The sequence below is a fragment of the Neofelis nebulosa genome, chromosome 7 (genome assembly GCF_028018385.1).
Source record: "Neofelis nebulosa isolate mNeoNeb1 chromosome 7, mNeoNeb1.pri, whole genome shotgun sequence".
NCBI lineage: Eukaryota > Metazoa > Chordata > Mammalia > Carnivora > Felidae > Neofelis > Neofelis nebulosa.
In genome coordinates, this window is record NC_080788.1 from 145,979,896 (window position 1) to 146,047,504 (window position 67,609).

General features: G+C 57.9%; 3 protein-coding genes and 1 long non-coding RNA gene across 14 annotated transcripts; 3 read left to right on the plus strand and 1 right to left on the minus strand.

The window, feature by feature from the left end:
- The first annotated feature begins 984 nt into the window (after positions 1-984).
- On the plus strand, positions 985-6,011 carry LBHD2 (LBH domain containing 2). Its single transcript, XM_058740596.1, has 4 exons — positions 985-1,098; positions 2,745-2,831; positions 4,521-4,677; positions 5,657-6,011. Exons 1-4 carry the CDS (start codon positions 985-987, stop codon positions 5,746-5,748), a joined length of 450 nt encoding a protein of 149 aa, XP_058596579.1. The 3' UTR covers positions 5,749-6,011.
- Positions 6,012-10,308: 4,297 nt separating this feature from the next.
- Positions 10,309-23,539, plus strand: EXOC3L4 (exocyst complex component 3 like 4). 8 transcript variants are annotated; one of them, XM_058740353.1, is made up of 15 exons: positions 10,309-10,454; positions 10,885-11,036; positions 11,682-11,754; positions 13,689-13,774; positions 14,289-14,695; positions 15,277-16,267; positions 17,031-17,142; positions 17,414-17,536; positions 17,900-18,000; positions 18,238-18,318; positions 19,824-19,938; positions 20,738-20,857; positions 20,950-21,102; positions 21,690-21,811; positions 22,960-23,539. In XM_058740353.1, exons 5-15 carry the CDS (start codon positions 14,305-14,307, stop codon positions 23,150-23,152), a joined length of 2,502 nt encoding a protein of 833 aa, XP_058596336.1. In that variant the 5' UTR covers positions 10,309-10,454; positions 10,885-11,036; positions 11,682-11,754; positions 13,689-13,774; positions 14,289-14,304; the 3' UTR covers positions 23,153-23,539. The 8 variants fall into 8 exon arrangements, with proteins under 8 accessions (XP_058596336.1, XP_058596343.1, XP_058596342.1 ...); XM_058740360.1 differs by having other exon boundaries at positions 15,616-16,267; XM_058740359.1 differs by lacking the exon at positions 20,950-21,102.
- Positions 23,540-27,542: 4,003 nt separating this feature from the next.
- On the minus strand, positions 27,543-32,471 carry LOC131517783 (uncharacterized). Of its 2 annotated transcripts, none has more exons than XR_009264834.1 (4): positions 32,005-32,471; positions 31,502-31,683; positions 28,315-30,692; positions 27,543-27,934 (listed from the first exon to the last, which is right to left on the minus strand). It is a non-coding gene; the product is annotated as an uncharacterized LOC131517783 (long non-coding RNA). The 2 variants fall into 2 exon arrangements; XR_009264835.1 differs by having other exon boundaries at positions 27,543-28,438; positions 29,759-30,692; positions 32,005-32,465.
- Positions 32,472-32,488: 17 nt separating this feature from the next.
- On the plus strand, positions 32,489-45,697 carry TNFAIP2 (TNF alpha induced protein 2). 3 transcript variants are annotated; one of them, XM_058740362.1, is made up of 12 exons: positions 32,489-32,638; positions 35,536-35,902; positions 36,121-36,760; positions 38,718-38,832; positions 38,997-39,119; positions 39,316-39,416; positions 39,917-40,015; positions 40,543-40,663; positions 41,490-41,612; positions 41,851-42,006; positions 42,192-42,313; positions 44,246-45,697. In XM_058740362.1, the coding sequence occupies exons 2-12, from the start codon at positions 35,551-35,553 to the stop codon at positions 44,385-44,387; spliced, it is 2,094 nt and encodes a 697-aa protein (XP_058596345.1). In that variant the 5' UTR covers positions 32,489-32,638; positions 35,536-35,550; the 3' UTR covers positions 44,388-45,697. The 3 variants fall into 3 exon arrangements, 2 of the variants coding, with proteins under 2 accessions (XP_058596345.1, XP_058596346.1); XM_058740363.1 differs by lacking the exon at positions 32,489-32,638 and adding an exon at positions 32,715-33,137; XR_009264833.1 differs by lacking the exon at positions 44,246-45,697 and having other exon boundaries at positions 41,783-42,006.
- The last annotated feature ends 21,912 nt before the right edge of the window (positions 45,698-67,609 follow it).

Here is a 67,609-nt window from a genome sequence, read left to right on the forward strand (position 1 = left end):
GAAATATGAATGGAGGGGTGATGGCAATTGATTGGTGACTGAATTGTAGATGGATGCGTTCGTGGCTGATTGGATAGATGGAGGCTAGTGGATGGATGGTGGATAAATCCAGATAAATGGGCAGTAGACAGATGATAGATTGAGTAATGACAACCAGATATATGGCAGATGGGTGAATGAATGGGAGATGGAGAGTAGTTGAGTACTGATGGAAAGCTGTTAGAATGTGAATGATGGGTAGATAGGTAGTGGGTGAGTAGATGGTGAATTAATGTTGGACTGATGGGTATTTTCATGGTGTGTTGATGCTTGGCACGCGGTGGGTATGGGCGGAATGGATGGATGCATGGTTGATGCAAGGTGGTTGGATAGTGGGTGGTGATTGGGGTTGAATGGTTAATGAATGTTGGATGGTGGTTTGACCGTGACTGGATGGTGGAAAATACATGAATAGGTGGTGGGTGGTAGATGATGGCTGGATAAGAGGGTGCGGAATGGTGGGCCGTGGCTGCTGGCTAGGGGTTGGATGTCAGGTGCTGGATGGTGGAAGGGTGGGGAATCGTGTGGATTACAAGTTATGCACCTTGGCCCCAGGTATCAGGTCTGCACTCCAGGCTGAATGAAACTGATCGACCCAGGACACTTTTGTTCCCTTTTGGGAATAGCCTGGGGGATGACGGTGAGAGGGAAGTGGTGCGGGGACCTCCCCCTCCCCCACCACGTTGGCCATCCTACCTGGGTGTTTTCCTTCTCTTAGCTCCTCCTTCAAACTGGAGGGTATCCTCTTTCCATGTATCTGGCCCCACCGATTTCTGACCCCCCCCCCCCAAATTCCTGAACCTCCAACCTGAGGCTTGGGGTCTCAAGCGGCCGGCCGGGATCAGGCTGTGGGGGGCACGGTTTTGTCAAAGGGAGGATGAGGCGGAGGTGCTACCTGGGAGCTGGGGCCGGGCCTGGCGGAAGCGCCCGGGGGCCTGAGTGTGAATGGGGGGCCGGGCGAGCGCGTGTGGGCGGAGAGCGCGGGGGAGGGCGGGCGAAGCGGGGCTGGCAGCTCGGAGCCGAGAGTGGCGACCCGGCGCGAGCATCCAGCGCGGGAGGGTGAGTGTGAGTGAGGCCCAGGGGGCGCCCCCTCCCCACCCTTGTCGGGGCCCTCGCCCCGCGGTGCGCCCTGGCTGCCGGGCTTGGCGAGGCTGGGAGAGGAGAGAGGGGGGAGAGAGGGGGTAGAGAGGGGGGAGTGGGGGGGGGGGGTCCGAAGCTCCGGGGAAGAGGAGGCAGTGGGGGCCGTGGTCAGCCCCTGGGTGCTGGGGCCGGGCTTTGGGCGACAGCAGTGCCCTTGGGGGGCTGTGCACGGCCTGACCCGGCCTTCCGCACCTGGGAGCCTGCAGAGGTGTGGGTGGTGGGGTCCCTGATGGTCCAGTGCTGCAGCTGGCACCGGCCCCGGGCAGCGGGAGGCTGACCCCAGGGACTTGCTCTCTGCCTGCCTGGCCCCTTGCTCGGCCGACGTGACAGCTCTATCATGCGTCTCTCTCTGTCCTTCCGTCTGTCTGTGTCTCTCCCTCCATCTGTACCCTCCCTCCGGGTCTGTTTGCTTTTTCTGTCCCCAGTCCTGTCATCTCTGCTTTGTCTCTGTGGCCAGCTGTTTTTCTCGCCTTCCCTCTGAGTCTCTGTGCCTCTCTGCGTCCAGTCTCTTGGTGTCTCTCCTGGCTGCCCTGGGCTCTAGCTGAGCTTCTGAGTCCTGCGGTGGGATTCCAAGAGGGGCTTGTGGAGGATCTGACCCCGGAGCATGGGGCTCCGTGAGGGAGGGTAGGGGCTGCCTCCCCTGGCTCCGGGATTGGGTGGAGGCACATGGCCCCCCCTCCCAGCCTTCCCTGGGTCTCCGCGGGACCCGAACTGAACCGATGTTTGGTGAAGGAAACCCCATATCCCAGAACAGCAGCCCCTGCCCCCCGCACTGCGTGCCCACAGGACCCCTCCCCCACTACCAGCAAGGTGTCACAAGCGATCCATCCTACTGGTTACTGCTGTCCCTCTGCCCACTTCCCTCCCAGTGCCCCTGCCCCTTGCCTGCGGCCCCCTCCCAGCCTGCCCTGAAGTTAGATGTCGCCTGCCGGACCCCACCCCCTCTTCTGCCTCTGGCCAGGTACAGGTGGAGGGTCTGAGGCTGGGAGCAGCGTGAGCCAGGTTCAAGTCAGCCCGAGGCAAAGGTGGCCAGGTCCTCTCGGAGAGCTGACACCCCACACACACCCAGGGCCGGGCCCCCAACACCCGCAGCTGAAGGGAAACCGACGTCCTGCCTGCACTTGGCCCTGCCTGCTCAGGCCAGTATAAGGGCAAGGGAGCCCTCCCCGCAGCAAGAGCTCGCGGAGGAGAGGGTCCCCCCATCTCTGTGCCCTTCCTTGCCGTTCCCTGCCTCAGAACATCTCTCCACTGGCCTGGCTGCCCACTGCTCATCCCTCAGGCCTCAGACCAGCTGGCCCTCTTCGAGGAGGCCTTCATGGGTCTTGGGGCTGAGTCAGCCTCTCCTGCCCTGCCCCTGCCCCTCCGCAACCCCGGGCACATCGTGTGGTGCCTGTCCAGTGCCCCCCGGTGGCGGGCGGGCGTGGGCAGAGAGCAGTGGTGACAGAGAGCCGGGGGGCAGTGGGCGGTGGGTCCAGGGTGGGCTAGCTGTGGACTGGAGCGGTCTGAAGCTTCCAGGAGGAGGGTGGGCCCAGCACGTGGCCTCGTTTCTCCCTGTCTTCATGCAGACCGGCAGCAGCAACGGCATGAGTGCCCCCCGGCCCGCTGTGCAGGAGCTCAGCCCAGCTGAGGAGGCTGGAGACCCAGCAGGGAAGGTATGTACCTGGGGCCCTGGGGTCTGCCAGCCCTGCGGGACAGGAGGAAGCCAGCCTCAAGCCCTGGCCCGCGATTTGGGGCATGCCTCAGTTTACCCGTCGAGGTGGGAGAAGTGGTTGCTCTTCTCTAGAAGTCTGGTGCATAAAGCAATGGAAGGCCGAGCCTCCCTGGCTTACTCAGCACCACTTCTGAACCAGGGTTTGTTCCACAAAGCAGTTTGCTCTCCGCTGGGTGAGGCAATGCCAGAGTCCCCCGCCCTCGGCTCTACGTTTTGGGAGCTGTGTTGATAGAGCTAAAAAGCGAAGTCCCTCCACAGGCAGTGCAGTCTTGATGTTCCGAGTTCTGGAGTTGGGACTCTGTCATCGTCGCCACTGCCGGCGGGCAGCGGGGCTGGAGAGGGGAACCCGCCCAGGGTCACCCAGGGGGCCAGCCTCCACGGCACGGCAGGTGGAAAAGGGTGACACCAGGCCTTTGAACTCCACGTGCTGCTGGCTTGGACCTCCCCTATCCCAGTGGCACACTCTGGGCCGAGGAGGGCCCCTGGTTGGGGATCACAAGGCCTTTGCAGAGGAGGACAGGAAGCGGGGTGGCAGGTGCGGTGGGGAGGGATTCCAGGAGAAGGGAGCCCCTGATCCAGCAGTGTGAACAGGAGCAGCCAGGATGGCCCAGCCGCTGGGGCTTGGACGGGTCCCTGCTGCGCTGTCCCTCTGATTCCACAGATGTCCCAGTCAACAAGGTCACCTGTGGTACTTGGCGAAAATGCCGATTCCTGGGCCCTCCATTCAGAGAGTCTGGGCGGGGGCCCAGGAATGCGCGTTCAAACACGCACAGATGGCTGTGCTGTGGCGGTTCAGGGCCGGTTAGCAAAGTCCTCGGGCTGTGTGTCTGCCTTTCCTCAAGGCACTCGTGCCACTGGGGGAAGGAAGACAGGCACCAAGCGACTCTCCTTCTATGTAGAAGGGTGGGGGGCGGGGAGGTCCAGGGAGGGAGACCTGCCGGAGGAGAGGCGTGGACGTGGGCAGGGCGGGTGTCAGTGCTGCTGTGGCCTTACGGCCAGAAGGCTGGGCGGTAGCACTCGCAGCTGGGCCCCCCATCTCGGAAGGCCTTGAATGGGAGGCGGGGACGCTGAGGGCGCCGGGAGGGCATGGGGAGGCAGCCCCCGCACACTCTTGTGGGCACTGAACAATGAGCCCAGAGCGAGCCCAGAGAGCCGCTCAGGTTGCCATGGTAACAGCTTCCCAGCTCCTCTGAGCTGGGGAGGGACCAAGGGCCCAGCAGGGAAGACCCCAGGAAGGGGCTGTGAGGATACAGGGGGCAGTGGGGGATGCACAGAAGCCCTGGGCTCACTCACCATGTGGCCTTGGCCTCTCTGGCCTCAGGCTCTTGTCTGTGAAATGGGCCTGAGGGCTGAACCCCGGTGGGTCCTTTGGAGCCCCGGGGAGAGCTGCTGCCCCAGGTGCTGAGTGGTGCTCCAGCCGCAGTGGTGGGATGGGGAGAGGCCCGCACCTGCACGACCACACACACGCGCGCGCGTGCGCATGCTCACACACACACCCTCCTTCCTGCCCTGCAGCCTGGGTTGGCAGGGCCCCCGATCTTCCCAGTGGGCACAGTGCAGGACAGGTGTGGGAGGGAGCAGGGAGCCCAGGGCCCGGCGTCGTCCTGACCCCTGCCCACCCTCCCTGCAGGCTGCCGTGGGTGCCCGGGAGAAGGGCCCTCGGCTGGGCCAGCGACTGCCCTCGATCGTGGTGGAGTCCAGCGAGGTGGGTTCTGTGGAGAGTGGGGAGCTGCGTTGGCCCCCCGAGGGCGCCTTGAGGGGGTCAGCCCAGAGCCAGGTTGCTTCTGGTGAGTGAGGGACTGCCCACGGGGGTTGGAAGCCGGGCTCCCCCTGCCCGCTCATGCAAACGGGGCCCTCCACCCCTCCAGCCTGTGCACACCATCACCCCCATCTGCCCGCCCCACCCCCCTCTGGTTGGGCGCCTGGAAGCCTCCTGGCCTTGACCCTCTCTTTGTCCACGTGCCCCCTCCTACCTGCCCTTAAGGACTCTATCGACTGTGGTGGCCCCAGGCCCAGCCAATCAGAGGGGCCCATGCAGCGTCTGTTGGACACAGGACCACATGCTTCCCCCTCAGTTCCAATTCTTTCCCCTCTCGCTCCTGATTCATTGCCTTTGGGGCACATGTGCGTTCAAAGGGCCAGCCCAGGTGCCCGTGAGGTGGGGCGGTGGACCAGCCCGGCGGCAGGCCCCTGCACTGGCCGTAGGTGCCTGGTTAAAGGCCAAGGGACTGCCAGAGCCAAGGAAGCTCCTGGGGAGAGGGTGTGTGGGTAGGAGAGGGGGATTCCGTGTTCCAGATGCCAGGGGTGAGGCTGGGCAGTGGGGACCTTCTGCCGAGGGCACATGAGGGGTGAGCTGTGCCCTGGGAAGTTTTGTCCCCTGGGGAGTTTGCCCCCTGATGTGGAAGTGAATTCAGCCTCACTGGGGCTGCCTGGCACTCCCTCCTCACATGTCAGCCCCCCCAGCGGCCTGGGCCCAGAAGGGGCCCATCCACCCCTTACCCCCCACCTTTCCCCAAAGCCTCCTCCGCCTTTGTCAGGCTGCACTCAGGGCTGAGAGCAGCACCAGGGACCACGCCCTGGGTAACCGCTGGAACTTGGGCTGTGGGGAGGTCTCCGGGTGGGTAGAGGTGCCGGGGGAGGGAGTGCCCCTGCTCCCGGAGCGTGGCCTTGCCTGCCCCGCCCAGGTGCAGCCCCCTCCTCCCTGTTCCCTTGCCAGCCTGTCCGAAAGGCAGCCCCACCAACAGAGGGGCCTTTGTGTTTCTGCAGCCCCCTCACCAAGTCTGCCGGGAGCTCCAGGGAAGGTTCCGGATGATGCTGGCAGTGAGCGACCCAGCTGCCAGGCCCCGGCCCCCCAGTGAGAGGACTGGGACAGGCATGGCCGGATTCTGCTGTGCGAGGGCCCTGCAAACCCCGCCTCCCACCCCTGCTCCTGACAGCTGAGCGGCCTCAGCCCCAGGGTGGCCGGGCTGATGCTTGGAGCAGGGAGAGCTGAGCCGCTGCCTCCTGCCTCAGAGGGTCTGGCCGGGACCACGGGCCTGCCCTCTCCCATCCACAACCCGGGGTCCAGATCACACCCTCCTTGTTCCGTGGTTTGAAGCAGAAATAAAGGCTCTCCCTGGTGGTTGGCGGGCACACTTGCTGGGGACTCAAGGTGGGGGACAATTTTGGTTTTTCCATGGCCTTCCAGACAAGGGCCTAGCCTTGGAGCCCACGCTGACCAGGCCAGAGTGCCAGGGTGTTGTACGTGGGGTGGGGGCCGGGGTGGGGCAGGGGCTGTCCAGGGGCTGTGGGGTTTGCTCCTCTGGAACCCCTGCCAAGGGCCCTGAGCTCTGCTCCGCTCTGCCTCAGCCAGGGCTGCCCAGGGCAGGACCGGCTTCCCCCCAAGTGTCCTCCTCACCTCTCCCAGGGGTCTCCAGCTCTGCCTGGACCCCGAGGGCAAGATTCCTTCCTCCTCACTGGGTGCACAGGGCACAGAAATGGACCGTGGGGTAGGGTGTCCTATTCCAGGCTGGATCTTATTAACGCCTTGCAAAAGTCCCACTTTACAGATGAAGAAACGGAAGTGTGGAGTGAGGTGCCCCAGCCACGATGGGATCCCTGGGGCTGGGAGGCACCAGAGCCCATGTGGGAGACTGGGTGGGGGAGGCACCTGTTCCTGCCCACGTGAGGGTCCCGTTCCTCCATGGGGTCCAGCAACACTGTTTCTTGGCTCTGTCCCACTGCACAAGGGGAGCCCTACGGGCTGGTGGGGGTTGGCATGGTGGGGGGGGGGGGACAGAAACCCGACCAGTGCCTGGGCCCAGGTTGCCTCCTGCCCTCCCCTCCTCCCATTCTGGTCCCTTGCCCTTGGCTAGCCTGCCCCAGGGCCGAGGAAGCCCGGGGCCTGGCAGGAGGCAGCCCTGGATAAATGTTAGCTTAACAAAGTCCTCAGGACCAGGCAGGGTCGGACAAGACCCCGGTGAGCCTGGAGGGGCAGGAGGGAGACACAGTCCCCTCTGTTCTTTCTGGAGGCCTTGCTAACCTCAAGGATGAATAAGGCACTTTCTCCAGCGCGCCTTCCCTCTAAAAATAACCCGCCCCCCAAACGCAGGAGAGGTGGGAGGCGGAGGTGTGGAAATTTGCCTGGCAGCCTGCTTTAATTTTAACCCTGTGGCCCCATGGGCCACGTCCACGGTCCCAGATGTCTCCACGTCCTCCCTGGTCTCTAGCTTAGGCAAGGCGGTGGACTGTCCTTCCAAGTCCTTCCTGTCCTCCTCCAGTGCTTTTGTGGTTCCCCAAGGGGATGGGAAGGGGGCAGACGTTTCCCAGGAAGCCCCGCCAGGACTTGCTGACGCATACGACGTGGGGCCAGGGACTCGAGCCAACTGGTGATTTCCGTGTTCCTGGTGCGGAATGTGGGGTGGGCACCGGTGTCATTTAGGAGATTTCATCCTGGCCCCTCCCAGGCACAGTGTTCCCCCCACTTAAACACGACCCTCCCAAGGTCTCACAGCTGACAAATAGCTGAGCTGGGACAGAATCCAGATCCACCCGAGACCCAGGCCTGAGTGGTACCCACAATGCCACCGTGAAGCCCACCAGCTAACAGGGCAGGTCTTGAGTGGAGGTGACCCATATTTGGAGGTCCCAGGACCCTGTCGTGCCCAGTGAGTTGGGGGAATACCTGCTCGCCCCAAAGAGTGTGGGCCCCCACCCTGCAGGACCCAGTTCCCTGGAGTCGGGCCCCAGCCTGCTCCCTTTCGGTCGGAGCTGGTGCCCTCGGTAATGGTAGGGGGCGGTGCCAGAAGTGGATGCCCCACACATATTCCCTGAGCCCCCGCCACCAGCACTCAGGTGTGGGCGACCTGGGGAAGGGGTTTTGGGAATCATCCTGTGGCTCCCTCTGGCATGGGCTGGGGTCACCGCCTAGTGCCTTTCGGAGATGGGCCACCTAAACTTTGCAATATTCACCTCGAGATAGAGGCACCGTCCCCTGTCCAGGCCCAAAGCCAGTTAGGGGCAGTGGGTGGAGCTCAGGCTCCCTGCTCTCCCATTGGTCTGTGCCTTGGTCCCAGCCGGCCGCAGTGTGGGTGAAGTTCGCAGCCTCTGGCATCTACATTTGGGGTGTGGCAGCCGGGCGTCCCCGGAACCCCTAGGACAGCCAGGCATCTGGCGTTGAGAATCCTTCTCCCTGCCCTTCCCCACCTGAGAGCCAGGTCCTCTGCAGAAGCGGACCCATTTAATGCCAACAACACCTCCGTTTTATGGAGGAGTAAACCGAGGCTCAGAGTCAGAAGTGCCTATCCCAAGGTTGTGCGGCCCAGTGCAGGGGAGCTGAACTTGTACTCTACTTGGGGTCCCCAGCTGTGCCTCCCCTTCCCAACTGCCCCCTCCGCTCTGCCTTCTCCTGACCCAGCCTGCCCAGCCCTGTGCCCCGGCCCCTCTGAGACAAGGCTGGGACTTTTCCAAAGGGATTTTACTGAGAAATTTGGGGGAAAACAACGTGGAAATGGGATAAAAGAAACATCAGTCTTATGCTGAAAAGTGGGTGCAGGCTAGAGTGTGGAGTGGATCTGGGAGTTGGGGGAGGTCCAGGAGCGACTCCCCAGGCCCTGGGCACCACCAGCTTTTCAGGGACCTAACTCTTAAAAGGAGGTGACCCATAATTGAAGGTCCCAGGACCCTGACGTGCCCTGTGAACTGGAGACCAGGAAAATCAGACAGAGGAGCCCCCGGTGTCTGTCCACCAGGGCCTGGCCTCTGTCCTGCCAGCTGCATGGCCACGAGCAGGGCCCTAGGCCTCTCTGAGCCTGTGTTCAAGTGCAATGAGGTGGAGAATATTTACTCCACAGGGGCTCCAGGAATCCCACTGAAGAACCCCGGGCAGTCATCTTGGGGTGTCCCCTCTGACTCCTGAATTGTGCCGCTCCCGGCCCCCCCCCCCAGTCTCTCATTCTGACTCTCATCCTGACATGGGACAGGACCAGCCTGAGCCAGGAGGAAAGGCCCACCCAGCCACCGGGGCATGAGCTGGGACCCTTATGACCGACCCTATTTCACGGGGGGCACCCAGGGATCAGGGGGCTAATGACTCAAGTGGTAAGCCAGGGGGCTTCTTGGAGGAGGTGCTGCCATCTCTGGGTCCAACTTGGCCTGTCTACAGAGGGCTATGGGGTGCTGCCGTCTCTCAGGTGACTTCCAATCGGTTATAGGCTGGATTTTGTCCTCGAAAAGTTCTTATGTTGAAGTCATGGCCCCCAGTACCTCAGAAGGTGGCTATAATTGGAGATATGGTCTTTAAAGAGGTGATTAAGGGGGCGCCTGGGTGGCTCAGTCAGTTAAGCGTTGTACTGTGGCTCAGGTCATGATCTTGGGACTCAGGAGTTCGAGTCCCGCATCGGACTCTGTGCTGACAGCTCGGCGGAGCCCGGAGCCTGCTTGGGATTCTGTGTCTCCCTCTCTCTGTCTCTGCCCCAGCCCTGCTGACCTCTGGGTCTTGGGTTTCCAGCCTCCGGATCCTTGAGGAAATCACTGTGTTGTTTAAGCCCCGGCCAGCCACACTGTGCTGTGGCAGTGCCCGGACAACAACACACAAGCTTGTCCCTGCGTCCTCAGCACCCCGCTCGGAGCACCTGCCCTGCTCTGCCTCATGCCGCGGTGGCTTCAGCCCAGCTGGGACAGGCCTGGATCTGTCCTCCCTGGATTTTCCCCAAGTTTCTTCCTGGGATGCTAGCAGTGGGATTCCCCCAAGAAGATGTGCAGCCTGCCTCTTCTGGGAAGTCTCGGCGACCCTCTCCGCAAGACGTCTCCAACCTGAGCCACTGTGGAGGAGGAGGGCCCGGGTTCTCCATTCAGTAGGCTCAGGGCCCCTCTACACCTTTGCCCAGAGCGCCCGCCATCCCTCCTCACCTCCCTTCCTTCAGCCCCCATCCCCTCCGGCTCCTGAAGCCTTTCGGAATGGCTGTGGCTTAGGACATTCCCTTTGCTGTCACTGTGACATCCTCTCCCCCTCCCTGGGCCCCACGGCCCACGTTTCTGCACGCCTGGCTCTCAGGATGAGCCTGGCACAGGGGCCAGCATCTCTGTCCTGGAGGGAGGGGTTCTCTGGGGCTTTGGTGCCGGGGGCTGGATGTCCCTGTCCCCCCACCCCCACCCTGCACGCCCTGTCCGTGCACCTCTGGCTTCGTGTGAGCACAGCAGGGGACGGCTGGTCCATTCCCCCCACCTACCTGCCCCCTCCCCTGCTGCCTGGAGCTGCGGGGTGCTGCCCCTCCCCTCCCGGACTCTCAGGACTCAGCCCGAGCCAGAGCCACGAGTTGCCAGGGATCAAAGGTGGCAGCGACAGTCTCTGGAATGGGGGGAGAGTAAGAGCCTTTCTGAAAGTGAAAGTCTGGGGTCAGGGTGGAGGGTGGGGCCGGGGGTGGGGCCGGGGGGCCCAGGGCAGCGCGGAACAGGCTGGGAAGTCCCAGCTGCTGGTCATTCGCTCTGGCCGACCCAGAGGCCCCACCACGGAGGCCCAGCTCCGAGGGCCCGGCTTCCCCTGGCGGCCCCGACCTGCCTGGGGCCCGATCTACTCGCTCAGCAGGTATGTTCGGGTGCAGGTGGGCACTGGGGTGCTGTGGACAGTGGGCGGGAATTCAAAGGGCCCAGGGTAATTCCGGTTCTGCCAGTGGCTTTCCGGGCCAAGGGCCTCAGCTCGGAGCCCAGGCCGGACTGCCAGCTCCAATCACAGCGTTCGGACACAAACATACAGAAAGCAGACAGATGCGGACATCGAGACACGCATGTGGGCACAGACACACGGATGCGGACTCATGGAGAGAGCGGCTTGCACACATACAGGGAAACACACTCAGGTCAACGCACAAAGCCCATACGCACCCCAGTGCGGCAACATACCCCCAGGCTACACTCTCACATTAGATTGCTTATCTTTTTTTCCCTGGGTACCGGCCCTGGCCTGGTGGGCTCCTGGTCAAGCGGCAGATGCCCCAGACCGTGCAACTGTCCCTCAGTCAGGGGAGAAGGTACACCCAGTGCTGGGGCCAAGCCCGGAGACAGAGGAGCTGACCATGGTCAGGAAAGGCTGCTTGGTACTGAGGCTCGAAGGCGGCTCGAGAAGGTGGGGGTGAGGTCACTGCTGGCAGAAGGAAGAGCCTGTACAAAGGTATGGAGGAGAGGCGAGGCGGTTGGGCGAGTGGTGAGCGAGGGGGGAAGGAGCGGAGGGGTGGGTTAGGAAGGGCCTCGAGTGCCCAGCTAAGGAGGAGTCTGCTTTTCCTGAGGGCGATGGCACCCCAGGAGGGCTATGCTTTGTCACTACTGAGAAGAGGAAACTTTTTAGTGCCTTTTTCTAGTAGGCTTTCGTAATACACAGGAAAGCCCTTGTAAGCAGGTCTCATATCGCCTATGAATAATGACAAATTTCCCAGGTCCTTCCCAATAATTCAAACCTCATTTATTCTCTTGCCTTATTGCCTTGACTAATCCTTCCTGGCAAATGTTGAATAGAATGACTGAACAGATACCAGGCCTGAGCCCCAGGTGCAGCCGCCAGTACCTCTGAACATTCAGGGCGATGGGGCCAGAGGGCCAGAGAAAGAGCCAGAGAGAGTCCTCACGGGAATGGGGAGGCAGGTATGGGGCAGGGGCCGAGGTAGAGTCAGCAGGACATCCAGTCCCGCAGGTACCCGTGTGGCGAGGGGCGACCCTGATCCTGAGGGTCACTCCTCCTTCAGGCTGGCTCTGGGCTGATGGGGAGGAGCAGATGGGCAGAGGCTCCCAGGCCAGTGAGGAAGTGTCCCCATCCCCACAGGGACAGTGGTGCAGCCTGGCCCAAGGACACCTTGGAGGTGGGGGCACCCATGCCCCTGGGCCACGAAATCCAGGTCAGTTTTGGGGAAGCAGAGACAGGGAGGCTGGGAGCAGAAGCAGCCTGCGAGAAAGCTGGAAAGCTGGACATTCTGGGGACAGGAAGGTGCCCAGGAGGCTGGGTGAGCGCAGGTCAAGGAGGCGAGGCTGGAGAAAGTTCTGCCCCAGACTGGAAGGCTTCCAGTGCGGGGCTATGGGGAGCCATGGAAGGATTTAAAGCAAGGGGTGACCTGGTTGGCTTGTGCTGTGGGAAAGTCAGTAAGAGCCTTTCTGAAAGGGAAAGCCTGGGAAATGGCTCAGGAAACTGTGGGAGCAGGGTCAAGGGGGCAGCGAGACCATCCAGGGGCCTCGGTGGGCCTTCGGCACAGGTCTAGTTCCGGACAAGGGTGGTTGAGCAGGCTGGGGGGGGGGGGACCCGTCTGCTTGTGTGGCCTCCATAGGACCCAACTGCCAGCCGTTCCTCCTTCCCCCAGAATCTGCCTCTAGACCCCAGTCCTGGCATCTGAGAGCTGCCCCCACGGTGGGCCCTCGGCCGGGAGAAATGGTTCCTGGGGCAGCACCTGGCTTCCCGGGGCTGGAAGATGTGGGAGCCCAGCCTCTGCTCCCCTTTCCACACAGGCCTGGGCTGGCTGAGGCTCCCTGTGGGGGGCTGTGTGACTAGAGGCAAGGCCCTGCCCCTTTCTGAGCCTGTTGTCTCATCTATGAAATGGAATGACACCCTACAACTTTGTTGTTACGGGCATCTGATGTATGCCAGGCCATGGGCTGGGCACACAGTAGGTGCTTACTAAGTGTGAGCTCTACTCAACCAAGGTAGGGCCCACTTGTCCTGTCCCCACGTCCCCCTGGTGATAGAGCTTGAACTGCATCTGGGCACAGCACAGGCCCAGATGATTCTCATCATCACTCAGAGCCTGCTGGATGCTGAGGGGCACCAGGGAGAGGGGAGTCGGGGAGGGGCAGGGTGCAAAGAGCTCTTGTGACAATGTTCTGTGTGTGCATGGGTCAGTCTGAGTCAGGGCAGGAGAGGTGCCAGGAGAGGACAAAGTGAGTCCTGGCACCAGGAGACGACAAAGACCTGTGGCCTGGGCAGGGCAGATAAGGCCTCATCAATCATCTGGGCCTGCCCCTCTCTCGGTGAGGCCTCTGTCCAGCTGTCACATGGCATCTGGGAAGAGGAAGGTAGGCCTCAGCCGACCCCTCAGATGTCTGACCCCTGGACAGACATCGCTGGAGGGCACAGAGGGGTGGATGAGGGTCCGGGCCCTGCCTATCCCAATAGGCAGGCAAAATGGGGGCCTGGGGAGAGGGATTCCACCCGATGTCACCTAAGGGTCAGGTGCCGGCTCCAGCCTGACCTTTGTCCCAGGGATGGGGGCAGCCTGGAGAGGTCTCGGGGTTCTGGCCTCTGGTTGGTCAGTGACTTCAGTAGGTCCAGCCCTCCTTTTGGCTGCTCTCTCCAAGGCTTAAGTAAGATCTTGCTGATCTAACACAGCCCCCCCACCCCCACACAACACCCTCACGATGGGGTGGGTGAGAGGTCCCAGCAGGCTATGAAATCTCTCTCCTCTCTCCCACCCAGCTTAACCTAAAGCCAGAAAATCAAACACCACTGGGCTGTGCTTAAAAGGAGAGTGGGTGCAGCCTGGGGAGGGCCTGGAGCCCAGGGTGGGACCTAGGCAGCCCCTGCTTTGCACCTCCATGCCCCAGGGACCCCCACCCACCCCTTACAGGGGAGTGGCCGGAGCGCAGGAGGGGTGGGTGGTGGGGAGGAGATGCACCGGTGAGGTGAGGAACAGCCTCGGGGAGCCCCAGCCCCTGGTTAAATATAGACCCGGGGCCCCTCCCACCACCCCCGCCCACAGGGCTGCAAGGCTGGGATAAGCAGATAAGCCCCTGGGGGCAGCCATGAGTGGCCACAGACCTCAAGCCTGACCCTGCCTCCCTCCAGGTCTAAACAGAAGGAGCCTCTTCCAGGGAGGGATCCCTGAGCCTCCCTCTGAGCAGAAATAGTTGGACCTGATGGGCTGAATGGGGGTGAGCTGAGGGCTTGGCGGGGGGGGGGGGGGGGGGGGGGGGGCGGGCAGTGAATGCTAGGTGGTGGGGAGATTGGGCAGTTAGGCTTAGGCCTCAGGACCTAAAGTCCAGGAAATCCTGGATGTGGTTGCTGGGCCCAGCCCTGGGGACCGCGGGCTGCCGTCTCGGCTGTGCCCCCAGAATCTGCCCTTGGAGATGGCCTGGCAGAGCCAGAGAGGGTGGGCACCTGGGGGTACCCTTCGGAAGATGGTATCAGGGAAGTTTTCCCGAAGGAAGTTCCTGTCTGTCTACATCTCAGTGCCAGCTGTGGTGTGGCACGGAGAGAGCTCCGGCCGTGAGAGCTGCCCGGTGACAGCTTGGGGGTCATCTCTGGGAGAAGCTTCTCTGACCAAGCCAAGCCACTGGGCCCCTCCAGGTCTCACAGGGCTCTCACGAGGTTTCTGTGCCCATTCCCCAGGGCTGCCCCCCCACCCCACCCCACCCCAGGTCTCCTGAGACTCCTTTTCATCCCCAGCTTTCCTGCTGCCAACATGTCGTTATCACCGACAGTGACCTCCTGGCCAGAACCGCACAGCCCTGAGGAGTCTGATAAGCTGCAGACCCCAGAGCAGGACACTCAGCAGGCGAGCAGTGGGGACATGCCCAGCACCCACCGTGAGGACACTCGGCCCGGCCTGGGCACCCTTCGGCGGGCCTTCTCCAGGGCAGGCCGGCGGGCCTTGGGCCAGGTCCCCGGGGAGGACACTGGCCTGCTCCGACGCAGCTCCCACTTCCTGCGATCCTTACGGCGCCCCCGGGATGATGGCCCGGCTGCTGCACCAGGGGGGGCCTGCGGCCCAGAGGGGCCCTCAGGCGTCACGGATGGTGGCAGCCGGCCGTCAACCACTGGGGTGGGGCCTGAGGAACCAGGACAGGAGGAAGGTGAGAGCTTTACAAAGGATACCAGGCATGGGAGGAAACTGAGGCCAAAGAGGGAGCAGCACAGCCCAGGCTTCCCGACAGCTCCCCCAAACACCCCCATGCACAACTGCATTTTACATTCTCCCAGCCTCTCAAGCAGGGGAGCATCCACTGGGCAGCTCAGAGAGGCCAGAGTGAGCTAAGTCAGGCTCAGAGAGGTTAGTGATCTGCCTCACATCCCACAGCCAGGAAGTGGATAAATGGGAGTTGAACCCACATCTGTAGGACTCCAGAACCCTCACCTCTCCACGGACTTCCACAGCCTGGCCCCTGGCCAAACTAGAGTGATGGATAAGGCGCTGGTCCTCTCAGAGCACAGGGCCGCGGGGGGTGCGTGGCAGCAATGGGCCTGGAGGGGAGCTCAGGAGGGCTGCGGGCTGCGGGCGCAGGATGCATTGGCGCTGGGCTCCAAAGGGGGGGGCTGCAGGTGGGAGTAGAGGGCTGCTAGGGGCTGGGGGCTGGCCCAGAGCAGGGAACAGCAAGGAGCGTGGGAGCTGGGCACAGGCACAGGACGCGCCCAGGCTGAGCTCTGACCCCAACAGACCTGCAGTCAAGACAGCAACATGAGGCCACCAGGCCCAGCTCAGCAGAGCTGGGAGCAGGGGAGGAGGTAGGGACCGAAAGCGGGGAGGGCAGGGCCTGCTCCCAGCTGCTGCTTTCAGCCAGGTTCCGGGCTTGGGGTTACCCCTCCTCCAGAGTGATTCCGAGGGACGATTCCCCGCAGGTGGGGGCCGTTGCTCCCGGAGCAGACCTTAGGGGAGCGCGGGGGCCAGGCGGCCCAGCTCCCGGTGGGCGAGAACGGGGCCCACAGGCCTTGGTTGGGGGCCGAGGTTCCGGCGCGGCACCCCCCACCGCCCTCTCCCTGCCTGTCCTTGCCAAAGGCAAATCTGTGGCGGACCTCATCACGGAGCGGCAGCTGCTGGCGGCCTTCGAGCAGCTGCGGCAGCTGGAGACGCGGCTCCTGGCGCAGAAAGCCTCGGGCACCTTCGAGCAGGACCCCACCGGCCTCGCGCGGCGCGCCATGGACGTGTGCCTGCTCTACGACGGGCTGGCGGCGGAGATCCGCGCCATCGTGCGCGAGACGCTGGGCCCGGGCGGCGTGGACGCGGCCACGCTCGCCGAGCTGGCCCGCGTGGTGCGCGCCGAGGAGGAGGCCCACCCGGTGCCCCCCGCCGACGGCGACTTCCTGCTCACGCCGCGCCGCTGGCGGCGGCACTGGGAGGACGCGGTGGCGCGGAGCGCGCAGGAGCGCGTGCGGCAGGCGGGCGCTGGGGACGCCGCGGGGGCGGCCGAGGGCGCGTCGGGCCTGGCCCGGCTTCTGGCCGAGCTCGGCGGCTCGGTTCGCCGCGACCTGCGCAAGGTGCGGTTGCAGGTGCAGCCCGCCTACTCGGCCGCCGGCCTCCCGGCGTGGGAGGCCTACCTGCGCGCCTTCCACGGCGCGGTGGCCCAGCGCCTCCAGGAGCTCGCGCGCGACGCCCGGGGCTGCGAGCAGCTCTACGTCCTGCTGGACTGGACCGCCAATGTCTACGGCAGGTGAGGCCCCAGCCTGAGCGCCGAGCCGGGCGAGGGGAGGCCGGTATCGCCCACCTGGCCCTGCCCACCCGGAGGCCTTCGGGCGCCCGCCCCGAGGAGCCCTGGGCACCTGTTCTCTCTTTCTTCCCGGGAGAGGGCTGGTGGGTGGGCGGCAGAGATCCCGGGGACTTTGACGTTCTTTTCTTTCCCCTCGTCTGGGCCGCGGTACTCTGCCGCCGGGGTTTTCCTACGGTGCTACCCGGGCACCCGGTCCCGCGAGCGGGACAGCGTCTGAGGGGAGGTTGCTTCCCTGACAGGGAGCCCAGATGGAGGCCTCTGCTAGTCCCCAGGATGCCGTTGAGCGTTTAGAAAAGGGCCCCTCACCCAGGCAGGACACAACCGTGGCTCAGAGATGCCCGGCGCGGGTTGGACTTCACCCGCACTCTTCCCCTTGGATGGGCACCTGGGTACGGGGCCCGGCGCGCTGACAACTCCCAGCTCCAGCCCGGCGCTGAGTGACGGGGTGGGTTTCCTTCGCTGCTGAGCCCTCCTCAGCTCCGAAGGCCAGAGAGCGGGTGGGAGGAGGGTGCCTAAGCTCCGGGGCTCATTAATTTGCTGTGTGGCCTCGGACAGCTACCTGGGCCTCCCTGGTGCGGCTTGGATAGCGGCAGGTCCCTGAGCTGTGTGGTGCTTGGGTGCCTAGGTTTCGGCCAGGGGGAAATTGGGGCAGCCACTAGTGCATCAGAGCCGGGCCCAGACCCTCAGCCCCTACCCTGCCTTCCAGTCCTGACTTCCTCGGTGCCCCGGACCTGACTCTGTCCACGGAGCCGCTGCCCCCACTCCTGGCACCCAGTGTGTGGGCGCGCCTGGAGAGCGACTACACCAGCTTCCTAGAGGTGAGGCCCTCGAGGGGCAGGGCCTGAGGGGCGCCATCCAGGCTGAATGTGGCTGCCTCGCTGTGGGGAAGTGTGGAGCCCAGAATCACCCTGGGTGTGTGGCCTCGCTCAGGGGAGAGCCACTCCTCACCCTGTGGCCTTCAGCACGGGCCTGGGCCCCAGCAGGGTGGGTCAGTTTCTCCCAGGGCCCAGGACAGGGCTCCGAAGGTAGGGGGACCCACGCCTCCCTCTTGGGAGGGGCTCAGTGTGCCCCTGTCCCTACCTCGCACAGACCAAGATCACAAGCTGCTTCGACAGCATCCTGCAGCTGGAACAGAGCCGCTGGGTGGCCGCTGAGGCCCCCGATGTGCTCCAGGGCCTCTACCACACGCCTCTGTCCATCGACATCCACATGGTGAGTCTTGGGAGGGGGGACGTATGTTTGGGCCTCAGGTGGTGTCTGTCCCCTTCCAGGTGGGGACACCCAGAGCTATACGATCCCGTCCCAACCTCCCTTCCCCAGTGGGCGAGAGACTGAGGCCCCACCTGGGTGGAATCAGGGACCCTGGGTCGCCAGCCAGGCTGGGAGTGCCAGGGCACAGCGCCCAGCTTAGCAAGTGGCCCGCGGATGTGGGGTGCCGGGAGGCTGCTGGAAGCTAAAGCCGAGACCACCGGAGCAGGGCAGGTTGGAGACGTCATTGGGCCACAGGTGAGGGACAGGGGGCATCAGGTGGGATCTGGGCTTCGATGTGGGTTCAGCACGTGGCATCTCTTACAGCTCGTGGCTGAGCATGTGAAGGCGGCCGGTGCCATCTCTGCAGAACTGGAGGCCACCACCCTGCGTATCTGCGCGCGGGCACTCGGCCTCTTTCTGCCCAGGTGCAGGCATATCCTTGGCCCAGGGTGGGGTGGGTGGAGGGACCAGGGTAAGGATGGTGGTCGTCCCTAGGGAAGGGCCATCCTGTTTGCTCAGAGTCTGAGATCCAGGGACAGATGAGAGAGAGGAGCCTTCTTATAAGGCCCCGGGTCTGGGTAGGGACCTGAGGGGGAGGGCAGACCCCAGGTCATCGCGCCACCGGTAAGGGTCCCTAAGGCTTTTGCGTACTTCGCCCCCAGGTTTGAAAAGGCTTTTCTACAGTCGGAGGCGGTGAGCGAACCTCATCTGGGCGCCAGCATCAACGCCTGCGAGGAGCTCAGGTGGGTCTCGACCCTGCTCCTCCGCAGGGAGGTGCCTGGCGCGGCCAGCAGGGGGCGCGCGAGTTCGGGGAACCGGGAAGCCGTCGGCTCCCGTGGCGGCCGCGCATTGAGCAGTCTGGACCATGCGCCCGGCCCGGCGTTGGAGGGACTTCCCGGAAAGCCTCCCAGGAGGGCACCCGCCTCGCAGCTCCCGCCCCCGCTGGAAGGTCCTCCCTCCTCCCCGCAGGGGTGAGGCCCTGGAAGGGATGCAGGGAGTTTCAACGCTGAGCAGAGGCTAACAAATTCCAGCCACCCCAGTTATCGCCTGTTGTCTGCCCAGTGTGTCCCACCCCCCCCCCCCCCCCCGCGTCCCACGCCATCCTGGGCTCCTTTCTTTCCTCCCTTCACCCAAGTTGGCCGGCTTCCTTTTTAAAGACACTCCCTCCTCTTCCCCACTACCCTGGGTCCCTCTGCCCCCAGAAGGCAGATGCCTCCCCTTTCTGCAGGCAGTGGCTGCCCCCCTCCTGGGCCTCCGGTGTACCCCACATTATGCTGCAGCAGGTACGGCCATGGACTTTGAGCCGCGCAGTCTGGGTTCTGATCCCAGCTCTGCCACCTACTCCCTGTGTGCCTAGAGATAAGTCACTTCCCCCTTCTGTGCCTCCTTTTGTCATCTGTCAGATGGAGATGTGGGGCTCCACGCCCTAGAGGGAATCATTTCGTATTCACTTTTTGTGAGCGCTTGAGATCCAGGCGCTGAGCTGGAGCTTTACCCGCCTGATGTATTTCGTCCCGAGGGCAGTGTCCCCATGTACTGGGACAAGTGGAGGCTCAGAAAAGGAGTGCCACCGGCCCACCATCATGCACCGTCCAGTATGTGCTGGACCTGGGACCTGAACCACGCTTGTCTGAATCCAAGCACGACCATGATGAGGACCACTTGTCTAACACTCTCTCAACCCTAATCGATGCCAGGCTGGTCCGTCCCCTTCAGCCCCAGGAAACATTCTCTGCCCCTTGGTAGGCAGCCTCTGACCCAGCCCCTGATGGAACTTTTTAGCCTTGCCTTTCTGTGTCCCTGTTCTGAGGACTGGGCATAGCCTGGCCCTCGGTCTCCTTGAAAGTGTGTGACAGGGTGGGTTTGAAATGGGGGACATTGTCACCTTCAGAGAGGCAGTTAGGAGGCTCAGGGGAGGGCCTCTGTGCCAGTCATGGCCAGGCTGCCCTGTCTCATCACCAAGACGGTTGGAGGTTTGACCCAGAGACACCACAGGGGGGTTCTGCGATGCAGTGGGGACGCCACCGTCACCCTGCTGCCCTTCCCTCCGGGATCAGCTCCTGGGGCTTTGGAGCCATCTTCTCACCTGACTGTGCCTTCAGGGCTACTACACTGTACAGCCCCAGGGGCTGCCCTTCACATTATAGTCTAAGTGAATGGCTCCTGGCCTCCGAGGCTGTCTACCGGAGCTTGTTCCACAGCCTGCTCCTCCTCGCCCACTCCGTCTCCTGTCCTGGCCCCTCCCCAGGACCAGTCTTCTGGCCAGGTTCCCAGGAACCTTTGAGGAGCTGGAGAAACCTCTAGTGGCCGCCATCTGTGTCTTCCAGAAGCGGCTGCTCCAAGCCTTGCAGTATGATGTGCAAGTGAGTGGGACAGGCCCTTCTCTCCCCACTTTCCACACCCAGCGGCTGTGTCCTGTGCCCTGGAGCCTGGGGCCCCCAAGTCCCAGCACTCCCTCACCTCAGGGGCAGTTTCGGGGGTGGTGCTTTGGAGGGTGGGCAAGGGACCCAGATAAATTCCTAGTTGAGGAGGTCAGGAAACGCCTACCTACTTGAGACTCTCAGAGAGGGTGTGTTCTAGGAACCAGACCCCTCACCCCGCCCCTCAAGGCCTCCCCAGGCTCCCCTAGGCAGGGCCTGCCTAGAGGCTCAAACTCAAACCCTGTCGCCTGGAGCTCAGGGCTTGGAGGAGTCATCCTTGTAACAGGCTAAATGACATTCATGGCTGAGAGAGATGTTACTCAGGTGACATTAGAAGGGGGTCAGTCCCTTGGGGCGCCTGGGTGGCGCAGTCGGTTAAGCGTCCGACTTCAGCCAGGTCACGATCTCACGGTCTGTGAGTTCGAGCCCCGCGTCAGGCTCTGGGCTGATGGCCCGGAGCCTGGAGCCTGTTTCTGATTCTGTGTCTCCCTCTCTCTCTGCCCCTCCCCCGTTCATGCTCTGTCTCTTTCTGTCCCAAAAATAAATAAAAAACGTTGAAAAAAAAAATTAAAAAAAAAGAAGGGGGTCAGTCCCCCCAAAGTTTCTTCCTGGCGACAGATTGTCCATCGGCCTGAAACACCCCTGTTAGGAGCCACGCACTGGCTCTGAGGAGAGGGTCTAGGGGATGAGGAGGAGACGGTTTGAGGAGGGTTAGAAGACTCCTGTCCCCCTCTGCCCCCAGCCGCTTTTCAGGGTCCTGTGTACCAAGGCCTGGCTGACACACGACGTGCTGCAGCCCCTCATGGACAAAGTGGTGGCCTTCGCCCATCACCTGGAGCACGTGGCCCCACTGCGGGCACAGGTATTTCGGGACAGGGCTCTGGTGGGGCCGTGCCCTGGGCTGGGGCCTGTGACTCTGACTCTGACCCTGGCCCTGATCCCCCGACGGCCCAGGAGACTCTGCAGGAGGCACACCGATACGTGGTCCGTGAATACCTGGCACAGGTGCTGAGTCCTCGTGAGCGGTTCCGCGGTGTCGATCGCGTGACTGGCTCCCAGAAGATGGGCCTGGACGCCCAGGCCATTGGCAACACCTTCCAGGGCTTGGTAGGAGCATCGACGACTGACTGCCCCCAGTGCTCGCCTCCTCCTAGGGCCTCTGGCGTGAGGAGCCTCCCCTGGCACCCCCTATTCTCATTTCCGGGAGGGGGGGCTCCGCAAGAGCCCCCTGGGGCGGCTTTGGCAGAGGTGGTTGTCCCCACTCTGCAGCAACCGGAAGAGGGTTTGGGAGCGCTGGCACAGCGGGGGCGGGGCCAGGTGGGATCATTTCCATATATTTGCATACGACGAAGTGAGCAGCCAAGGGGCGGGGCCTCCGAGAGGCCCCTCCAGCATCCCTGACCCAGCCTTTGGAGCCTGAGCACCTACCTGTTCCTTACGCCGGCACGGATGCGCTGTAGGATTCCCGGCAGGACTTCCGGGCCTGGGTCTCGGTTTACCCACCTGCGCAGAGACCGGAAGACCTCTCTGAAAGTGCTGCGGCTCCGTCCACAGCGCCAAGACCCGAGTCCCCTAACGCCGCCCGTGCAGTCACAGCGGGGGACGGTGCATTAGTGTTGGGGCTGCAGGCAGGGGCGGCAAGGGGGCTCCCGCGGGAGGCGGCCCGTGTCCTAGGAGGCTCCCTGTCCCCGCAGGGCTCAGAGGCCACGTGGCTGGGCCAGGCTATCCCATGCGTCGCTGACATTCTCGGCGAGACTTACAAGGACGACATCGGGCGGCACCTGGAGACACTCATCGGGAGCTACCCAGACATCAGGTCCGTTCCCCACCTGCTCCCTCACTGGGCGCCGCCGACCCCGGGCCCGGGGAACCGGGGCCTTCAGAAGGGTCCCTGTGGCTCTGGAGGGGGGACAGGGGAGGAACCAGAGGGAGGTGCAGCGCGTTCCGTACGGAGCGGGGCCGGCACCGGGCGCGGGCTCGTGCGCAGGTGCGTGAGGTCCTGGGCGTGCGGGGTGGCCCTTGACCTTCAGGCGTGGGGCGGGGGCGGGGCGTGAGAGCCGGGGCGGTCCCTCCTTCTACCGCTGTTCTCGGATTTGGCGTTGGGTGCCTTGGGGTCCCGAGGCCTCTAGAGTGTGAAGGGGTCGGGGCCCCTCCTCATGCGTCCGAGGATGGGGACAAGTACCCGTCCCGGAGTCTGAAGGGGAGACGCCCCCTCTACGAGAACGCCCTATTGGCAGCCCGGGACTCCTGAGACCTGGCCAAGAGGAAAGAGGCTTTGATTCCGGGGTTTGGAGGGGAGGTGGGGGGGATGGTGAGTCATCGAACCCGTGGAAATTCCAGCCCGAATCTCTCCATAGCCTTGGAGATTCCGGGATGGGGAGGTCACAGAGAGCCTGGGACAAAGCCCTTTTCCCCAGCTCGGACTGTCTCCGCCTTTGGCCTGGAGTGACTACTTCCCCCCCAGTGCTGCGGGGTTCCCCCCGGTTCCTGGGGGCTTCTCTACTCTTGGCTGCCTGCCCCTGTCTGCCTCCCCCCCCCCCCCCGCCCCACCCCCATTCCTGGAGGCGGCACTGCTAGTGCTGTGCCTGGGCCTCTCTCCTCGCTGCCTGTCTGTGGCTCCCCGCACAGTGCTCACAGGAAGAGGCCTCCGACACCTCTGGGCCTGGACCCGCTGTCCTTGAGGCCTTATCTCTTCTCTCACTCCACTGATCTTTGAACCTTTGCTTAGACTGTGTTCCCCCACGGGCATGCCCCTTCCCCTCCCCACCCAGCTCAGCCCCCTTCGAGGCCCAACCACGCTGTCCAGGGCCCTGCCTCTCCTGCTTCCGTCATTCGCAGCCTTTCTCGGGCCAGCTTCCGGGAATGCTGGGGGCACCCGCACTTGGGCCCAGGGGCTCGCCTCGCTCGAGGCTGGAAGTGCCACGGAGATGCGGGGCCTGCAGTGATAGGGGCGTGTCTTTGCAGGCGCGACCACGTGCTGGCCATTCTGGCGCTGCGCAGACTGGGCCGCCGTCGGAACCAGCGCCTCTTGCAGCGTGCCCAGGGCCTGCTGAGGGCTGCGGCCAGGGCAGAGGGCTCTGGGGCTGCTGGCGGCCGTGTGCTCTTCGAGGAGATCCAAGTGCCTACCTCCGTGGACCTGCTGATCACCTGCATCTAATGCTCCGGGTCTCGGAGGGGACGGGCCTCAGGTGGGGGGCCGCATTAACTGAGGGGTCAGCACCTTCACGCAGGCATCACCCAGACACTAAGCCCCAGGCTGGGAGTCTAGGGAGGCGCTCTCAGCCCTGCCCCCAACCTCGAAGCCCGTAATCACATGACGTTCGTCCTCAGCTGTGCGTGGTTGCTTACCAGAAGGAACAGCACGAAGAGAGGCATTTCAGGCATTTGTGGGAGAGTGTTTGGGGGTGGCGGAGGTTCCTTTCAATACTGCCTCCCGGCCTAACGGTCCAGCACCACCCCCAGTCTGAAAGTGAAGCAGAGAGTATTTATTTTTAAAATAAAGGTGAATTAAAATGGTGCCTCCCTAAAGAGGGGGCAGGGCCAAGTTGACGGTCTGAGTCTCCAGGTACCAAGGGGTCGGGATGGAAGGTTCTATGGTGACTCCATTTGGTAGATGGTCCTTTCCTGTACATTGCACAAATGGGGAGACTGAGGCAGGCCCAGAGCTGGGAAGGCTCGTGCCTGTGGCTGCAGAGAAAAACAGTCTTCAGCCCTGGGATCCTGGGTGCACTGGCCTCATGTGCCAAGTGCGCCTCACCCAGCAGGAGTTGGCACTGTTCTGTCCTGTTCTAACAGGCCTGGGCCCCTAGGAGACAAGAAAAGGCCGAGGCTTGTTCTGCAGCCTGAAGTATTTGGGTTAGATGTGAGAGGGACTTCCCAGCAGCAAAAGCTGTAGGACTGGTGCAGGGCAAGTGTCAGCCCTGGAGAGAGAGTGTGTGTGTGTGTGTGTGTGTGTGTGTGTGTGTGTGTGTGTGGTGGGGGGGTGGGGTCATGATCCTACCGGTCTCAGCTTGGCCGGCAGGGCTGCAAGGAGATTGCCCCACTGTGCACCTGTTATCCACCCCCATCCCCTGGTTCTTCTCTCCCGGAAAGCTGGCACTGAAATTTGACTCTAGCCTCTGGCAAGGGTGCTGAGAAACCCATTTGCATTGGCAGCCTCCAGCTTGCCAGGGAGGCTGAGTGCTGAGATGGTGTGTGTGTGTGGAGGGGGTGGGGTAGACGCTGAGGCAGACAGTGGTAGGTGCCTTCCTGGCCCATCCCTCCGCAGCAGGCCCCCCATGAGCCTGACCTTGACCTTGGCAGAGGTGGGGAGCAAGGAACTGCAGGTGGGCCAAGGTTCTAAGAACCCAGTGAAGTTGAGCCTCCCAAGGACAAGGCGAGAGTTCTGAAAGGCTGCAGGGCCAGGCCAGTGGGGGATCTGACTCCCCTAGCTCCTTTCAGGCCCATCTCCCTACACTGTGGACAGCCAGGGGTGGGTCTGCCACAATCCCTACACCAAGGCTGGAGAACTGCGTCTTGTTGGGGTGCTGAAGGGAGCGGGAGCAGGTACCAGGGGCAGCCCCTCTGTGGATACACGGGGGTCAGGGGTGGGCGGGCAGGAGGCCTGGGTGTCCAGCCTTCCCTAAGCAGGTAATGCAGAGGGGTGGGGTGGGGTGGGAGGAGCAGGAGTGAGGATCAGGAGTGGTTGGGGCTCCCGGGCTCCAGGCTAAAGATGGGGACAGTGTGTTCCAGTGTCGACACTGACGAGCAGTCCTGTGTCTTTCCTTTGTGGGGAAACTGAGGCCAGCAGAGGGTAGAGGTTGCTTCACATCAGGCCCCAGCACAGGTAGCCTGAGACCCTCACAGTCAGGAGGAAGGGAGGTATCAGAGGGGTACCTCCTTCCCCAGGAAGGGCAGGGACTGACAGGCCAGCCAGACTCCACATTTGACCTCAGTAGCCATCAGTGGCCTGGGTGAGTCCAAGGCTGGGTGGGGTGGGGCATAGAAGGTTTGATTTGGTCCTGGCCGGGTTCTCCCTAGGGAGCCCATACCCCATGTTTGAGCCCCAGTCTCCTCACGGAAACTGCCCCCCCACCGGCAGCCCCTGCCTGCCCTGACCCCAGCCCTAACACGCCTGCCCCTTCCCCCCGCTCCCCTGAGCCCCAGGCTAGGGTGAGAGCCCTGGGGCTGGGTTCCCAAGGCAGGCTGCAGAGGTGGGGAAGGGTGCAGTCCCAGCCCTGCCACTTTCCCGTCATGAGACCGTAGGCACATTCCTTTACTTCTCCATGCCTCTGTTTTCCTAGCTGTGAAATGGGGGTGCTGTCTGTGTCCCCCAGGCTGGGAAGGGTTACATACGAGCCAGCCAGAAAACCAGATCCCTGGCTCTCTTGTAATCCCATCCCCAGGGCCTGGCCGGGCCATGGTCTGCAAGCAAAACTTAAAAAGGCCCTGGTGCAGGAGTGGGGGCCTCTGAGTGATAGTGAAGCCTGAGGCCGGTGGGGTCGGTGAGTGGGGAAGGCGCCCAGGAGGAGGCTGGGAGGAGGCGCCAAAGTGGGGGAGCCCCTCGCTGACAGGAGCATCCTGTTGCAGTGGAAAGGATTCAGGCTGAGACCCAGGGCCATCTTCCGGAGTGTGTCTGGGCCTGGAGACAGGAAATCAGATTTTCCTGGCAGGAACCTTCATGCCCAGGCGGGTATGTGTGCCTCGTGTGTGTTCCTGTGAGCCCAGCAGTGCCTGGAGGCAGGGGCTGGCTTCCCGAGGCCAAGCTGAGGTGCACAGGAGGCTGGACAGCAGCTCCTCCGAGGCTGTGGTCAGGACGGTTGGGGCCCAGAGGTGGGCCAGGCCAGGGGCACCGGACTCTGGCCATTGACCATTCTGCCTCAGACCCCCTGGCTCTCCCATCCCACCAGGTCTTATGAGGCCTTGCGGAGAGCCTGGAGTATTTCGTTGGCCATCCTGTTGTCCGGGCCACGTGTGGGGGAGGGGCTGGCCCTCAGAGGGCAGCTTCCGGACTTGTAGGCCAGGTTGTCTGGCTGACAAGGAAGCATGTGCGCATGGGTGTTCCTGGAATGTGCCTGGGGACGGAGAGGCCTTGCCCCGTGTCTGCACTCCCCAGGTGGAGCAGGACATCCGATCTGCCCCTAGAACTCGGGTCCTGGGCCCTCCCAGCCGATCCCTGGTTCCGTCCCTGTCTGGCCACCCTCTTTCTCCTGCACAGCTCCCTTCTCTTTCCTCTCCAGCTCAGCTTGGCTTCCTTCAATGCTCACGTTTCTTGGGGTTCCTTCCTGGCTTGGGGGTTGCTTCTGGCCTCTGGCCCCGAGCCTGCGGGCTCTTGAAACAAGGCTCGCTCTGAGAAGTTTTGGGGACCCCAGCCCAACCTGAGGAGGGCAGTGAGAATATGCGGAGGGCCACCCTGCCCAAGGCAGAGTGCCCAGGTCCCAGGACATGGTGAGCCACAGCCTGAGAGTCCTGCTAGCCCCAGGACAATCCTGGGGTGACAGACGGGGACTGGAGTGTCACCTAGGAGCCTCGCCCTAGCTCAGCCTCGGACTCGTGCCTTCTGTGGGCTCCTCTCCCTGCTGGGACTCGTGGCTGGGCCCAGCTCCCCTGGAGAGTGTTGTGCCGTACAAGCCCACGGGGCCATACCAGGCAGCAGTGTTTTCGGGTCTCGGCTCTGCCCTCCTCGCTGGTAACCCGGGGCCATCTCCTCCCTGAGGCTCTGTGCCCTCATCTGCAGCACCCCATAGGTGAGGGAGGGCGGGAGTAGATGAGACTGTCCTCAGATCCGGGCACGCTGTGAATGACAGTGTGTCGCCTCTGTCCCCGTACAGCCTCTCTCTCTCTTCCTTGCTTGCCTGGTGACCCCAGCCCCTTCCTTCCTGGCCCCTGACCACATGGAGCCCCCGTACATAGGGCGGCACCCTCAGCAGGCCGTCCTTACGGGGCCCCCACCCCTTCAGGGGAGGGGAGAGGAGGCTGCAGTGTTCCCAGAGTCACCCTCCAGCCGCATTGTCACTTCCTTCCTTTGCTGCCACCAAGTCCCTTTGGGAACTCCAGCAGGCCAGAGGGGCCCTTCTCCCGGTCAGGGCCCGCCCTTCCCCTGCTGGCTGTGGAGCACTGGGTGCTGAGGGGCCTGTAAGGAATGCTGCTGATGAGGGCCAGCTCCACAGAGGCCTGGGTCTGGGAGGACCAGGCCCCCCTGGTGGCAGTGCAGGCCCTCTTATGGGAGAGATGTGCCCGGTGCCGGGAGCTTCCCTGGGCAAGTGCTGCCAGGGTCTCAGCCCTTCCCCCCCCCGCCCCGCCCCGCCCCGCCCCAGGCCTTCCTCTGGTGAAATGGTTCGAGGGGACTAAACCCCAGACAAGTCAAGCCCACCCCTGGGTCCACTCCTCTCCTGGGGCCCGTGGGGCCTGGACTGGTCCATTGCAAAGACTTTCCTCCTCTCGAGATTCCCCTACTCTGCACAGTATAGCTCCCCACCTGTTAGTGGCCTTTAACATTTATTTGTGAAATGTTTTCATTTTTAACTCTCATAATATTTTGGATAGTGACACAATCACACAGCTCAGAATTTTTGTTAATGTTTACTTACTGATTTTGAGAGAGAGAGGGAGAGAGAGAACCCCAAGCAGGCTCGGTGCTGTCCACACAAACCCTGACGCGGGGCTCGAACTCACAAACTGTGAGATATGATCTTGATTTCAATCAAGAGTCAGATGCTTAACTGAGGGAGCCACCCAGGCGCCCCCACATAGCTCAGAATTGTAAACGTACAAAAAGGTTATAAGGTGAGATGTCTCCATATTCCCATCCCCTATATCCTTCCCCAGAAGCAAGCAGGGGATCCTCACAGGATACTGGCCTTTGTAAAAAGCGATGCTCATCCGAGGAATATACATGAATAACGAAATGTCAGGCATCCATGAAACCTCTTGCTGGAGGCGGTTGGGGACGCGGGCAGTCCTGTAAACAGAGCAAGTGATGAAGAACCTAACACCGTCAGATTGCCAGAATCCTCAAATCATGGAATCTCAGGATGTTGGAAAAGAGGAATGTCATGAAAAGCCCCGCGGTTTCTGGGGCACCCACTGGGTGCCTGCCTGGCTGTGCTCCGCGATTTACGGCTTCCCCCCTTCCTGTGGATTCGGGGCAGCGGTAAGAGTCAGCTTCTGGATTCAGACACCCCGGGCTGGGACCCCAGCTCTGCACCTTCTTGGCTGTGTGACATTGAGCCAGTTACTCTCCCTCTCTGGGTTCCATCTCCTGGTGTAAAATTGGAAGCGTTACATGAGAAAACGCAAATATGGTGCTGGATGAGAGTCTGGCTTGTGGCTTGCACTCACCAAGAGGAGCGTTACTGCTCTTTGCACGCACGTCTCTCGTAAGCCTTTCCTGGCAACCTCCTGAGCTTGTGTCCCCTCCACTTCCAGGAGGGAAGACTGAGGCCTGAGGGATGGAGCCACGTGTCTGAAAATACAGATGTGAGTGACGCAGCTCCCCAGGGGCCAGGTGGTCTTCGCGCCCAAATCCCCATCATCATGCCTTCCTTCTCCAAAATCCAGAAGCTCGCAGCTTCCCGTGCCCTGTCGGATGAGGGGGAGTTCTCAGCACCCAGGCCCTGAGAGGCTGCGGGGAAGCATCCCTGTCGTCCCTGCCTGGCCAGGCCCATGTGGTGCTGGGATTCCCAGAGAGCCCCTGCCATGCGACTTGCCTCTGCCATTGGTGGGGCCTTTGGGGGAGCAAGCCTCCTGGCCGTTTTCCTGGAAATCCCACGGACTCGGAGAAGGGCCCCAGGGCAGCCCCAGGCCAGAAGAGACAGGAGCTGAACTTGACTTGCACTGCCCTGCACTCCTTGGAAGAGTGCTGGGCTTGAGGTGGGCCAGTCTCATGGAACAGCTGCAGGAGCCATTTCCCCTGCCTCAGTTTCTCCATCAGGCAGACGCTGAAGGGATTGTGCTGCCGGCTTCCTCTGGGGGAGGGGGGAGGGGAGAGGCTTCATGGGTGATGGGAGGGGCACTATCTATTGGTAAACATTTGGCCTGGTGAGTGCGCGCGAGGGCGGGCATGCCCTGTGAGGGAGGTTCCCGGTCAGCTGTCCTGGCCGTCCCGTGGTCCCTGGGGAGGTCAGCAGACTCCAGCTGAGGTCTGGTGCAACTTCAGATACCCTTGAACAAGTGACTTCCCCTTTTGGGAAAGGTCAGTGGCAGCAGGGACCACAGCCTCAAGGCCTCAAACTCTGTGTCCACTTACACTCTGAGACTCAGTGTCCTCATCTGTCAACAGGGGATACAATGGCTCTGCCCAGTGCCGTTGGTGAGTGGGGCGTCCCCAGGATGAGGGAAGGGTCCCAGGTTGGGTGATGGCCTGAGACGGACAGGGAGAAGTAGGACTGGAGAGCTGGTTTAGGGCGGTGGTAAATGCATAGTCGTCTCGCAAAAGGAAGTGGCCTGTGCCATGGGGAAAGGGCTCAGTGACATCCTGGAATGCCCTAGACACGCAGTCCTGGGGAGTCCACCACACGGTCAACACTGCCCTTGCGACCAAGGCACTTTGGCCGGTCTTCCCAGTGAAGCCCAGCCCTTCATTCCTGTGCGATCCCCTCCCTGGGCCTTTGCACCTGCTGACCCTTGCTCCAAGCTGCACCCTCCTTCTGCACATGACTGGACCTATCTGTGCCTCTGTTTCCCTCGTCTGTGAAAAGGGGATAATGAAGGAGTGTCTGCTAATGCGCGTAAAGCACTTAGAACAGAGCTCGGCACCTGTGGAGGCCAACACACGTCAACTGACCACCCTCAGAATTGAAAGCAGGGTCTCAAACAGGTATTTGCACACCCACGTTCAAAGCAGCATCACTCACGACGGCCACAGGGTAGCAGCAATCCAAGCGTCCACTGACAGGCCGTGTTGCATAAACAATGAAATATTCAGTTGGAAAAAGGAAGGAGAGTCTGACTCAGCTACAACATGGGTGACCCTTGGGGGCATCGTGCTGAGTGACATAAGCCAGTTACAAAAGGAGTAATGCTGTTATGATTCCACTTCTATGAGGTGCTTGGAATAGTCCAGTTTACAAAGAGAAAATGGAACAGTGGTTGCCAGGGGCTCGGGGAAGAAGAAACGGGGAGTTAACGTTTAATAAGTACAGAATTTCATTCTTGCAAGGTGAAAAATGTTCTGGAGAGGGATGGTGGTGAAGTAATAATAATATTGCATAATAATGTACACACCACCGAACCGTATACTTAAGATGGTCAAAATGGGAAATTACGTTATGCGTACTTCATCACAACTTTAAAAACCAACCAGCTGTCATTTCTGAGCAGAGGGAAGGGAGGCCGACTCACTTTGTCCCGGGCTTCTGAGCCCTGGGCTGCCGGTGAGGAGCTGACCGCTACTGCTGGCCGGGAGCTGATACACTTGACTTCCGGGCTGGGCTGGAGGGGTCTGATGCCACTCTGCTCTGCCTGCTGTCCACCCCTCTCTTCCGGGTGGAGCTGGTCTGCTCTCCCCTACCCATCCCTCAGGGAGGTGGCCACTGGGACAGCAGCTGGCAGGAACACCCCCAACCAGCATCTGATGCTCATTTCCTGCTGAGGGTGGAATCCTTGGCTGGCCTTCTCTGGAAGTGTCTGGCCTCTTGGGGAGGTTTCCTCATCTCTCCAGACGGGATAAAAGCAGCACCTGCCCCACTGGCTGTCGTCCCCTGGCCGTCTATGCAGCCCTGTTTTCAGAGGATTTCCCTTGTGTTGGGGGCTCCGTGTAGGAAGCACTTGACCTCCTATCTCAACTCAGGGAAAGGGGAAGTGAGTGGTACGACCACAAAGGAGAAGGCAACTTTTCCCAACTCTTGGCTGCTGCCCAGGGTGAGGCCATGGAGAGGGAGCCCAGGCAGCCTGGGCATCCAGGGATGAAGTTGGCCGCCCAGCACCTGCTCTGTGAAGTGTCCGTCCTGTCTCTGCTGATCAGGATCTGGGGCTCTGATGGGTGGTGGGGTGTGTGGGCCTGACAACCCCCTCCCCCGGACACACACCCACAATGACCCAGAAAACTTCAGATTCTCCAGTGATTTCCCAATCTGTTTGGGGAGAGGAGAGGAGAGGAGGGCTGGCAGGAAAGTGTGGGGATTGCACAATGTGGCCACAGGAGGCAATGAGCCAGGACCCCTTGGCTCCCACCCTCCTGGCCCCTGTCTGGCTGGATGAACTTGGGGGAGTGGACTTTCATCCCCATAGTCTGTTCACTAGGGAGGAAATGGAATGACCCTCCCAGCCCCGGGGCACTGTGGCTCTGTTGCTCCTCTGCAATGGTCACCGCCCCCCCCCCCCCGCCCCCGCAACCTGGGACTTAGGGAAAGAGAGTGTGGAATCCGTCTTACTGCCATTTCCTGAGGTCCCCCCACAAGTGCCCCCCAGGGACAGGATCTATAGCCAAGCCCAAGCCTGGTACTTGACCACCACTCCCAAGGAGGAAGAGGAAGTTCTTAGTGCAAAGGGCACCCCCAGCTCCCCTCTACCCCACTTACTCCCTGACCTCAGAGATCTTTGCCCAGCTGGTACGGGGAGCAGGAATCCACACATTGGGGGAGAGAGACCAAGGGCAGAGGCAAACAAAAGGTTGGAAGGGGCAGAGGCTCTAGCAAGAAGTAAAAGGGAAGCCGGTGCCCAGCTGGGGAATTCCTCAATGACACCACTCTTTCCAGAAGCCAAGAATTCCTAAAACAAGAAATGGGGAAGGGGGTGAGGCGCTAATCGTTGCTCTTCACCAGCAACGCCCCCCCCCCCGCTCCCCCAGACCCAGAGAGAGGGAGAAACTGGGTTTGGATGAGGAAACTGAGGCCCAGAAAGGGGCCTGCCCTGCCCAAGGCCGGTAAGGACAAGGCTGCACTGCGTGAGGATCAAGCCTGAGCTGCAGGGGTCTGGGCCTGGTGCCTCGGAAGACGTCCCGGCCCCACCCCAATCCCAGAAAGGGAAAGTGCCCCCGCGGGAGTCCGGCAGCACGGTGTGCAACCTCGGGCGACTCGGAGGTCACGTCACCTTTCTGAGCCGTTACCCCCTTTTGAGCCAGGCTTGTGAACGAGCGGATGCCAAGCCCCCAGCACGGTGCGCTGTGTCAGTAGCTGGCCAGCCCTGCGGCCCCCTTCCCCTCCCCGCCTCCTCCAGCAGCGCCGCCCCCCTGCCTCCCGGATACCCGGAGCGGGGACGCCCCAGAGGGGGCAACCCTCGCGCGGCCCAGGGAGTCAGGGTGGGACGGTCCCCGGGACCCCGCGGGGAGAGAGCTCGGGAGCCGGGGCGGGTGCTGGCTCTGTGACGCGGGACAGAGGTCCCGAGCCCCTTCCAGCCGGCCAATCAGAAGCCGTGGTCGGACAATGCCAGCGCCTGGCGGGTCCCCGTCCGCCCAGGGTGCGGTTCCCGCGCCCCCAAGCCGCGGCGACGCCCGGCCAGCCCCACCACCCCGTCCGGGCTGGTGCCAAGCAGTGCCGCCCCCACTCCCCTCGGCGGGGCGCGCGCGACTCGGGACTCGGGGACACTCGGGCCCGGCCCCCGCCCGCGGGATTTCCGCGCCTGCCGCGGGCGGGGCAGGAGGGCGGGCGGGGGCGGGGGCGGGGTCTGCGACTATTTCAGGCGGCGCCGGGCTCTGCGGGGACAGCGGCGGCCCGGCCCGGACACAGTAAGTGACCTCCACCCGCGCAGCGTCTGTCCCCCGCCGCTCCGCGCGGCTGCCCGCCCGCCTCCGCCCCGGGTTCCCGGCCGATCCCCCCGACGGAGCGGCCTGGGCACGTGCGGACCGAGGGGGCAGAAGGCTCCGAGGGCCCCAGGCCTCTGGCGCCCCACTTCTAGGGAAACTGAGGCCCCTGCGTTGAGCGGCGGCGCGTCAGGGTGCACGGGGCCCGGATTTGGTGCCCCCAGCCAAGAGCTCCGTCCTGCAAGAGGCAGGGGGGAGGAGTGTGGGGGCAAGGCGCAGGGGTCTCTGGTCCTTCTGCAGTAGGGAGGCTGAAGGCGGTGGGGCTGGCTGGCTTGTGTGACCTAGGCCAAGTCACTCTGCCTGCCGGGTTCTGGGTGTCCTCACTTGGGGGGATGGCTGTGCCCTCCGTCTCTGGGCCAGCACAGAGGAGCCAGGGACAGAGGCTGTGAGAAACTGTGGGCCTCAGCCCTGACCCAGAAAGGAGGTAAAGGGGTGTGCGGTGCCTGAGAAGAAGCTGGGAGGCCGGGATGGTGGGGGGGGGGGGGGGGAGGAGGGTGCTGCTGGGCCACAGGCTGTGGTCACATGATGTGACTGAGCCGGTCCCTTGTGTCAGCGTGCCTAGCCTAGAGCCCAGGCTTGAAGGGACGCCTTTCCTGCCCTCCTCCGCTCTACCCCAATGCTGAGGTTGGCTTGACAGACAAGGGGACACACGACAACTGCCCCTTCCTTACCAAGGCTGGCTGGGGGCCAGCACACGGCGGTGGGGTTTTGCCACTTCCTTCAGCAGCCCTGTGAGGTGGGGGTCGTCATCGTCATTTCACAGATGGGGAAACTGAGGCCGATGAAGGAAGGGAGTTATTGCCCACATGCTAGTGAGTGGTGCAGCTGATCCCCTAGCCCATTAACTTTCCACTGCACCAGCCGCCTCTGAAAATCAAGTCCCGGGACCGAGCCAAGGGGGCTGCTGCTTTCTCAAGGTGTGAGAAAGATTTTGTGTCATAGAGGCAAGGAGGCAGCGATGTCGTGTGGGGACCCGCAGGAGCCAGATCTGGAGGTCAGATAGAGCCTAGCATGTGTGGGGACCGAGGAGGTGTGGGACAAGGAAGGGAGGGGAGAAGTGGGGCCTGGCCACTCAGGGTGGTGCCCAGTAGCCCCGGCCTGCTGGCCAGACCAGCTCCTGTGGGTGTGCAGTGTGACAACAGGACAGATTGGGAGAGGGCTGGGGCAGTGGGTGGGAAGGGCGGGAGAGCCTGGCAGCCTTGGCACCTTGGCTTTGGGGCTCCCCGGAACACCCCCTGCTTGGTCCTGGAGCGGAACCCTCAGCCCAAATGGCACAGGGAGACAGCTGAGGTCCAGCGGTGTTGGACTCTGCTGAGGGCACTTGGTGAAGCCACTTGGGAGAAACTCAGGCCATCTGCCCCCCCAAGCGGCTCTGGCCAAACTCAGGGGTTTGTGCTGAGGCCCTGGAGGGATGTGGGGACGGGGGGTAGTTGGGCTGGTGGGGATGTAGCAGGGGCTGTGAAAAGGGTCTGACAGCCCTGATCCATGCCTGCTATGGGCTTGAGGCAAGGCATCTCCCTCCTTGCCTCAATTTCTCCTGGATGATGGATCATCCTATCTGCCTTGCAGAGTTGCCGCAGAGGTGAATCAAAGTCACCATGTTCCATGAGTCACAACTTGTCGTGTTTGCTCTTGGGTGGCGGGGCAGGCACCAGGGTGGTGGATTGCCCCAGTCATCAGGGAGGCCTGATCCTATCTGCTCCCCATTCCCAGCCCTGCCTTGCTCCCCTCTCCTGGGCTCAGCCATGTTCCCCTCCACTGGCCTTGCTCTGATAATGGTTACGGTGCTGGGTGCTGGGGGGGGGGGGGTGCTGGGCGCAAGGGGGTCCTGCCTCTCTGAATGCAGCCTGCGAGGCGGCGGGGGACAGGGAGGCAGGAGAACGCAGCACCAGGTGATCTGAGTTCCAGGCCCAGGCTGTTGACCGCAGGCACATTTCCCCGATTCAGTTCTGTGTGATGAGGACAATAAATCCCCTCCTTTAAGGGAATGAGGAAGAGGAGGGATGGGCACCTGGGGAGGGCGTGGGAAGTGGAGGCTTTTGTGGTGACAATGTCACCGAATTTGGGACCGGCGGGGTAAAGCAAGAGCCAGGAAGCCTGGCTTCTGGTCTGAGTTGCTGGGTGACCTCAGATAGCTCGGTGCCTCGTCGGGCCCCTGGCCTCTGCTGGCGTGTGAAAGCCTCTCTGAGGTCCCTTCCCACCCCTGGAAGTTTGAGGGGCGCTACGCTTTCCAGACCTGAGCCCCAAAGCCAGGATGGCGGGTGGGGCTCTGCTCCCCTCATGGTCCCAGCAGGAGCAGCAGCCATGTTTCTGCTCAGAGCATCCCTCTGGGACTCCACACAGACAAGAAGAACCAGGCAAGATGGAGCGGCCGCTGGTGCCGTGACCCTTGTGGACCTCAGTTCTTGCTCTGTGCAGAGGCGCAGCAGCCCGGGCTCTGCCTCCTGTCCCGGGGTCTCACGGGATGCAGGATGGCACTCGCACCCTCCGGTCCTTTCTCCTGGCCCAGGAGGATTCGCCGAAATGAAGCGAAGGCCCCCTCTGCCTGGGACACCTGGCACGCCCAGATTCCTCCCTGCCTCTGGTGATCTCGGGAGGGACTGGGCAGTACTGGAAGAGAAACCATAGGTGCTGAGAAACTGGTGTCCGGGGAGGGAGCTGAATTGTTCGTGCCGCTCTGGGCCGGGATCACCAGACCCGGAAGGTCACACGGTGAAAACAGGCCAAGCAGGCTCATGGCTGCCCCTGCGGATGTGTGCCGGGGCCTGTCTGCTGCAGCCGCTCTTACCTTCCCTCTCCCCTTGCCTGTTGCCCATCTGCAGGCCCGAGTCGGGGTGATGCTGAAGATGATGACCTTCTTCCAAGGCCTACCCGGCCAGCAGACTGTCCCAGGGGTTCCCGACCTCCCCACAAGCTCCCAGAAGTTGTCCCCCACCTCAGAGGTGGAATCAGAGGCCTCCATGTCGGAGGCCTCTTCTGAGGACCTGGTGCCACCCCAGGAGGCCAAGGGAGCCCCGGACAGGGATGAGGAAGAGGCTACCAAGAAGAAGAAGAAGAAGAGGCCAAAAGGACTGGCCAACGTGTTCAGCGTCTTCACCAAAGGAAGGAAGAAGAAGGGTCAGCCCAGCTCGGCACAGCCAGAGGGCCAGCCCGAGTCCCAGCCTGAGCTGAGTGGCCCGCTGCCCACAGGTAGGCCGGGGCCCCGGGCGGCGTGGGTACCCGGGATCGGAGCCGGCGGGGGCGCCCCGGGCAGGGCTGGGGCGCATCCCGGCGAGCGGGGCGCGAGCGCGGGAGAGACGGGCTTGGCCCCCGCCGCGCCGGGAGGAGGCCGACCCGCTTCCGCCCGGGCCGGGGCGCGCGACGCCCCCTCCCGGGCGCCCGCTGACGGCGTGTCCCCGGCCCCGCAGCGGAGGAGCTCAAGGCGGACCTGGAGCGCGGGCGGCTGGAGGCGGCGCGGCCGCTGCTGGTGCTGGAGCGCGAGCTGCAGGCGGCGGCGGCGGCGGGCGGCGAGAGCGCGGAGGAGCTGGTGCGGCGCCAGAGCAAGGTGGAGGCGCTGTACGCGCTGCTGCGCCACCAGGTGCTCGGCCTGCTGCTGCGGCCGCTGGACGTGGCGCCCGAGCGGCTGCGCCAGGCGCTGGCGGTGCTGACGGAGCAGGAGCGCGAGGACCGCCGGGCGGCGGCGGCGGCGGCGGCCGGGGGCTCCGGGGCGCTGGTGGCCGCGCGGCCCCGGCGCTGGCTGCAGCTGTGGCGGCGCGGCGTGGAGGAGGCGGCCGAGGAGCGCCTGGGCCGCCGGCCGGCCGCGGGCGCCGAGGGCCTCTCGGAGGCCGAGCGCACCTTTCTGCACATGGGCCGCACCATGAAGGAGGACCTGGAGGCCGTGGTGGAGCGACTGAAGCCGCTGTTCCCCGCCGAGCTGGACGTGGTGGCCGCCTACGCCGAGAGCTACCACCGGCACTTCGCGGCCCAGCTGGCGGCCATGGCGCAGTTCGAGCTGTGCGAGCGCGACACCTACATGCTGCTGGTCTGGGTGCAGAACCTCTACCCCAAGTGAGTGAGGAGGCCGCGCTGGGAGCGGTGCTCGGCGAGTCTCTGCCGTCTGTCTGGCCCCAGAGACTCAAAGGAGCAGGGCCCGTGCTGGGTCTGCTTTGCACTCGGAACCCTTCGTTTCCTGGCTTCAGCCACCTTCCACAGGTGGGGAAACTGAGCCGCCGAGAACGGCAGGGACTTCGTCATTCGTTCCTGAGCTCCCATCCTGAGGAGGGAGCCAGGTGGTGACCATCCAGGGCAGGGAGGGCGGTGGCAGAGGAGACCAGGGACCGTGGGAACCAGGAGCAGGGGCCCTGACCAGCCTGAGTCACTTGAGGAAGCCGTCCAGGAGGTGGTGGAGGAGGAGGAAGAGGAGGGAAGGGAGGGGGAACCAAATTCTGCCCGTGGCCGGAAGTAAGAGAGGCAGGCAGGGGAGGGGACACGGCAGGCCTGGAAGAAACTGGAGAATGATGTCCCTGCAAAAGGAGTCATCTTCCACCGCCCAGAGGCTGAGCCCTGACACGCTCTGGCAGCTGTGCAGAGCTTGCCAGTGTTTGGATTTACCGGGCAGGCTACGGGGCACTCCCAGGGGTGCAGCAGGGCTGTGTGGCCATAGAGCCAGGTCACCCTGTGAGCCCACTGCAGAGCTGGGTTCTGGCCACTGAGGCCCAGGGATCTCTGGGTGGGGGGCTGGCTCTGCTAACAGAGTGCCTCGGGGTGTCTCGGGTCTCCTCTGATTGACCCAGACTCCACGGGGCCCTGAGCGCATCTGTCATTTGTAGAAGCAGGGTGAGGAAAGACTGGCGGCGCCATGTGGAAAGGTCCAGGGCACGGAATGCCGGGGGCTCCTATGGGGGCTGACCCTATGGGGGCAGGGTCCCCAGTGTGAAGCCTGCAGGAAGCCTGGAGGTATAGACAGCGTGAGCAGTGTCTGAGGGTCTCCGAGATAAATCTGGGTGGCCAGGGGTCTCAGCTGGTGCTGGTGGGTCGGCCTCCAGCGGGGGGCGAGAGGAAGGGCCCTGCGGGGGCAGTGGGCGAAGCAGCAGGGTGCAGGGAGATTGGCATAGGGCAGGAGCTGTGGGAGAGACAGGCCGGTCGTGAGCCAGTTTCTTCTTGCTTATCCTAACTCACCAGGAAACGCTGGGCACTTGCATCTCAGCCTTCCTGTCCCAGTGACCTCAGGGCTTTTGGCCTGGGGCCCAGTGGGGTCAGCACAGCAGGAAAGTGAGGCCAGCTGAGTGGAGCCGTGGGGAGAGGGAGTCTCAGGAGGTGCCGTCGGGGCCTTTGTGGTCAGAGTGGCCAGAATGCAGGGAACAACAGAGGGACGCAGCCACATCCAGACAGGGGAGAGGGGCAAGTGTCCAGGCGGACAAAGGCCTCTGAGGAAGTGCCAGGGCTGGGCAGTCCCTGGGGACCCGGGGTCCCACACAGGCGCCACAGAATGAGTGGAGTAGCTGGGGTGGGGCAGCCCTTCCGGCCGGGACTGACCCACCCTCCGGGGGCAGCAGGGCCAACCTGGGGGTGGTGGAATAGGGCTGGCAGGATGCCTGAGGCCAGCAGTGAGGGGATGAGGTCGGGGTGAGGCCGAGAGCGAGTGGCTTGTCTCACAGCTGCCACCAAAGGAGCCGGGTTTTATCTGTATGAGACGGAGGCCTTGTGGCAGGGAGGAGGCCGGAGTTGGGTTCGAGAGGCAGTTTCGCCTGCCGGCTGGAGGAGGGATTGCTGGGGACGAGGGTGGGAGCCAGGAGGCTGGAGAGGACACCTCTGCCATGACCCGGGGGATAGCTGGTAGAGGCCGGGCATCAGGCGGGCTTCTGACCTGAGCCAAACTGGGCAGACAGAGACGGAGAAGCAGGGATGGGGGAGGGTGATCGAGTTCTGTGCCCGCCAGGGACTGAGGCTGCGAAGGCGGGCTCTCGCTCAGGCGAGGCGCCGAGGGGGTGCAGGCTTCCTCATGCTAGCCCCCCTTTGCCTGCAGTGACATCATCAACAGTCCGAAGCTGGCCGGGGAGCTGCAGAGACTCAGGCTTGGGAGCCTCCTGCCCCCCAGGCAGATCCGGCTGCTGGAGGCCACGTTCCTGTCCAATGAGATGGTGAGTCCAGCGCCAGGGCGGGGGGCGGCGAGGGGAGGGGGGGGCAGGAAGGAAGCTAGGGGAGGCTCGGAGACGGGACGCAGGCAAGGAGCTTGACAGGGACTCTTCCACGTGGGCAGGGCGATGGGCTCCGTGCTACCCTAACCTGCCTCTCCTCCCCACAGACCAGTGTGAAGGAGTTGATGGCCCGTGCCCTGGAGCTAGAGTGTCAGCGCTGGGCCCGGGATGTGGCTCCCCAGAGGCTGGACAGCCACTGCCACAGTGAGCTGGCCATTGACATCATCCAGGTAGCACAGCCGGCCCCTCGTGCTCTCGTACAGGCTGCGTGCAAGAAGCTGTGCGCCGTGCGGGGCCCACACCCATGGGATCCCTGCGTGTGCACACGCACGTGTCCACTCCGAGCACCACCCGCCCCTTGTTCCCGCATGTTCCCCGGTCCTGGTCCAGGTGGGCTCTCGCTCAGCTCTCCCCTCACCCCTGCAGATCGTCTCCCAGGGCCAGGCCAAGGCCGAGAGCATCACCCTTGACCTGGGCACGCAGATAAAGCAGATGCTGCTCCTGGAGCTGGCCACATTCCTGAGGAGGTGAGTGTGCGGGGCGGGGGGGGGGGGGGGGCAGGAGTCCTTTCTGCCCCCACACCTCCCCCGGGACCCCTGAGTGCCTCAGGTGATCTGACCACCCACCCCCTCCCACTTAGCAAGAAGCTCTCAGCACTGCAGCCTCCAGCTGCAAAGAGGACCCCCCCCCCACCATGAGGCTGCTGGCCTCCTTTCTGGTGGCGCGCCGGGTCTCCAGCCCTGCATTTCTCTTGGCTGCTCCCCACCCCTCACCCCCTCTCCAGTCCTCCAGCTATAGAGGGATCTGGGGGGAGGAGTGGGGGCAGCGGGAGCCTTGACCCCACTGGCTTTAGCGTGTGAAGCCCCTTGCGTGATGCTCGGGGGCCAGCAGCCCCTCCCTGGACTGCAGGGAGCCTGTCAACCGGAAAAGCACTCTGTAGACCCAGGGAGGCTGCTGGGCTGGCCGGAGGCTGCTATTGTCCCGGTGTTTGTGCGGGTCCGGCATGTGCCCCTTCCGGTTTCAACAGCTACCAGCGAGCCTTTGATGAATTTCTGGAGAGAGGCAAGCAGCTGAGAAATTACAGGGCCAATGTCATTGCCAATATCAACAACTGCCTGTCCTTCCGGTAAGGGCGCTAGGAGGGGTTTGTGGGAGCGGGAATCACTGGGCCTGCCAGCCTACTGGAGGGAAGGGCAGCTGGAAGGGGGAGAGGAGTTGCAGGGTTCGGGAGGGGGTGGAGGGTGCAGCATAAGCGAAGATGTGGAATTCGAACGAGCATGGCCTGTGAGTTGATCGGGGTCTGTAGGGGCAGCGGCAGCAACGTTTATCAAGTGCTGGTGGGCCAGCACTCCTGCGGAGGATTTATTTCTTATTTTATTCTCATGACACCCTTGTGAAGTAGGCGCAGTGGTTACATCTGTGAAGCAGATGTGGGTTAAGAGCATGTGGTGCAGGTGTTTCCAGGGGCTGAGAAGGGCTGGGTGCTGCCTGGGGCGCAGAGATGGGTTGACTTGGACTTGCTTCCACAGGGAATGGGGAGTCACGGAAGGTTCTAAAGTGAAAAGGTGGTTTAGGAAGATTTGCCGAGGGCATTGGGCTCTCTGGGTATGGGGCTGTAGGTTGACCTCCCTGCCTCCATCCACGTCCTTCCAGGACAGCCATGCAGCAGAAATGGCAGACACAAGACCTCCCCGGCCACCTGCTGGGCCCCCTGAGTGAGCTCAAGAGTCATGGCTTTGACACCCTGCTCCAGAGCCTGTTCGGGGACCTGAAGGTAGAGGGAGCCCCCCGCCCTGGGATGCACGCTGAGCTTAGCATTGGAGGGGGGCACGGAGGGGGCCCGGGAGGGGAGGAAGGGCAGAAGCCAGTGCCTGGCACTTGTGCGGCCAGCTTTGAGGCCCATGCTGCCCAGGCGATGGGGGCCATGGAGGACTTTGACCTCGTCCCCACCACTTCAGCCCGGGCTTGGTCTCAGAGGGGTTGCCCAGGGCTGGGAGCACGCAGAAAAGCTTTAGTGCCCCTCCCCACATCAAGACCCCGTCCTGAGCCTGCACGCTTTTTCTCCAGCTCCCCCAGACCCACCTGCCCATGCCGTGTCCCCATGCCCGACTCCCAGCTGTGATGCCCAGAGCCTTTGATGGCCACTGCCTCATCTGTTCTGGGCCAAAAAATACACAGAAAGCCCTTGGCTCCCATAGCAGAGGGACAGGCTGCTCAGGACAGGCGGCCGTGAGTGGCCAGCCAGTGGTGAAGGCCGGGCAGTGACCCTGGGTGACTTGGCACAGGTCTTTAGAGGCTCAGCCAAGCACAAACCCTTGTTTATGCAGGAATTTATTTATTTCAGAGGGGGCGGTGGAAAAGGCCCCAAGGCAGACAGATGGTTGTCCTGGCTCCAGAGCTGCAGCTGGATGACCTTGGAGAAGGGTACACGGACCCTGTCTCCACTTCCCGTCTGTGAACGGGGACTTGAGTTCCCTGGGGAGTCCTCGAGACCCCCTTGCCCCTGCACTGGGCCCTGTGTGTCCACGTGCGTGTGTCTGCGGCTGGTGGCCCTTCCTCTGTAGGGCGTGACCAGACATCCTGCCTCTCTCCTGTCACAGCCGCTGTTTAAGAGGTTTACACAGACCCGCTGGGCCGCCCCCGCGCAGACCCTGGAGGAAATCATCTCCACCGTGGGCGAGAGGCTGCCTGAGTTTTCAGAACTGCACGACTGTTTCCGGGAGGTGAGGAGGTGCCGGGCTGATGGCTGGGCCCGGCGGGGAGGGGCGGGAGGGACAGTCTGGACACACGCTGTCATGCACACACGTACTCAGAAAACACATGCACACACACACATGCACACGTACCACTCTTTTGCTTGGCCTCTGCCCCTCCCCGGACTCCTGGCTTCAAGGCTTCGAGGGAAGGTGGTGAGCTCCCCACCGGTGATGGCTCACGCGTCCCCGCCCACTCGCCTCCCAGGAGCTCATGGAGGTTGTACACCTGCACCTGGTGAAGGAGTACATCGTCCGCCTCAGCAAGCGGAGCCTGGTCCTCAAGTCCGCGGAGCAGCAGCAGCAACTGGCGGGTCACATCCTGGCCAATGCCGAGCTCATCCAGCGTTTCTGCACTCAGAACGTAAGCTCCTGTCTACCCTTCCCAAGCGCCACTGGGGTGGGCGGCCCCTCCCCCCAAGTCCGTTCAGGGCCAGGCACGACCCCAGGCCACTCCAAACCCGATCGGTTCTGACCTGAACTTCTCTGAGCCCTTGGGTGCCTTTTGGGGAAGGGGCAGCCTACCTCCAACCACACCTGTGCCTGCAGGGCTCCCCAGCGACCTGGCTGCATCACGCCCTCCCCAAGCTTGCCGAGATCATTCGCCTGCAAGACCCCAGTGCCATCAAGATTGAGGTGGCCACTTATGCGACCTGGTACCCTGACTTCAGGTGAGAAACAGGGGCGCCACGGGACCCGGGCAGTCAGCATGGCCCTGCTGGACCCGGTCGGAGCCTGGTAGGGCCGGAGTGGGTCCCTGCAGGGCTGGTAGAGCTCAGATACTGGCCTTGAGGATGCAGTCCCAGCAGTTAGCCTGTGCAGAGGGCTGACTGTGTGCCTGACGCTGCGAGGACCTTTACAGAAGCTCATGCGTCTGAAGCTCACTGACCACCTTATGATGCTGGTGAGGTCTGGAGAGCTTAAGGAACTTGTCTAAGGTGACACAGCTGGTCAGTGGTAAAGCCAAGATGGCAAAGCCAGGTAGTCTGGCTCCACAGTCCATGGTTCTAGCCTAATATGATACTGCCCTCAGAGGGGAAACGGAGACCAGAGAGACTAGGGACCTGCTAGAGGCCATGGCAAGTCAGGAGTGAAGCTGGGGTCCACCGCTGAGGTCATCCTAGGGATCCTCAGAGTGGAGGTGCAGCCCCCCACTGCCTGAAGGTCTGGTGAACTAGGGCAGTTTTTTCTCTAGGCTGAGTCCTCTGACATGACAGAGAAAGTTTGCACAGTCTTGAGTTGGAGTGCTTAGCCTAGTCCAGCCTAGTCTAGTCTCTGGCTGATCCACTCCATCCATCCACCTACCTGTCTACTTATCTATACACTCATCCATCCATCCATCCATCCATCCATTTATCCATTCACTCATCAACCCATCCACCCATCCATCCATCCATCCAGTCATCCAACCAATCAATTATCCATCCATCCATCCATCCATCCATCCATCCATCCATCCAAACACCCATCTACATGTCTACTCATTTACCCATCTGTGTAGCTATCCAGCCATCTGCTCATCCACCCTTCTACCTATCTCCAACTGTCTAACCTTCCACCTACTCATTCATCCATCCATCCATTTAGCTACCTATTCATCTACCCGTCTACGTCTACCCATGCATCCATTCATCCCATCCATCTACCCCCTTACCTACCTATCCATCCACTCATCCACTTACCCGTCCATCCACCCACCCATACAAACACCAATATACTCATCTACTCATCCATCAAGGTATCCATCCATTTGATCACTCACCTGTCTACCTATCCAACAATCCATCTACCTCCCCACCCACTCATTCATCCATTTATCCATTCACCTACCTAGTCATCCATCCGTCTACTCATCCATCCATTCACTGATCTGCCTATCCATCTATTTATCTGTCTACCCATCTGTCCACTCACCAACCCACTTACCCATCCCCTCATCCATCCATCCCCTCATCCATCTACCCACCTGTCCCCCATCCATCCATCTATCCATCTACCCACCCACCCACATGTCCATCCATCTACCCATCCATCCTCCCTTGCTCCCTCCATCTACCCATTATTGAGTGGTGTCCTGCTTAGTGCCAAACTCTGTTCTAGGTATATGCGTTACTTCTGCAATGAAGTAGAAGACAGAACAGTCTCAGTCCTCCCTCGTGTAGGTTGCAGCGTGATGAGAGTTAGTCATAATGAAGTGATCAGGCACAGAAATAAACTTACGAGCTGTAAGGATTGTTTAAGCAAGGTTGTGAATGACAGGAGGTGCTGACTTTAGAGATGGGAAATCTTGGGGGAGGTGACATTTTAGCTGAGACCCGAAGAGTAAGAAGGAGCCGCTCACCTCCAGAGTGTGGGGAAGAATATTTCAGGAGGAACAGCCAGTGCAGAGGTCTGAGGTGGGCAGGGGTTCGGTGCGCTCCAGGGAAGGACAGGTGTCCAGGGTCCTGGAGTACAGCGGGCAAAGGATCAAGTGAGTCCCCCTCATGGGCAGGGGCTTGGCTGCGGGGCCCTGTGGCTTGGGCCAGGTGTCTGGGGAGCTGGAAAGAGGGGTGAGCAGGGGTGTTGGTGACTAGACTGGACTGACAGGATGCTTTCCTTGCCAGCAAAGGCCACTTGAGTGCCATCTTGGCCATCAAGGGAAACCTATCGAGCAGTGAGGTCAAGAGCATCCGAAGCATCCTGGACGTCAGCACGGGGACACATGAGCCCTTCAAGTCCCTATTTTCGCTTATAAAAGTTGGTTAGCTTTTCCTGCCACCTGACCTGCTTGTGAGCATACAGTGAGCATCGGGCACCACCCCCCTTGGTGGGCAGCCACCCACTTGGGGGCTGTTCAGACCAGCCCCCGCTTCTTGGCCCCTCGACAGGCTTCCGGCCTACTGCTGCTGCTTCTGCCCAGCCTTGGCTAAGGCACAAACCCCTGGGCAGCTAGAATTGGATAGGCCCCGATTTGTTTACTGGTCCAGCTGGGGGTGGGACACCCAGTGTGGGGAGCTGCATGGAGCTGGGCTCAGCACGTCTATGGACTCGAAGGCAGAATTGGAAAGGCAAGGAGGCAAAAATGAACTCTTATCCGGGGCCTCAGCCTCCTGGGTCCTCCATGCACTGACAGGGGTGCCTCCATGGGTCCTCCTGGAAGTCAGCTTGAGGTCTGGACAGGGCAAGCCTGACCTCTGACCCCTTGGCCTCTGTATCAGTGTCCCTGTTGCTGCTGGAACACATTTCCACAAACGTGGCAGTTTCAGTTGGAACTTATCCTTCAGTTCCGGAGGTTAGAAGTCTGACACAGGTCTCATGGGCTACAACCAAGATCTCAGCAGGGCGGGCTCCTTCTGGAGGCTCTGGAAGGGATTTCGTTGCTTTTCCCAGTTTTTAGAGGCTGCCTGAATATCGTGGCCCGTGGCTGCCTTCCATCTTGAAAGCCAGCAGTGGCCAGTCAAACCTTTTTCACATCACAGACCTGAGACCTTCTCTCCTGCCTCTGCTCCTGTCTTCCAGCTTTAAGGACCCTTTTGATTACCTTTGGCCCACCTAGATAATCTGGGATCATCCCCATTTTAAGGTTAGCTGATTAGCAGCCATAATTCCTTAATTATGTCAGGTCCCTTGGCCGTGGACCCTGACATAATCACAGCTCCAGGAGTCAGGACGTGGGCATCTCTGGGGTGGGGGGGGCACTATTTTGCCCACTGCAGCCTTCATGCATCCCTGCCCTGTAGGGCACCTTATCCTACCCCTCTGTCACCACCCCCACCCCCCCCCCCAGGCCTCTGCCCACCCACAAGGCCCTCCAGCTCAGCCAGTGCAGTTCAGACTTAGGCACGCCTCAGCCGCGTGCCTCTGACAGTACTGAGCTGAGGTTTGTCCCCTCTTTCCAGGTACTGTGGCCAGGAGCTGGCCTGTGTAAATGGTGCACAAAGGCCTTTGTACATTTGTAGGAGTTAGTGTGTGTTAATAATGTCATTAATATTATTTTTGATAGTACTGCTTTTGTATGTATGTACTCAGGACATGGTCCGGATTTTTATAGCTTAATATAAAAAACTGATTTCAAACGTGGCTTGGAGTGATTTATTTGGGGAGCAGGAATGAGGGGCAGCAATGGCTTTCTTAGCCTCCGGGGGCCTGGGAAAAGCCCGTCTCCCAGGCTCTGGGTCAGACCCCCAATGTGTCCGATCCTACAGCGCCCCTCCCCCTTCTCACCCATAAGCATGAGCTTTGGAAGGGTCTGCCTGTGGGGCATGACCAGGCACTTCACTCTCTCGTGCCTCAGTTTCCTTACCTGTAAATAGTGGACCATAAGCCAGTTTGACCTCCCCACTGTCCTTCTGAGGATGCAGGGGTAGGCAGTGGACCCCAGACAGTCATGTCAGCCCCGCCTGTAGGCCCCTGTGGGGACTCACCCTTATATTTCTGGAACCGATCTCACAAAGCTGCAGCTGTGATCAGTGGAGCCCCACAATCTACCTTCAGAGATGGCCCCAGCTCACCTGAATACCAGTTCACCTGGCCCAGGATTTGGGGAGGGGCAGAGTCCCTGGGACCAGGATCCCCTCCATTCCACATAGCTGAGGGGGGGGGGGGGTCCCCAAGGGAGCCATGTGTGGAGTCTGGGGCCCCTTGGGTGAATTCCAGAGGAGGGGAGAGGGGCCTGTGGAGGTGGGAATGGGATGGGATGGAGCCAGACTCTCAGTGGGGAGCAAGGAGAGAGGGGGACAGTGGCCCCTGGACATCCTACTCCCCAGAGCTGGGGCCGCAGGTCCACGCCACGCAGGTCGAGGGTGGGTTGGAACCTTGCTGCTCCCATAGAGCACGGGGTGGGAGGGGGGCAGGGGGTCCTGGGACCAGCGCTGGATAGGGCCTGCAGGGAGCTATGGCACCGGCACCCGGGACAAGCTGGAAACGTCAAATCCCTTGGGCCAGGCCGACCTGATGGACCTAAAAGCCCAGGCTGCGGCTGGGATGGGTGGGGGTCCTCAACACGGAGCTACCCGCCCCGCCCCAATGCGCCCCTGCACCCCCCCCCCCCGCCTCCAGGAAGCAGAACTCCAGGAGGAATGAGGAAGAAGAGGCACAAGGGGTGGGGAAGGGACCAAGTCGCTGGCCCTGGCTACCACCAAGGGTTCCACTTCAGGAACTTCCCCATCCCGCAGGAAAATCCCCTTAAGGGAAGAATTTGACCCTAGTGGTGGAGTGAGTCACCAGGCTCAGGGCACAGAGGGGCGGCCTGGACAGGGGGCCTTCTGTGGCCACCTGCTCTCAGCTGTACATGGACATGGGGTCTCGTGTGAACGGGGAGTGAGGGGCACAGCATTGATGGGGCCCTCCACCCCTCCCCCATCCCTGCTGGGGGCGGAGCAGCGGGGAGAGCTGGCCAAGGCCGCCCAGAAGGGCTGACATTCCCTGAGGCCCACGAGAAACACAGAGCCAGTAAATAAACAGTTCAGGTCCAAGTACAGTGGGGTGATGGGTGGGAGTGACTCAGTAGAGATTAAAGCGGGCGGGGGGGAGTGCTCACGCAGGAGGCGATACTTGGTTTGGGACCCCAAACTTGGCAAGGCCACTTACACAGTCCTCGACAGAGCAGTGCAGGGGAGGGGAAGCAGCCCGGCAAAGGACGTGGGGTGGGGGTGGGAGCGGGGTGCTGGCAGGGTTCCAGTTCTAGGAGGAGCTCCAGGGTTGGGTGGTGAAGGTAGGAGGTGGAGCGGATCCCCCCGGAGAGGCAGGCGAGGGTCCGAGAACCTTAGCTGGGCCTGGGAGTTGGGGTTCACTCCAGCTGCATGAGGAAAGCACTGAGGGTTTTGAAGAGGCAGTTGGGACTGATGTGATGTAGGACTTAGAAAGACCTCTCTGGCTGCTGCATGGACACTGGAGGGCCGAGGGGAGGCCAGGAGACCCCTTAAGGGGTGTGGGGTTGCCTGGGGGAGAGATGATGTTGTCAGTGAGGGCTGCAGTGTGAAGGGAGACAGGGCTGGCTCTGGGGTGGCGTGTGAGAAGAGCAAGTCCCCGAACCGATGAAAAGACACTGACTCTGACATATGGACCATGGTGCCACCTCCCAAATGAGGAAGGTCTGAAGGGGAGAGTGGGGAGGCCCCAGGAGAGACATCTGGGGGGTTAAGTTTGAGAGGTCTGCAGAAAGAGTACGTCTCATAAGATTGTCGAAAGCATGCGAGGCCGACAGCCATCAGGTGCTCTCACCCCCTACTCAGGGAGGACGATTTGACACCCTCATGGAGGGCCATTTGAGAATATCAGTCAAGTCAACAAAAACTCTCTGAACCAATCATTCCCCTTCCAGCAATGTAGCTTTTTTTTTTTTTAAGAGAGAGAGAGAAAGATAAAGGGGGGGAGGGGCAGAGAGAGAGAGAAAGAGACAGAATCCCAAGCAGGCTCCATGCTCAGTGAGGAGCCCACCGTGGGGCTCGATCCCTAGGATCTTGACCCGAGCCGATCTCAAGAGTTGGTTGCCCAACACACTGAGCCACCCGGGCACCCCCTTCCAGGAATGTATCTTATCCATGTTGGAAACTCCCTACATGTCCATCAGTAACCCCAGGCAGATAATTGCAGTGCACCAAACAATGGAGTACTATACAGCCATAAAAAGGAAGTTCTCTCTGTCCTGATGTGGAACTGTTCCAATATATAATGTCAAGGAGAAAAAAAGCACACTGCATAACAATTTGTGGTATGTTACCTCCAAATAAACAAACGTGGGAAAAGATATCTATAGAATCTTATATCGACCTACCATACGTATATGCATATGCATATACATATGCATATGTATTATATTCTTTTGCATTTGCCTACGTGTGCATTGAGGCAGGCTGGAGGAATACGCCAGGAACTAATGAGAGTGGTTACTTGTGAGTGTGTGAGCACACAGGTGTGTGTCTGCACACCGGAAACGGGGAGGGGAGAGCAGGAGGCAGGAAGGTGATGGGGAGGGAGATGGGGAAGCAGACATTTCACTGTATATCCTGTTTAAAATTTTTATTACTGAACCACATGAACGTGTTACACATCAACATGTTATAATATGACATTTAACTGAGAAACGCAAGCCAGCATGGCTGGAGGTTTGAGGGGAGACTAAATGAGACCTGGGGTCTCAGGTGTAAGGCTGTCCAGCAATGTCAAGTGTCCTCTGAAGTGTGTTCAGCAGCAGCCTGAGACCTCCTCCAGCCAAGTTCAGTACTCAGGTGCCCACCCGGAGTCCCAGAGTTGGATTTAACTGAGAACAGGGCTTTGGTCAGATGGTCGCACCAGGGGATGAGCACAGCTGTGGCATTGAGGAGGGCTCCCTGGGGAGGTCATGGCCTTGGACCTGGGGGCTGGGGGAAAGTGGGAGGGGCTGTGATATCAGGCTGGGTCAGAGGGGGGTGGAGCCAAGGGCTGGGGTGAAGTCACAGGAGGAAGGGAGTGATGGGAAGAGGGCTCTCCGGTCACAGAGGAGGACCCTTACAATTGAGGTCGTGGCAGTGTTGCTGGTGAGGACGCCCCCGGGAGCATGACCCTGAGAGAGTGTGGCTGACACTGGCGGTGTCGAGGGCTCAAGGAACAAGAGGCAACCGGCGGGTACAGAAGCCCCCAAGAACATTGACGAAATCACGGAAGGGATAATGGGCGGGGGCTGCTGTCCTCTGAGGGTGCCACAGAGGGACCCAGCGGTGAGCAGAGGACAGCGGCGGGGAGGACAGGGGAGCCCGCAAGCTTGCCAGCGGCAGGGGGCGCGATCAGCTTTAGCCCCCCCGGCGTCTGTCCCTCACCCTAGGGCAGTAGACAGTCCTCAGCTGAGCAGACACATTGGGCTTGTGACGGATCACGACGCCAGAGCTCGGGCTGGAAGGCTGAGCCTGTGGAAGGAGCAGTGCCTTCTTGTGGGTGGTGCTGACAGTGGACCTGAGGACTGCAGGGGAGTCAGGTGGCCGGTGCTCCCTAAGGACAGTTACTGTCCCTGCAGAGACACCCTGAGGGCCTGGGGTTTGTCAGGGGCAACTAGCCCGGGAGGCTAACCTGGGCTTGTTCACAGACCGCCAGAAGGTTCTAGTAGCAAGTGAAGACGAGCCTGGGTGCACAAGTGCGTTTCCAGCTTCTGCTCGTGTCACGTTTGCTCATGCCCCCCGTGGTCAAAGCCAATCACTCGACCAGGTCCAGATTCAAGGGAAGGACTAGGTGCCCTTCTGATGGGAGGGACTGGAGCACGTGGTGGCATCTCCTCCAATCTGTGTTGTGACTACAAGTACTACACTCCCCCTCGTGAAACTCAGGCTCCGGCCGTCCTCAGGTCTCCCAGGCTCCTCCAGTTACGGGTCAGACGGACCAGGCGTGCGGGACCGAATGGTGACGGGCTTCTCACGCGTGTTCCTTGGGTCAGCAACTCCAGACCCACACGCCGTGAACTAAGAGGACAAGTCAGTTGCCAGACACACTCGGTGGTGGGCCCAGGGACAGGACGGCCACCGTTGGCGACATCACTCAGAAGAGGAGGGGCAGGAGATGAGGGCCGGTCTCCTCCGCAGCCCTAGACTCCCTGGCTTTGCCCTCCGACGGGCCTTCCTTTGCCTTTTTTTTTTGTTTTTAATTTTTTAATGTTTATTTATCTTTGCAAGAGAGAGAGAGAGAGAGAGTGAGGGGCATGGAGGAGCAGAGAGACAGTGAGACACAGAATCCGAAACAGGCTCTGAGCTGTCAGCACAGAGTCTGACACGGGGCTCGAACTCACGAACCATGAGATCATGACCTGAGCCAAAGTCGGATGCTTAACCGACTGAGCCACCCAGGCACCCCGGGCCTTCCTTTGCCTTAATGCACGGCCTGTTTGGTAGCTGAGCAATATCCTCAGTCTTTCTATCGTTCAGGGTCCAACCAAGAGGAGGAAACCCCCCCAGTCACTGGAACAGGGGACGCTTAAAGAAGGACTGTGGCAGGGGGTTGGGGTAACAAGGGGTTGGCTACGGAGGGTGAGGGGAACTCTAAAAATGCAGGAACAGCAGACATGTGGCCGCCACCCCAGAGCGGAGGCAGAGCTCCAAGGAAGGAGCAACTCCGGAAGAGTCTCCTCACCCCCCAAACCCGCACTGGGATCCGGTCAGGCCTCATTGGATGCAGCCTTGGTGAAGTTCACGGAGGTCTTCTGCCAGCAGAACTGGCTGGAAAGCCACTCCCTGGGATGCCAGGTAAGCCACGCGCAGGCAAGTGCTGTGCCCGGGACTTGCTGCAAAGCCCCGTGAGGAAGTGGTAGAAAAAGAAGTCCCTGGGGAGGTGTGGCCAGTGCCAGCCCTCGGCCACAAGTGATCTGGAAGAAAACCCCCTCCCTCCATTGCTGTCCCTCCAGTGCCCTCTACTGACAAAGTTTAGCACTCTGCCAGCGGGCAAGGCAGAAAATTTCCAGAATGCCCAAGAGACCGATGAAAGATGAGCTTGGGGCTCAGTTTCCAGACACGCTCCTCTACGCGCGTTTGACCTCTGTGAAAGCGCCCAGCAAACACTATACATCTTCCTACAAGTGAAGCCCCTCCACGATGCGGAGGCGCAGTCCCAAGAGTAACCACCCGTCCCTGGGGGTGTCCGTAACTCCTCAGGTCAGGTCCATGGCTGTCCCGTTACCTACAGACTCACTTGCACAGTTAACCTCTGACGCGTTGCACCCACGGGGAAAATGTCAAGGGGAGGAGGGCGGGAATGGTCAGCATGGGCGAACAGGCACGTTGAACAAGCAAAGAACACAAAGCAAAGCTGCCGCAGCCCCTGTTTCTGGGACCCTCCTCGTCCTAGAACTCCCCCCTCAGCCAGAGCCTCAGGAGTCGGGGATCTTTACTCGATGAGATGGCCTGGACCTTCATGCCCGAAGGGTCTGAGTCCCCAGTTACACTGCCTTCTGTGCGGGGGAGGGGGTAGCCTTCCATGAACCTTTCCTGTGGGTCATGGAAGTTACGAGAAGAGTTGCGGAGAAGCCCTGCTTTCCTGACGTGACCCTCCTGCCCTGACTGTGTGGAGGCAACACAGCTTCCCCTGAGGGAGCGGGGTCTGTCACTGCAGCCAGGAGAGCAATCCCTTTGTCCCCGCACCCGTGTACTTGACTAGGGGGGAGACACGCCCATATGATGGTCTCTAATTCAAAGTATATATGGAATCCTGTGGAACAGAGCCCCATCCTCCCCGAATGTGGTCTCCCAGCTGGTGCCATAACTGAATCTTCAGTAGGTCACTCGGCCTTTCCGTCAGGCCAGCCGCTTCCGGGGGATACGGCATGTGGTAGGACCAGTAAGTTCTCGGCCATGAGCCCGCACTGCTGGATTTCTCTGGCGGCGAAACGAATTCCTCGGTCAGAAGCAATGCTGTGTGGATACCATGATGGTGGATGAGGAGCTCTGTGAGTCTGTGAATTGTGGCGCCAGCGGCAACATGATGGGCAAGGAAGCCAAAGCCACGTCCAGAATGCGTCTATCCCAGAGAGGGTGAATCGTTGCCCTCCATGATGGAGGAGCTCCACTGCAATCGACCAGGCTGGCTGCTTTCCCCAGGGAATGATGCCGGCAAGACCTATGCACTGGTCTGTGCTGTTGTCACATAAGCCACTCAGCAGTGGCCAGGGCAGCATGGGAAGAGGACGCCCATGTTGTTGAGCCCATGAATAGCTCCCATTCCTGTCACCATAGCTACTTTGTTTGTGGGTCCATTGAGAAAGCACTGGGATGATTGGGGAAAGAGGCCCTTATGGGCTGGATTGTGTCCCCCAAAATTCATGTCAATGTCCTGATGCCCAGTACCTGAGAATGTGACAGTAACAACAAAGAAGAAACCCTGGAGAAGGGGCAGAATCTGATTTCCAGAGTTACTACATCATTACATTCAAATGTCCATGGTTCTAAAATAAATTAAAAAATGCCCACCATTCAACAAAAAATTATAAGACATACAAAGAAACAGGAAGTAAAGGGGCGCTTGGGTGCCTCAGTCAGTTGAGCGTCTGACTTCGGCTCAGGTCATGATCTCATGGGCCATGGGTTCGAGCCCCATATTGGGCTCTGTGCTAACAGCTCAGAGCCTGGAGCCTGTTTGGGATTCTGTGTCTCACTCACTCTCTCTCTCTCTCTCTGCCCTTTTCCTGATCGCTCTGTCTCTCTCTCTCTCTCAAAAATAAATAAACATTAAAAATAAAAAATAAAAAAAAACAGGAAGTATGCTTCATTGAAGGAAAAAAAGAAATGAATCAACAGAAAATGTCCCTGAAAAAGACAAGATGACACATCTACTAGACAAAATCTTTCAAACAATTACCTTAAAGATGTTCAAAGACCTAAAGGAAGACATGGAGAAAATCAAGAGAGTGATGTGTGAACAAAATGGAAATACCAAAAAGAGAGAAAACCTAAATAGAAATCAAGAAGAAATTCTGGAACTGAAAAGTCCAATAACCGAAATGAAAAATCTCTGGAGGGATTTGAAGGCAGATTTGAGCCAGAAGAATCAGTGAAGATAGAACAATAGAAATTATCAAGGCTGAGGAACAGAACAGAAAAGGTGGAAGAAAAGCGAGCAGGACCTAAGGGACTTGTGTATGCAGAGGACCAATATACACATCGTGAGAGCTGCAGAAGGAAAAGAAAAAGAGAGACAAAGAGAGAGGGGGTAGAGAGAATATTTGAATATTTAATGGCTGAAAACTTCCCAAATTCGATAAGAGACATGAACATGAACAATCAAGAGGTTCAACAAGCTTTAAGTAAGATGAACTCAAAGAGCTCAACACCATGACACATTATAATCAAACTTTCAAAAGAAAAAGAGAATCTTGAAGGCAGCGGGAGAAGGAAATCATCACATCTGAGGGATCCTCAGCGAGATCCCAGTAGATTTCGCATCAGAAACTTTGGAGGCCAGAAGGCAGTGGGTTGATATATGCAAAGAGCTAAAAGAAGATCATCAGCCAAGAATCCTGCATCTGAGAAAAGTGAGAGAGAAATGAACACAGTCCCAGAAAAACAAAAATTGAGACTTTGTGACCACTAGACCTGCCCTGCAACAAATACCCAGGGGGGCGCCTGGGGAGCTCAGTCAGTGAAGCAACCGACTCTTGATCTGGCTCAGGTCATGATCTCACGGTTGATTGGATTGAGCCCCGTGTCAGGTTCTGTCCTGACAGCACGGAGCCTGCTTTGGATTCTCTCTCTCTCTCTTTGCCTCTCCCCCTTGCTATCTCTCTCTCTCAAAATAAATAAACTTTAAAATAAATAAGTAATACATACATACATACAATATTCAGGGGAGTCCTACAAGATGAAATGAAAATACATCAGACAGTAACTTGAAGACATATGGAGAAATAAAGATCTCGATAAAGGCAAATAATGGGCAATTTTAAAAGCTAGCATTGTTGTAACAATAGCTTATAACTGTACATTTGCTTATTTTCTGTGTGATTTAAAACAATTACCAGTGTAAAAGCTAGTATTACTGTAACTTGGTTTGCAATTCCAAGTCTTGTTTTCTACATAATTTAGGACACTAATGTCTTTAAAAGAATTATTAGTTTATGTTTTTGAGAATGCAAGTGTAAGTGCCTGGCATTAAGCTTTTGATTGCTGAGACATTCATTTCAAAAGACACCATTTTTTGAAGTTTATTTATTTACTTTGAGAGAGAAAGCGTGCATAGGGGAGGGGTAGAGAGACAGAAGGAGAGAGAGAATTCCAAGCACACTCCATGCTGTCAGCACAGAGCCCAATACGGGGCTCAGTCCCACAAACCGTGAGATCATGACTTGAGCTGAGATCAAGAGTTGGACGCTTAACCAACTGAGCCACCCAGAAGCCCCAAGACACTCATTTTGAATAAATATATTGCCAGCTATAAGACACAGCATAACAACCAGATAAGGAATGAGGCCACCGACACCCATGAAGTGTCCCTTGTGGAAAACTGTGGGCACCTAGATAGCTGACCACTTGATTGGCCCTACCTCCACCTTCCCCCACCTTAATTCCCACTCCTATGCTTCAAATTAGCCAATACTGAGTGACCCCACAAAATCCCAGACACCCCACCCTGGGACCCTGATAGAGGCAGAGTCCCAGGTCCACATTCTCTCTCCCTCTCTCTGTCTCCCCATGACCTCACTTTTTGGCCCTCGGGTATGCCGTGTACCCTCCAGAACCTGTAATAAAGGTTTCATGATTTTTTTTTTTCTCAACTGCATCCTGGGATCACAATAAGAAATCCAGGGCTGGCCCAGCTATATAATTTGCCCCCTCAAGGGAGATGTCTGCGGGGCTCTCTGTGAGCAATACTGGTCTGGGCCAGTGCCCCAGACGTTCCTAGCTGAGGGGATTACCATCGGTGCTGGGACTGACACCACAATGTATAAGGATGTAATTTTGTGATATCAGTAACCAAAGAGGTGGGGACAGAACTGTAAAGGAGCAACATTTCTGTATGTTATTGAAGTTATGCTGGTATAAATTCAAATCAGGGCGTTATAACCTTAGGACGTTAAATGTAATCCTTACGGCAATCACAAGGAACATAGCTATGGAATATACACAAAAGGAATTTAAACATTTCACTACAAAAAAAAAAAAAATCACCTACCACTCTTGTTAAACTTTTCCAGGGGCGCCTGGGTGGCGCAGTCGGTTAAGCGTCCGACTTCAGCCAGGTCACGATCTCGCGGTCCGTGAGTTCGAGCCCCGCGTCAGGCTCTGGGCTGATGGCTCGGAGCCTGGAGCCTGTTTCCGATTCTGTGTCTCCCTCTCTCTCTGCCCCTCCCCCGTTCATGCTCTGTCTCTCTCTGTCCCAAAAATAAATAAAAAACGTTGAAAAAAAATTTAAAAAAAAACTTTTCCAAAAAAAAGTTGAAGAAGAGGGAACACTTCCTAACCCATTTAGTGAGGCTAGCATAACCCTGATGCCAAAGCCAGACAGACACCACAGGAAATTACAGACCAGTATTCCTTATAAACATTGATGCAAACATCCTCAACAAAATATTACAAACCAAATTCAGCAGCACATTAAAAAGATCATGCACATGACCAAATGGGATTTATTACTGGAATGCAAGGGTGGTTTGACAAATGCAAATCAATCAGTGTAGTACACCACAGTAACAAATGAAGTTCAAAAAACAACATGATCATCTCAACTGATGCAGAAAAAGCGTTGGACAAAATTCCTCACCCTTTCATGATAAAACACTCATCAAAATAAGAATAGAAGGAAAATACCTCAACATAATAAAAGCCATATGTAAAAACTCCACAGAAAACATCATACCCAATGGTGAAAGACTGAAAGCTTTTCCTTCAAAATCAGGAACACAGTAAGGATGCCTATTTTCACTACCTTTCTTCAACATAGTATTGGAAGTTCTAGCCAGATCAATTGGCAAGAAAAAGAAATAAAAGGCATCCTAATTGGAAAACACTTAAGAATTAACTAGTGGCAGGGGTGGTGGTGGTGGTCAAAGATTTGCACAATGTAAACTACAAGAGTTGGCCAAAATAAAGAAGACGTAAATAAATGGAAGCACAATGATGTTCACGGAAGACTTAATATTGTCAAAATGTCAGTACTACCCAAAGTAATCTACAGATTCTATTATCTGCAGAAATAGAAAAAAAACATTCTAAAATTCACATGGAATTTCAAGGGACACTGAATAGTCAAAAAAATTTTGAAAAAGAAGCACAAAACTGGAGGACTCACACTTACCGATTTCAAAACTACTACAGAACTACAGTAATCAAAACAGTGTCGTTTTGGCATGAAGATAAGCAAAGACCAATGGAATAGAACGCAGAGCTCAGATATAAACCCTCACATATATCATCAAATGATTTTTTTAAGTTTTTTTTTTTAGTACCCTCTACATCTAATGTGGGGCTCAAACTCACAACCCTGAGATCAAGAGCTGCTTGTTCTCCACTGAGCTAGCCAGGCACCCCTCATCAAATGATTTTTAATAAGGGTTTCAAGACTATTAAATGGGGGAAAAGACAGTCTTCTCAACAAATGGTGCTGGGGAAACTGGATATCTACATGCAAAAGATTGAATTTGTACCCTTACCTCACACCATATACAAAAACTAACTCAAAATGGATCAAGGACCTAAATGATAGACCTAAAACTATCAAACTCTTAGAAGAAAACATAGATCAAAAGCTGTACAACATTGGAATTGCCAGTGATTTCTTGGATGTGACACTAAAGGAACAGGTAACAAAATAAGATATCTACAAATTGGACTTCATGAAAACTTAAAAAATGTGTGCATTAAAAGACACAATCCACAGAATAAAAATGCAGCCCAAAGAATAGGAGAAAATATTTACAGATCACAGATCTGATAAAGGATTAATAGCCACAATATGTAGGAAACTTCTAAAACTCAATAATAATAATAATAATAATAATGAAACACAACCATTTGGTTCAAAAATGGGCAAAAGACTTGAATAGACATTTCTGCAAAGAAGATACATCAATGGCCAGGAAGCACATGAAAAGGTACTCACACTATGCAAACCACAACTGCAGTGAAATACCAGTTCCTATCCAGGAGGGTGGCTACCATCAAAGGCAAAATAACAGAAACCAGGTGTTGGTGAGGATTTGGAGAAATTGGAACCCTGGGCACTGTTGGTAGGAATGCAAAACGGCACAGCTGCTCTGGAAAACAGAATGGTGGTCCGTCAAAAAATTAAATGGAATATGATCCAGCAATCCCATTTCTGGGTGTGTACCTTAAAGAGGAGGAAGCAGGATCTCAGGGGGAAATTTGCACCCTTACGTTCAGAGCAGCAGTATTCACAATAGCTTAAATGCGGAAGCACCCAAAGTGTCCATGGATGGATGAATGGATAAGCAAAATTCAGTATATACATTAAATGGAATTAAATGGAATGTCATTGAATTAAAATAGAATTAATCACTCAGCTCAACACGGGGCTCAAACTCATGAACTTTGAGATCATGACCCGAGCCGAAGTCAGACACTCAACTGACTGAGCCACCCAGGCGCCCCGGGACTTTTAGAAATCTACAAATAGAATTAATCATTCAGTCTTAATTATTTTGCAATATGCTACAACGTGGACAAAACTCGAGGGCATTATGCTAAGTCACAGAAAGAGGAAGACTGTATGATTCCATGCAAAGACAGAAAGAGAAAAGCAGAACAAATTTAACAAATAAAGGCGGAGATAGAGAGACTCAGTGCCTCCACCCGACAGCCAGGTGTGAGTGCTTTCTCCTTCTCTTCAGGTGAGGGAGGGGGGAGGCTAAAGAGGCAAGGTCAGGGTCATGGCTCTCATGGATGCCTCCCGAATGCCTCTGCACGCACACTTCCCCTTACCTTGTTTCTCGGAGCAGTTTCCACATCAGAACAGAGAACTTCCTCATTCTTTTTATGGCTGTATAGTACTCCATTGTCTGGTGCCCTGCGATGATGTCCCTGGTTTTTGCTGACGGACATTTAGGGAGTTTCCAATATTGTGCTGCTACAGCCAAAGTAACTGATGTGATACCTGTGTCATTCCACATAAATGTTAGAGTATTCATAGGGTAAATTCCTAGAAGAGGGATGGCTGGCTCGCAGGAGTCTTTGTCAGTGGGACTGATATGGCCAAATGGCCCTCCACAGGGGACGTGCAAAATTACACTCCCGGAGCAGCGAGGGAGAGCTCTGGTGGCCGTCAGCCTCGCCGCTAGAAAATGTCAACTGATCTAGTTAAGAAAGCAGATGGGTCCGTGTCTGTGCGCGGGTGAGCAGGGAGGGCCAGGGGCAACTTTCAGTAATAATGGACGTGTTAATTGTCTTTATCATTGTGATAGTTTCGTGAGTATATGCACATATAAAAACTTATTAATATACTTTAAATATGTGCAGTTTATTGTATGCCAATTATATCTCTGTAACTGCAAAGACATAATAATTTTTTTGTCTTATTAGATTGTCAAAAAAGAAACAAGATAATTGCCTCCAGGTCTGGCAAAGCTGTGAGGAAACTGGCTTCCCTACCCGTGGAAGAATGATTTGGCATAAGTCTTTTGGGAATGAATTTTTGCAGGAGCCATTACAAACTGTTTCTATTCTTTGGGGAAGAAAAAATATTGTAAGCTCTTATTAAGATCCTATTCATTTATTTCTTTTTTGTCTCAGTAAATTTGAATTTCACAGGTTGTAAGGGCAAGTAATGAATTTCCGGAGCCTGGCTTTTTTTTCCTTTAATCTATGCTTTTTAATTTTTTTTAAGTTTATTTATTTTTTAAGCTTTTTTTTTTTTTTTTTTTTTTTTTTTAAATTTTTGGGACAGAGAGAGACAGAGCATGAACGGGGGAGGGGCAGAGAGAGAGGGAGACACAGAATCGGAAACAGGCTCCAGGCTCCGAGCCATCAGCCCAGAGCCTGACGCGGGGCTCGAACTCACGGACCGCGAGATCGTGACCTGGCTGAAGTCGGACGCTTAACCGACTGCGCCACCCAGGCGCCCCAAGTTTATTTATTTTTGAAAGAGAGAGAGATAGAGTGAGAGCAAGGGAGGGGCAGAGAGAAGGAGACACAGAATCTGAACCAGGCTCCAGGCTCTGAGCTGTCAGCACAGAGCCCGATGCGGGGCTCGAACTCATGGACCGTGAGATCATGACCTGAGCTGAAGTCAGACACTTAACTGACTGAGCCACCTGGATGCCCCCCCAGAGCCTGGCTTTAAAAAATGAAAGTCTACGTAATTAACAAAAGGCAAGGAAGGCGCCTGCACGACTCAGTCAGTTAAATGTCCATCTGACTCTTGATTTCGGCTCAGGTCATTATCTCACAGTTTCGTGAGTTCGAGGCCCACGTCGGGCTCTGCACTGACAGTATGGAGACTGTTTGAGAGTCTCCCTCTCTCTCTGCCCCTCCCCGGTGCGTACTCTGTCTTTCTCAAACATAAATAATACATTAAAAACTTAAAAGAAAAAAAAGGACCTAAATGTTAAAGATGTCTCTTTCCCCCTGAAGACATGGAGGGAAAGATATCATTCTGAATTATAAAACTCAGAGAATTTGATTTGGTAAGGTGTTGAATCAGGTCACTTACAAGTGTATAAATCTTGTTTTCCTACAAAACTGGGACCTGTCTGCACATTCATAACTGTTACCAACCTGCTCATTTCTCAGTTTCAATCTGTCATTTAAAGAAAAGGATCTTAGGGGCGCCTGGGTTGCTCAGTCAGTTAAGCATCTGACTTCGGCTCAGGTCATGATCTCCCGGTATGTGAGCTCGAGCCCCATGTCAGGCTCTGTGCTGACAGCTCGGAGCCTGGAGCCTGCTTCGGGTTCTGGGTCTCCCTCTCTCTCTCTGCCCCTCCCCTGCTCATGCTCTGTCTCTCAAAAATAAATAAACATAGAAAAAATAAAGAAAAGGGTCTTACAATATTTCTAAGAAGATGCCTTCAGACAGAAAGCTGGAACTCTGCTCACTTGTCTTACTTGGTAACTATTGTCCTGGAAATGTGTGCAGTCATGTTTCTGGATTCCTACACAGTGCAAGTACCTGGCAGATTTCTCCAACAGAAGACAGTTTGCATCCCTGCTACATTTCTTACCGTAATAAAGACATTGAGTCTTGGCTCACCTTAAATGAGATCCTGGAGGTACTAATTCTACTCCTAGGGAATATATGTTTCAAAACAATAGGACAAACGTGTCATACAGATACAAGATTTTCATTGTAGAGAAAACTGGAAAATCCCCAACTATCCAGCAAGAGGGAGGGAGCCAAACAATTACACCACATATGACAGTGTGGCCATTCAGATGACAGGCTGGGTCCATTGTCACTGGTGGGGAAAAGGTCCGTGACAAGGCATTCAGTCAAAGTTCAAATTTGCAGACCAATGTCGATAGCAGAATGGTTACATAAATATGGATGCGTTTGTGCCAAAACGCCAACACGGCCTACGCCTGGGGTGCGGGCATTGGGCATTGCACGGACTGAGGGGAAGGGTGACATCCAGTGTATGCTTTACATAATTCCTTAGAATCTATTATTTCTGAAACATACATTCCCTAGAAGAAGATCTTGTTTAAGGTGAACCAAGACTTTCAGCCTAGGAGACTCTTCCTTGTTCAGATTTTTGAAAACAGTATTTTGTACAAACAGAGGGGCTGGGGAAGGCGTTTAAGACCTATGTTTAGTGCTTGAGTCTTTTGGGATTTGTGAGTAATTTTAAATTCCTTATTTTGATATTTTATTGGGTTTGGACACCTTCTCCAATGAAGTGCTTTTGAAACTAGGAAAAAAAGGTGAGGGGGAGGGGTGGTTCTTGCCCAGGAAGGTGTCATCCGCCGTGGAGTGAAAGGGGACTTGGGTCAAGTGTGGCCAACAGTTGAGCTCCTGGACTGGCAGGGTGTCTGTTTCTCAGGGATGGGCAAGGTCTGGACCTTGAAGGGCAGGAACGGTCTCCCAGGACCAGCCCCATCAACCCACCCCTGACGGCCTGTTGCGCTGGCCGTCGTCCAGCTCCCTGAGAAGTAGAGACACAGCCTTACCGTGTGCAGGAGCCCTTGGGTCCTCCTCCAGCTCGACCAGAGGCGTGAGAGTTCCACTTTAGCCAAGAGGGCCTCTGCCTCAAGTCCCCCGGCCCCACAGGGAGGAGAGGGCAGCTCTGTCAGGTGCCCGAGTGCAGTGAGTACAGCAATCCATGTGGAACTTGGAGGAACAGGAGAAAGGGGAACTCTTATTTTTTCCAAAGTATCCACGGATTGCTTCAGAATTGTTTAGCAAGGGCTGAGCTGCCTTGTAAGCATCTAGACTGACTTAAAGATGAAGCAGTGTTGGGATTCCCAAGGAAAGAGGGCACCATGGCTGGACCGAGCAAAACCAGGTGGGCAGAGGGGCCCAATGAACCCCAGAAAGAGGAGACCACGGGAGCCATTAGCAGCCTCTCCCTCCTGCGTTCGTGGGGAGGGGCCCCTAGTCCCAGGGACAGAGAAGAGGCTGGGTCACCCATGGGGATGCCCAGGGATCGTGGATGCTGGGCTGGGAGCCCCCCTGGCCTCCCTTTGGTAGTTTCCTCACTGGTCAGATGCATATATGTAAAACCACCTCTCCAATAGTCTGTGGGAACGATGGGTGGGCCAGCTCCCGGCTGGCCAGGGCCATCGTCACTCTGGGTTCCTCAGGCTGTTGTCTGAGGGTGTTGTCCTGACGACATCATGGTCCACATCCACTCTGTTTGCATCACTCAGCCCTCAGATCCGTGGCCCTTGGGTCAAGGCACGGGACCTGGACCGTGCCACCTTTCCTGTGTGTCCATGTGCTGCCCTGGGCAGAGGGCAGCCCAGGTTCCCGCCTCGGGCGGGCATCTCCAGGGAAATTGCGGCCACCAGAAGGAGGGTGTCAGTCAGGCAGTGGCCCCAGGGACTGCCCCGGACTGTGGGACACTCAGCTTCATAGAGCAGGTGCCTCTGGATGCTGAGGAAACCGTGGCTGTAGAGAAAGCTGGTGGCGGGGGGGGGGGGGGGGGCTGAGGGGATTTCCAAGAGCCCTCTCCCCCTCCCCCAGGGGAGCCCCAGAGAGCAGGGTCCCCTGGCCGAGAGAAGACAAGCCATCTGGGTTTTGCAGGAAGCTGTCTGGGGATGGCAGGCCCTGGCCCGATACCCTGATGTGGAAGCCGTGCTGGTTCTGCCCCCTCGTGTTGGCAGCTGGGGCGGTGCCTCTCCTGGACACATCCCTCCCCCTTCATGGGGCACGTTGGTTACTCCCCTTGAGTTAGGGATTTATGACCCAGTTCTCACTACAAGGTCAAGGCGGCTCTCATCAGCACCCAATGGCGTAGAAGGTCAGTCCAAGGGAAAGCATGGAGTAGACTTTGACACTTGTTGCTAAAGTACTCGCTGAAACAATTTTGAGACCCGTTGAGCTCACATTTTTTAAATGTGAATATACAACCTTTTTAAACATAAGCTTAAATTGTTTCTAGGGATGTGATTTCTGGGATGATGCCAACACTGACACCTTAAAGTAAAACAGTCATATCACTCTCCTAAATGTATCTAACTGAATCTAAATATCTCAGTGATTTATGGAGCTGTAACTCAAGTTCAGCAGAGTGCATGAATGTGGAGTGTCATTTTTACATCTGTTTGGCTGGTACAACCAGATCAAGACGTGGACAGTCTCCTGACCCCAGTATTCCTTTGTGCCCCCATCCAGGCAATATGTCCCTACCCCCCACTGAAGGGCAGTCCCCATGGCTTCTATCATAGATTGACTGGTTTTGATCATAAAACTGGAATCATACATCGTGTTCTCTCTTATGTCCCACTTCTTCCACTAGAACTGTGTCTGTGAGGTGTATCCCTTTGTCCCTTGTATCTGTACTTTATTTTTTTCCACTCTTGCAGATTATTCCATTATATGACTACACCACAATTTGTTCATTCTACTATTGATGGGCATTTGGTTTCCAGTTTGGGGCAATTGTGAATAAAGCTGCTATGAACATTCTCACACACGCCTCGTGGGACGAGAGCCCTGATTTTGTTAGTCACACATACACCCGACCGGGAGTGACATGCTGGCCTGGGTGCCCACACGCTTCGCTCTAGGGGGCGCTGCTGGCTCTTCTCCAGGGTGCTCTTGTCTTCTGCTCCCCACCGCCATCCATCCAATTATACCTGATTTTTCTTCTCTATGTCTTCTTATATCTCCTGGACTCTGGGCCAACGGAAGTTAAATTGACAAAAGTAATAAAGCAGGTGACGGAAGATCTAAACAATGTAATCAATAAGGTAGATCGTGTACACGTACACTGTGCAGCCAAGTAAAAGAATGGCACATCGCCATGCTGGCTGCCATGTCCCAGGGAGCCACAAGGAAACAAGCAGATTGCTTAGCACATGGGACTTCTCTGGATAAACTGCAAGGAATTTTCCTCAGTGCTTCAGAGAGGCAGGAGAAGGAGTTTATCTGCCTAGATCCTTCCCATCTTTGGTTTTCCATTGGTCAAACTTTGCCCTATGAGGATCTCACTTCTTCAAGCTTCTAAGTTGCGTCATTGGTCCTTCAGGGGCCAGACCGCAGATCCCACCGCAGGGGGCGTGGCGCTTCACCCAGAGGAGTAGAGAGGAGGCCAACAGGCCACATGGGTGTTGGGTGTGTTTGACCACAAAGTGGCGGCCAAGGGGGAGAGTCCAGCATACCCCGGGCACACAGCCTAGCTGTCACGGGTGCCAGAACAATCTGGGCCTTGGGGGAGTCAATCGAGGGTGGAGACAGCTAAGGACGAGCAAGCAGCAGAGGAATTTAGGAGGTGAGTGGCACGTGGGGAAGTGCATGACACTTGTGTCCATCACAGTCCTCCTCCTGTTGTTTCATGGGATCGTCTCCCCCTATATCTAGCTTCCACACTGTACTATGGGGTCTCCTTTTTTTGTTTGTTTGTTTGTAATGAGAACAGGATAGTGTCATTCCAAATAATCACAGATTCCCTTTCAGGGTGGAGGCCAGTAACTACCTCTTGGAAGTCTTAAGATTAGATGTCCTGGTGAATCCCCAGGTTCCAGACGATCTCTCGCTGCCCCCATCGCATGGGAGCAGCCATAGCATCTCATGGTGATCAGGATCTAGTACCTTCCTGCCTGTTGGTTCACTAGCATGAGAAGCTGCACGATATTCAGAGGAAATCTTACCAGTGATAACTCGTGGCCAGGTGACAACCAGCAAAACCGATAGCGTTAAGAGCTCTTACCTGGGAGAGACCTACAGACCATAATTTGGCAGACTTTTAGGGGCGGGAAGCACCAATTTCACAAGTGGGTCACTGGCCCTAGTCCTTCTTTTCCTGTCAGTTGGACTCCTCATGAGTCCATAGGTGTGGGTGGACCGAGAAGAGGCGGCACATGTACTGAGAGAGTATATTCGTGTCTTCTGGACTGGTTTGAGCCTGATGTTGAAATATATTACATGATGGATTGCTCCTGTGCATGCCTGTCCTATGACTCTGCTATGACTCAGTGGGTCAAACAACAGCTCACGCTGGGGAATTCTGGTTGCATAGTCACTTGTGTCCCGTGACCCCCTGCTGTTTGTCTTCTAGGGCCTGACAGCTTGCTAGCAGCTGGTTCTCAGGTGCTCGGAAGGGCACAGAAATGCTCCATATGCTAGATGGCTTTGTAGCAATTCCCTGATCAGGATTGTCGGAGAATCCAAACTATTCAAATCCAATCCAGATACTTCGATTTCCATTAGATCCGTTGGGTCTGTGACTCAAGAGGCATCCTGGACCTTTTGCAAAGCTCTCCCTCCCTCTCTCTCTTGTTCTGGGCCCTATCCAAAACTGGAAGTCTCTGGATCACTAAATAAATAGATGCGGTGTTTGTTACCTCCTAAACCAAAAGGGCCCCCTCAAATAGCTGTACCTCTTACGTAGCTACCTAGCTGTACCTCTTTTTCAGTGGTAGGAGAAGCAAGAAGTAGCAACTTGTACTTTACCTTGGGAGACATGGTTCAGAAGGTCCATACCACTGAACCCCTAAAAATGTCACCGATGTGGCAGTTCACTGATTATTCTTTAGGATTTCGCTTCTCATTATCTGTACATATGAGACTTACTAGCATACCCAAAGTAGTTGCCACTTCCTTTTTAACAGTTTTTTTTTTTAAGTTTATTTATTTATTTTGAGAAATTGGGGGTGGGAGGGTCAGAGAGAGAGGAAGAGAGACTCCCAAGCAGGATTTGCACTGTCAGCGTAGTTCGTGGCACGGGGCTCCAACTCACAAACCGTGAGATCATGATCTGAGCTGAAACCAAGAGTCGGCCGCTCAACCGACTGAGCCATCCACGCACCCCCTGTGTAACAGGTCTAATTAGCATGATGCCATCAGTAGAGTGGACCACCATGATGTCATATAAAACATCAAGATGATCAAACCTCTATAGACTCTATATCACTGAGGCAAGACACAGAGGTAAATTGCTATCCTTATCACGCAGAGATGAACTCTCTTGCCCTTCTGTCTTCATAGGTATTGAGATAAAACCACTCACTAAATCAATAACCATTTATCAAATTCCAGAGGCTTGGTTGATCTGCTCCAGTGAAAATACCACATCTGGAACAGCAGCTGTAGCTGGAACCACCACCTGTTTAAGTTAACATTAGTCCATGATCATCTGCCATCACCCACCTAGGCCAGACAGGGGAACCGAATGAATATTTTGGAGGGGCCACCACCCTTGTATGTTTTAAGTCTTTGATGATGGTGCTTTTACTTGGCTCTTTCTACCATACTGGCCTGCACTCGGTAGGCTAAGGAACGACTGGAAAGGCAGGTCTCAATGAACAAGTACTTTTCAAGCCTCAGTTGCTGATGTTTGCTAATGTCACCTTGGCCAAAGGGACTCACGTGTCCAAGCCTGAATTCAAGCAGTAGAGACAGACAACGCCTCTTGGTGGGATGAACTTCAGAGAATTTGTGGTCGTTTTTAAAAAATTGACTCCAGCCCTGCTGTAGAGTGGAAATATCTCAAAAGTACCCTCTTGACTTGGGATGAGTCTGGGGTGAGTCTCAGCTTGCACGGACTCCTCCATTGCACTTGTGGCTGATGGTCTGTGACACGGGGCATTGGAAAGGTCAGCCACAGCAGCGTCTTGCATCACTCAGATCTTCTCATGCCACCTGTGAGTCCAATTTCTCAGTTTCTTTCAATTCCTCTAAAGGCTTAGTGCACAAAAACCAGGGGAATAAGCTAGAACTGTTAATGCAACTGAATCTCAGATTGCAATTGATATTGTCTTCCTTCTCCACTAGTCACTGTAGATTTCCCTCCCCTTCAACAGTAACATTAGTTGGTCTAGGTTTCTTGCTTGGTAGCGTGTCCAAGTCTTTCAGACTTGAGGAGTCCAAGACTTCGGATGTCTTTCCTTTGTCAACATATGCGTGCCGTGATGCCCATTCATCATTTTCATTTAGTACATAAGCACCAAGCGATGCCCTAGAGAATCCTGAGTTCCAGACCGATTCCTCTCTGTCTTCATTGTATGGTAGCACCATAGCTCCTCATGGTCATTAGGGTCAATTACCTACCCAACAAAGTAACTCTTTTTTTTTTTTTTTTTTTTTTTGCCTGTGGGTCCATCAGGATAGAGTTCAGAGTGATGAGACAGTAAGCATGGCTTCGAAATCTTACAGCTCCTGGAGGAAGAATTCACCCCCCAGACAGTAATGTAGTAGAACATAACTTTTCAGTGACGGGAAGCACGGACTCTTCATGTGGGTTCTGGGAGTGATGTTGAGTGTGGTCTCTCCTATCTCCACCCAGGTCTTCTAGCTATTTGGATATGGCACCGTATGTGGCTATTCTGCATCCTGGCAGACAGAACCGCAACCCTGCAGGGTGAGGACCCCAATCTGGTGCCTCAGCTGAAAATTCCAGTCTTGTGTCTGGCCAGCTGCTTCAAGGTGATATGGTCTGTATTAGGAATAGGTCACAGCCATAGCCCATTGTCCCACCACTGACGCTGAGGTGACGTCATGTAAGATCTACAAAAATCTATATCCAGGGAAGGTGTTGATTCTTTTGAGGGAGAATCTCTTCCCCTCCTGGTTGGAAGAGGCCTGATGTAATAAATGGTCAAGGGAGTGGTCGGTCTCCTCAGGGGACAGTGCCACACTTAGGGCGACCGTGGAAGATGCCATCTCTTCAGCTGTAGGGCAACATTTGGCAACTTCACCAGTGAGATGAATCTCAGTGAGGAGTCCACGCACAGCCTCCGCCTCTGCCAGCATCGCTCTCCTGGCCAGGGTCCCGTTGTGCAAGTGTTCGGGTCGAGGAGGACAGAGGCTGGCTGACTCCTACTGGAAAAGTCATCTTGTCTGCCAGGTTGTCAGGCACTTCCTTAAGGGAAGGGGGTCTAGGGAGGGCTCTGGTGAGATGCAAAGATCTGCTCACTTCCTGCCCAGCCCCC

Bases quoted from the DNA above. Each gene is read 5' to 3' on its own strand.
- EXOC3L4 (XM_058740353.1), top strand. From the start codon at position 14,305: ATGTCGTTATCACCGACAGTGACCTCCTGGCCAGAACCGCACAGCCCT. The intron at 17,537-17,899 runs GTGAGTCTTGGG...CATCTCTTACAG, and splicing joins TGTCCATCGACATCCACATG to CTCGTGGCTGAGCATGTGAA. The intron at 19,939-20,737 runs GTGAGTGGGACA...CTCTGCCCCCAG, and splicing joins CCTTGCAGTATGATGTGCAA to CCGCTTTTCAGGGTCCTGTG.
- TNFAIP2 (XM_058740362.1), top strand. From the start codon at position 35,551: ATGCTGAAGATGATGACCTTCTTCCAAGGCCTACCCGGCCAGCAGACT. The intron at 39,120-39,315 runs GTAGCACAGCCG...TCACCCCTGCAG, and splicing joins TGGCCATTGACATCATCCAG to ATCGTCTCCCAGGGCCAGGC. The intron at 42,007-42,191 runs GTAAGCTCCTGT...CTGTGCCTGCAG, and splicing joins AGCGTTTCTGCACTCAGAAC to GGCTCCCCAGCGACCTGGCT.
- LBHD2 (XM_058740596.1), top strand. From the start codon at position 985: ATGGGGGGCCGGGCGAGCGCGTGTGGGCGGAGAGCGCGGGGGAGGGCG. The intron at 1,099-2,744 runs GTGAGTGTGAGT...GTCTTCATGCAG, and splicing joins CGAGCATCCAGCGCGGGAGG to ACCGGCAGCAGCAACGGCAT. The intron at 2,832-4,520 runs GTATGTACCTGG...CCCTCCCTGCAG, and splicing joins CTGGAGACCCAGCAGGGAAG to GCTGCCGTGGGTGCCCGGGA.